The 64981-nt window shown below is 45.9% G+C and overlaps 2 protein-coding genes and 3 long non-coding RNA genes across 7 annotated transcripts; 4 read left to right on the forward strand and 1 right to left on the reverse strand.

The window, feature by feature from the left end:
* Positions 1–15783: 15783 nt before the first annotated feature.
* On the reverse strand, positions 15784–18994 carry LOC136473420 (cysteine-rich receptor-like protein kinase 6). The gene is made up of 7 exons (XM_066471071.1): positions 18084–18994; positions 17546–17668; positions 17249–17370; positions 16947–17157; positions 16600–16837; positions 16325–16481; positions 15784–16237 (listed from the first exon to the last, which is right to left on the reverse strand). The coding sequence occupies exons 1-7, from the start codon at positions 18943–18945 to the stop codon at positions 15929–15931; spliced, it is 2022 nt and encodes a 673-aa protein (XP_066327168.1). The 5' UTR covers positions 18946–18994; the 3' UTR covers positions 15784–15928.
* A 1568-nt stretch (positions 18995–20562) lies between these two features.
* On the forward strand, positions 20563–26867 carry LOC136452248 (phosphoglucan phosphatase DSP4, amyloplastic-like). The gene is made up of 15 exons (XM_066452868.1): positions 20563–21180; positions 21260–21329; positions 21404–21482; positions 21557–21679; positions 22110–22186; positions 22655–22735; positions 23032–23164; positions 23632–23691; positions 23838–23894; positions 24005–24100; positions 25167–25298; positions 25794–25850; positions 25945–26003; positions 26453–26512; positions 26596–26867. Exons 1-12 carry the CDS (start codon positions 21177–21179, stop codon positions 25794–25796), a joined length of 915 nt encoding a protein of 304 aa, XP_066308965.1. The 5' UTR covers positions 20563–21176; the 3' UTR covers positions 25797–25850; positions 25945–26003; positions 26453–26512; positions 26596–26867.
* Positions 26868–27439: 572 nt separating this feature from the next.
* On the forward strand, positions 27440–32000 carry LOC136546181 (uncharacterized). Of its 3 annotated transcripts, XR_010781320.1 has the most exons (5): positions 27440–27524; positions 27644–27785; positions 28056–30669; positions 31360–31427; positions 31540–32000. It is a non-coding gene; the product is annotated as an uncharacterized lncRNA (long non-coding RNA). The 3 variants fall into 3 exon arrangements; XR_010781314.1 differs by having other exon boundaries at positions 28056–31427; XR_010781303.1 differs by having other exon boundaries at positions 28056–32000.
* Positions 32001–32027: 27 nt separating this feature from the next.
* Positions 32028–32784, forward strand: LOC136546302 (uncharacterized). The gene is made up of 3 exons (XR_010781333.1): positions 32028–32123; positions 32197–32254; positions 32542–32784. It is a non-coding gene; the product is annotated as an uncharacterized lncRNA (long non-coding RNA).
* Positions 32785–44755: 11971 nt separating this feature from the next.
* LOC136473430 (uncharacterized) lies at positions 44756–45511 on the forward strand. Its single transcript, XR_010762616.1, has 3 exons — positions 44756–44851; positions 44925–44982; positions 45269–45511. It is a non-coding gene; the product is annotated as an uncharacterized lncRNA (long non-coding RNA).
* The last annotated feature ends 19470 nt before the right edge of the window (positions 45512–64981 follow it).

A 64981-nucleotide genomic window follows, 5' to 3' on the forward strand; every position in this document is an offset into this window, starting at 1 on the left:
ACGGACGCATACCCATCTTGTCGCGAACTGGGGGAGGGGCTGATTCCCTTGGTGGTGTGACACCCCTCGCATCTGCGCGCGGCGGCCCTGACGGTCGGCGCGCCTTGCGTACGCCTCATCCGTGTGCCACATGCGCACAATCTCCGTCCAGCATTCCCTATGGTTGTCGCACCACGACGGACACACCTGCATGACATCAAGTATTTGACATGCGAGAAGATTAGTGTAATGTTTCACTGAAGGAATCTGAACGAATGTTGTCATACTTAATTACCTGCTCGTATTGCGCTTGGGTGAGGTCGGCCTCCCTCGAGTTCATTCTCTGGCGGATTTGGGGCTTCTTGATGTTCTCTCCAAGCACGTTGGTGTGGAAGTCGTGGATGGCCTGTATGCGCGCCTCATGGTACAGGTCCTTGAGATGATCTTTGCAGACCGCCTCCTGCACTCGCGCCGCCTGGGCCGCTTTACCCTCCTCGCACGTGAAGAAGTCCTGCACACAGACACATCATGTAGCATTTCCTTTTTGCAAGAAGTTCGACGAATGCGTACTATTTAGTAATGCGGTGCGATGAAAGACTCACCCAAAACTCCCTCTTTATCTTTGCCGCGATGGTCTCGCCACCCTCCTCGACGAGGTAGAAGTGGGACCACTTGGTGGGCGCCTTCATCTCGCCGTTGACGTTGACAAGGCCAGGGTAGTACTCCTTAATCAGGAGGCCCTGGATGCCATTGATATGGCGTGCTTGACCTGCTCCACTCACAATCTTCCAGGAACTGCACGAGTTATTAAGAACAATTGTTAGTCTTCAGTTCAATTTTTGACATGTCATATGAACAAGTAGTGAAATCAATAATGGTTACTTAGTCTGGCCCACGGGTGTGATCACCGGGCGCTGGTGGAATTGCGGCCGCACCCTAGGAAGCTGCGTGGGCCCACGCGAGTACACCTTGGCCACGCCTGACGAAGTCGAAGCCGTCTCGCCTAGTGTCGTCGTCGTCATCGCCGTCGTCGTCGTCATCGTCGTCGTCGTCGTCGCCGCCGCGCTCGTCGTCACGCGACGTCGTCCCCCCTTGCGAGGACGAGAACGGCAGCCTCCTGGTCGCCTGGCGACGTCCGCTGGGGGGCTGGGACCCCCTACTGGACTGACCCGCGCACCAACACCTCCTCCTCCTCCTTGTCGTCGTCGGCGGTCTCCTGCGGGGGGACCTGGTACGCCGAGCGTACTGCTCGAAGCGGCCGCTGCCGCCGTCCGCCTGGCATTTTGCCGAGTGCCTGCAATGACAAAGAACAAAACTGTTAGCATAAATAAATGACAAGTACTTGTAAAGGAACATAATAATAACAATATAGTATTACATGGCCTCGTAATTATCTCCGCGAACGGCAATATCTCGGGCGTGGAGTCGTCATCTCTATCACTATCATCGTCATCGCTATCAATATTGTCGAGCTCCCTTAAGTCATCACTGTCATCATCATCCTCATCGTCTCCATAGTCATCATCATGTACCTCCTCCTAGACAACTCCATCGCGCTGCATCTGCCATCGCTCAAGCATTCTTAAGTCCCTGGCATCCTGCACCTCCTCACCCTCGTCCTCATCGATTTCGTTGTCTACTTCCATGCCCATGAGCGAACCAATGTCGATCTCCAAGGTACCTTCTAGCCCCTCAGGTTGATAGAACTCATCGGTGCTTGGGTCAAAGTTGTAATCGTCGTCGTTTGGGAGAGGCGCTTTGCCGCGCGGTGACACCAAATGCACAAGGCTCCACCCCGCAAGCTTCTCGTCTTTTTGGCACGCCCATGGGAGGTAATAAACTTGCGTGGCGTCTCGGTTGGCCACAATGTAGACATCGTCTCCTTTATAGCTGGAGTCCTATCGAATCTCGACTTGACCTATCGTAAGGTCTTTCCTCGTGATATCAGGATCGAACCAATGGCATTTGAATACCACCGGCGCTAAAGTCCCGGTACCCTTAAAGTTGAGCTCGTATATCTCTTCGACTATGCCGTAGTAGTCCTTCCCATCCGTGCCGGGCGTATGAACTCCGCAGCACATGGTTTTTAGGTTGGGTCGACTCTCCTCGTAGCTTCTCGTGCGAAAGCGATAGCCATTCACATCATAAACGGTGAATGACTTCACCCTACGGGAGAAGCCACGGCCCACCTGTTTCAATTCATCGCTCATTTCTGCATCTGTTCGGGCCTGCAAGGGTAGGAGATCGTTACATAACTCGCTCCGGGGAGCAAAGTGGAATCACAAAGTCGGAAAGAGGTTAGTTGGTTGGTACCTTTGTACAGAACCAGGAGATGAAATCGGGCACACCGTGTCTAAGAAGATTGTCTTCTTCTTGCTCGGTAGGAGCCCTATTGCCTCTCCAGTATTGACTAATAAATTCCCTGAAAGAAGGAAGAAACTAGAGGGTCAGACCATGATAGATGGAGGATAGTGACGGCGTAGGTAACAAGCTCATTGAGAACTTACTTCTGATAAGGAATCACTTCATCAAGGTTGATCAACAATGTGAACATGATAGTCTGCCACTCCTGATGGTTCAACTGCTTGTTGGTACCTGCGCTTCCACTCCCGAGATCCCCTTGGAAAAGGCTGAGTATCGATGAGTTCTCGTCAGCGTTGTAACGAGGGGTTAGATTGTGCATGCTGGGAAGCTTCTCAGTATAGTACGCCTGTGTGAAGGTCGACACCTCCTCTAGAACGGAGGCCTCTCCCACGGAAGCCTCAATCTTGGCTTTATTTCTACAATTTTTCCGAAGAAGCTTTAGACACCTCTCGATTGGATAGCACCAACGGGCCTGCACGGGACCCCCCCAACCGTGCCTCGCGCGGTAGGTGCAAGATCAGATGCTGCATGGACAGAAAGAAGCCGGGTGGAAATATCATCTCCAACTTGCAGAGCAACAGAGGTGCAGCCTTCTCCAGTTCAACACAAACATCCCGAGACAACTCCTTGGCACAAAGCTAGCAGAAGAAGAAGCTCAACTCTGCCAGGACGCGCCACACATGCTCTGGGAGGTATCCCCGGGTCATCGCAGGAAGGATCCGCTCAATCCATATGTGGAAGTCATGGCTCTTCATCCCTAAGACTTTCATAGTCTGCAAGTTCACACCCCTGCTCAGATTCGCCGCATACCCATCGGGGAACTTTAACGTCTTGATCCACTGCAGAACTTCCTTCCTATCTGCCCTTTTCAGGATGTAATCGGCCGGCCCCCTTTTCCATTTCCTGCCGGACGCAGGGGTCTTCATCACCAGGTTTGGTCTATCACAGATCATCTCCTAGGTCCAGTCTAGCCTTGACGTTGTCCTTCGACTTTTTGCCAACGTCCATGAGTGTTGCCCAGAGTGCCTCGGCCACATTCTTTTCTGTGTGCATTACATCGATGTTGTGTGGAAGAAGAAGGTCCTTGAAGTAGGGGAGCCTAGTCAAGCCCGATATATGAGTCCACATGTGGTCCCGAGCATATCCCTTAAACCCACCTGTTTCCTCAGGTTCGAGAGCCTGTATGTCGGCAAGGACGGCGGCAGGGCTCTTAACCTGTGGAATGGGGCCGGTGACTTGAACGCCTTTCGTGAAGTGCTTTACATCTAGCCTGAATTCATGGTTCTCAGGCAGGAATTGGTGATGCTTGTCGAAAGAAGAAAACTTGCCACCCTTGGCCAGCCAGGTGAACATCACATCTGCCTTGCATGTCGGGCAAGGGAACTTCCCGTGAACACACCACCCGCTGAATAAGCCATACGCCAGGAAGTCATGCATTGAATACTGGTACCACACATGCATTCTGAAGTTCCTCTTCGTAGCCCGGTCGTACGTGAGTACCCCCTCTTCCCAAGCAAGTTCCAATTCATCCCACACCGGCTGCATGAACACACCCATATTGTCGCCCGGGTGTCCAGGTATTATCAGCGTCAAGAGCACGTTCTTAGGTTCAAACATGATGCCGGGGGGGAGATTGAGGGGGATCACAAACACGGGCCAGCAAGTGTACGGGGCCGCCATCATTCCAAACGGGTTGAACCCATCTATTGCCAGCACCATGCGTACATTCCGAGCCTCCATAGCCTTGATAGGATTCATGTTATCGAAGTGCTTCCATGCATCACCGTCCGCCGGGTGTACCATCTTGTCAGGATGGTATCTTTTGCCATTCTTGTGCCATGTCATCTGTTTCGTGGACTCCTCCGTCATATATAGTCAGTTGCAGCCTCGGTAGGAAAGGAAGGTGCCGTACGACCTTCTCGGGGACCTTAGACTATTTCATGCTGCCATCAGAGCCTTCTACCAACACGAACCTAGAGGCATTGCACTTCGGACAGGTTTTTGCTTCCTCGAGGTCTCCCCTGAACAGGACGCACCCCTTCGGACAAGCATGGATCCCCTCATACGGCATCTTAAGTGCACGAAGGAGCTTCTGTGTAGCGTAGGTGTTCGTCAGCAGGACATGATCTGTCGGAAGCAGTCCCCCAACAATGCTCAACACGAGATCGAAGCCGTCTCGACTAATGCCCAGCTGCGACTTCAACCCTATCAGGCGTGAGACGGCATCCAGTTGCGTAAGCTTTGTCTTCTCGTGAAGGGGCTTCTGTGCCGACTCCATCATGTCGTAGAAGGCCTTCGCGGTTTCCTCCGGATCTTCCTCCACATCCATTCCTTCGCCAAACCGTGCTTCGTGGAAGTCTGCCATCATGTCTGCCATCCTGGCATCGCCATCATACTCCTCGAGGATGGGTCGCACCACCTCGTCCCTAATAGGATGGTATTCACCATGGTGGCGCCAACGGGTATAGTTTGGAACGAACCCGTGCTTGAACAGATCTCTCAACACCTAAGCCTTTACTTTCTTCTTCTTGTTCCTGCACGTCGCCACTTGCTCGAAACTTTCTCAAATTTTTACCACAGCCTCCGCATGCGATGACAAGACACGTCGTCAAGTTTCATCATTTTCGGACTCCGTTTCGATTTTATAAAATTTAAAAACACTTTTCACGCGCGTGGCTCGGCATGTTCCGACACCAACACGGTCGAAATTTCACGCGAGGCCCCGCACATGGCCTCAACATGCTCCAAACATCATGAATATCATTTTCTGAATGGCCGGATTCCATTATTTCATGTACCTGCAGTTCAAATCTGGAGCTGCCGGAAAAAATCAAAGAAACAGAAAAAATCTACGGAATATAGCAAAATAAATCAAAATGATCCCAAACTTGGAATATATCATGTACTTACTGTATCAAGGCAACACAAAAAACTGGGATCGAAAATCAAAAAAAATAAAAATTCTTTGCCGACTGCTAGGGAGGATGGCAGTTGGCAAAGCCTGCGCCTTTGCCGACTGCTGACGGAGTGGCAGTCGGCAAAGGTGACGGTGTGGATGGCGTCAACCATGGCCTGCCTTTGCCGACTGCAATTCTTTGCCAACTGCCTGGCAGTCGGCAAAGCCAGGCAGTCGGCAAACCTGCTTTGCCGACTGCAGGAAATTCCAGTTGGCAAAGGGACCTCTTTGCCGAGTGTCGAAAAAAAACAGTTGGCAAAGAAAATTGCAGTCGGCAAAGAGCCAGTTTCCTGTAGTGCATGCGAGGCATCATCACTAGTAAAAGCATTACTTCTATACCAAATCCGTGAGGCCATTTCACTCAAACACTGATCGTGCAAAGGTCTCCCGCGCTTGGGACTGAAAATGAAGCGTTTAGGCGCACACACACCTGGAGACCAACAAGGATGCTGTCACCGACGATGAGGAAGACGTTGAGCGCATGGAACTTGGACGACATCTTGCTGCGGTGCTTGTCGTATGCCCTAGACATGCTCCGGGGGCTCGGCACCACCACCCGGGAGCGGCAAACGCTGCATTCCACCACCCCGTTCTGCCGCATCTCGGCAGGCAGCCAGCTACGCAGGCCATGCCTCCGTAGAGATGTCGCTCAGTCCCCGCGGCCTCCGAGAGATCATGAGAGCATCCACCTACAGCGACCACGCCATTTTCAGCAAATCAGCGGCAATACATCGGAGAGGACTGCCTAAGCGAGCAGGTTCGAGGGGTTCAGATTGGCCTCTGTACCTCGTGATAGGTGTAGCGGTGTCGGTGTGGATCTTGCAGATCTGGCCCGGCCTGGGCACCGCGCTCACGGCGAATAGGGCTTGGTCCGGCTGGGTTTCGGGGGGGGGGGGGTTCTGTCGAGAGCACGATGGTTTGATCTAGCGAGTGGAGCGCAGGAGCCCTTGGGAAGCTGCCTCTGGGATCTAGAATTCGGGTAGGAGTCGGGGACGCGGGGAGGAGAGAAAAGCCAGAAAGGGGTGAAGGGGAGAAGAGAGGAAGGTGGGGGAGGAAGAGGGGACGCGACAGGAAGGCGGGTGTTCCGGAGCCACCAGCGTTGGGGGAGGAGAAGAAGAGGACGCCCGCCGCTGCTCCGGGGGCGGCCCGCGTCGGGGTAGGAGAAGAAGAGGGTGAGGTACCGCCAGATCTAGGCGCCGAGTTTTGTCGACGCCGCCGCTGACAGGCGAGGAAGAGGCAGCGCCGGGGGAGAGCAGGGGCTCAGACGCGGCCGCGGCCACCGGCGTTGGACGGCGCACCATGGCATCATGCCGGGGGATGCCGCTACGCCACGCACAGGGTGCGGGGAGCCTCGGCGGTCGCGACGAGGAGCGAGGGAGAGGAGAGAGAGGAGGGGAGGAGCGGAGCTACTGCCACCTGCCATTTACATGAGAGAGATAGAGGAAGGAGCACCATTTTACATGAGAGGACCACGGTGGAGCCATGCCGGTCGGTGGCCCATCCCGTGCCGAGCGTACCAGCATGGTCGGTGCATGGTCGGTGGGTAAGGAGGAGAGATGTTAAATGCATCCATCTGTCTGACTTGTTTTTAGCTGACGATAGTACAAAGGGGATGCATGAAGCATGGCTGTGACGCATCTCATCTTAGCCGTGGAATTTCGATCTAACGCACAAAATAAAAAGAACTTACGTGGACACTCTAGAAGGCCGTCGATTCGGCATGCCTTCATATCTTTAATGGGGAATCTACCATCGAACTACCACTGGTATGATCCATCTTCGATTGACCAGCATCAGGTATTGGCTAATGGCATTTAGAAAGCTTCTCTTCCCTTGTTGGGTTCCTACCGTTTACTAATAATAAGAGTAGTGGTGCCTTTAGATTGATTTTCTTGTCTGTCTTTGAATGAGAGATGCATAAACTAAAGAAAAGATATGCCCATCTGGATAAATAAATCAAGGTGCTATTATATTACTAGGGGCGATCCTCTTTTGGTGGGGCAAAGGGAACGAAGAGAAGAGGTTTAGTATAAGAACAGAGGAAGGGTTGGAAAAAGATGAATCGGACTTGGCAGATTGAACTGAAGACTATAAAGGAGGAAGAAAGCCCATAATTATCATGTATGACAAGGTTGTTCTTATCATGGTGAAACTATTGGAAAAAGGTTACTGTGATTTTCTATCTATTAGTTGACTACAGAGCTTCTTCATCCCGACCTATCTATATGTGAAAAGCACTCCGCCAGAATCCTCGTAGTACTAAGTCGTGGCTTACAAGCTAGCCCTACTCCTTATTTGGGCAAGATCTATATGGTTTACCAACCTGGCATAGACACCAGATCCTTTTTATCAAGCGTGCAGGACCAGTGAAGAAAAAAGATTGGCAAAAACACACATGAAACATATTGAACTCCTAAGAAACACCTGACCTCTCTGCAATGTTCATATGATCGAAGAGGAAACAGTGTGCCCACAATATTGCTAATGATGCAGAGGAAGTTATATGAGCATGAAGGACTTAAGGTATACCCAACCAAGCTAACAAAGTTCGAATTAGAATGTCAGTATTCAACCCTGTCACTTATATATGCCCACTTTTGTCTTAGATTGAAGGGATCTTTAGGATTAATGCAGAAAATAGCCAGGAAGTCTATGTCAGGGACCAGTTAAATAGTGGAGTGGTTCCAAATGAAGTTGACTTGCACTGCCTTGCCGGGTTGATAAAGATATGTAGAACTCCCCAATTTACCATTGGTCTTCCATGTGATTTCGTTCTTTGACCTCCAGATTGAGAAAGAATTGAAAATGATAGCCAAAGATGCAGAGTTGCAGATAACACCTTAAGTGTTATGAATATCAAACAGTTAGGAGTTAGGAATAATTAACATGTAGTTATTTTTATTGTAGGATATCCAAGTTCCCATTGCTTAATTATTTTATTGTACACCATTCCATGATCTGCGTGGTGCCTTTTTGTAGGCATGGTTTCGGGAGCTTCCTTCAGGTGTATTGGATGCACTAACACCATCACAAGTAATGCACTGCAAGACGGAAGAGGAGTGCGCTCTCCTTGCTTTCCTTATTTTAGCTACTTTACCTCAGAATCCCTCTCTGCATTCGGGCTTGCCTACACTATCGTTCCGGTCAAGAAGAAGAATGGTCGGATACGCATATGTGTCAATTTTCGGGACCTAAACAAAGCATGCCCCAAGGGAGAACCCCCTTTCTCTCCACAAGGAACTGATTCCTACAACGGTTACGGCTTCCTCTGATCGAGCTCCTCCAATGAACTACGAACATACGCTTTTAAGGAATAGGAATAGAAGTCCTATCCGGTCTAGGTTCCTAATCTGATTCCTTCCTTGGCATTGGAACAATACTTTGCTCTACCCTCACACACCCAGGCCTAGGAGATAATGAGATGGAATTACTACAAAAGATACACCCTTTGGCAACCGCCCACGTCCCATCAACTGATTGGCCCCAGGCCTACCACTATACAACTAATACTTGTCTGCTTGTTTCTTTTCCTTGTGAGTGTGAGCAAGAAAGGGGATAGACACGGGTGAAGAAAGCAGACCTGGGGGTTTGACTGTTCTGTTGGAGTGGAAGAACATAACTGAGTGCCTGCCCCTTCTCACTTCTGGTTCATCAAGATCGGGTTCCAAGTTGATCTCCATTTCTTCCATTCGCAGTCCAGAAAACTACTGCTTTCAAGCCTACGTGCGCAGGAGTGCACTTCCGTTTTCTACTTCGGAGCCGGGTCGATGTTAAAAAAGAACCAAATATCATAGATTGTTCATGTCGTGAAAAAGAACTTGTCAACGTGATAGATAGACTTCGTCTTACAGAAAAGTTAAGAAAAAGCGAAGCGGGATGGGTCACAAAGAGCTTATTTTGGGCTCTATTCCCGAGGCATACTCAGATAGATAGATAGATAGATAGATAGATAGATAGAGAGGTGTCAAGCTAGCTTTCAAACAATGTCAGCAGAAAACATCTATATAAATTCTCACACGTCCCCATTTTCGTGGTCTTTTTTCTTGCACCAGGCTTGCTTTGCTTACCTAAGAAACAAGTAAAAAAATCGGATATGTTTTAAAACTGGCCTGCGCAAGGCACTTTCAAAAGCTTGATCCCACTCCCGGCTAAATAACCTTCTTTCTTTACTCTCGTTCACGTTTACTGTAGAGTCATTCTTTCTCTATAAAGCAACTGCTTTACAACCTACTATGCCTAGAGCCTCATTTGAGTGTATGAAGCTGATTGGACGGATGGGAGAGAACAAAGAATGGTACTAGGCTTTCTACCAATGGTGAACCATAAATAGCAGAGATTGAGCCAGGTTAAACAGATCTTTTCTTCTGGTGGGTGAAAGGGGCTATCTAAAACTTCAACCTCATAGACAAATCACAGTGTAAGGAAAAAGGCAGCACAAACTGAGCCGTACTATGGCCATTTGAAATTCTAGACAAGATTGGAACTTTGGCTTGTAGATGGAAATAGCCTGTGGGATCGATGTCCGGCTTTCCACGTGTCTCAATTAAAGAAGGGCAGGCAGTATAACAGACCAAGTACTGGAAAATAAAGTGAAAGTCAATTTCGATATGCTTGGTGCCCTCATGAAATAGTGCATTGGCCGCAATGGTTTGGCAAACCTGCCTGGTTTTCACAAATGATACGGGAGCCGACAGATAAATACCAAGGTCACTTTAGAAAAAAGGAAAATCAAGTTTTTTCTGTTTATACGGAGTGAGTGGAATTAAAGTGAAATACAGATATCAGTGGTTAGCAAGGAAAGCTTTCAATTCACTAGGCGAAATATAGCTTCAAGCAAGCATGTGGTTTCTAGCTAGGGAGCTCACATAGGGATGATAATAGGGCTGCTAGGGTTCTTTGCATTTATTCCAATTCCATTGCTTTGCTTTGAGGCAGTGCACTATCTATATATGATATCATGTGGTGGTATACCTCTAGCGCTAGGTCCCTCGCTTCGAATGGAAGGATTCGTACAGGTTATACTCCCTTACCCGCCCAAGGAGCCGTAGAGGACTTGACTAACCACTTGAAACCAGACACTGAACCCTAAATGCTTCGCCTGGCTATTACCATCCAAAGAGGAAAGACTTTGTTTGACCAGCAGGAATGTATTCTTGGAGCTATGCGAGGATAGAAAGCAGTAAGTAAGTTCTCTCTCATTCAGTTGTTTTTCCAGCGGTGAGATTGATCCCTGTAGGTTTATGAAGACTGGCTTTCGAGGACAAATCTACTATTTATCTTCTTTTCTTTTTTAAACAATTCTCTATAGCTGGTCTGCCCACTGGCCTATCCTACTTTGGTTAAGGTGATTGGAGATTGCTCAATCAGAAAAGGAAAACATTCAATCCTTGCAAAGCTTCAGGACATGAATTGGAATGAAAAAGAAATGATTACTTCAAACTTTAAGAGAGATGGAGGACTCCCAATCGGTTTAAGCAAGAGCTTTAAAGTTGAGAAAGAAGAAGGGCCGAAGGTTTTGACATTCAATCAACGAAGTTGTTTTGTATTCAATTCTTTCTATTTCTTCTCTATCCTTCTTCTCTGCCAACCCAACCTTACCTTATTGAATGCCTTGCACTTGCTTTCTCGTCTCAATCCGACGTTCTTCTTTCGACGTGTGAACCTATGAACTTCTCCAACGTCGTAGCTTTAGGTCAATCCCTAGTAGCTTTCTTTGCCGACCGAGCCATCACTCGCCTTCCTACTACCTACTATAGGCTTGCTCCTGAAGCTGGAAAGTAACGAACGAAGTGAAAAACTGGAATCTAGATTGTGGTGCTTCATCTCTAGAGTGGGCACTTTACTCACCAACAAACACCATTCCACAGCTTCAACATGCTACCAGTACAATCAGAATTGGAAAAAGGATGAGAGTGGCATTGGCTTTAGGGGATGTTGCTGGCTCTATAGTAATTGGATCGGTCATGGTGCATTTTGGAGAAGGATTGGATTGGATAGATAGCTTCTACCTCTCAGACATGACAACAGTAGGCTATGGAGGCCTGATCGACCATGGAAGGAAGACTCCGCAGATGCTATATGAAAACTCTACATAGGAGGAGACACTAGCATCTCCACTTGGCCCTTCTAGCATAATCACTGAGACCCTACTTGCGTACTCGGATTACTGAAGGCAACCTATTTGAAAATGGGCTTCCGGCCTACTCAATCCTTTCCCTTTCAGTGTCTCCACATTGAAAAGGGGGGTCCCTCCTCCCCCTGCTAGCTAGATATGGTGGGGTGCTTTCTCTTGATCAAAGTCTCCATTTTGAGATGGCAAACCAGGCTATAAGGGGATAGCAGAGCCCGTGCATAAGATGCGGCCTGGCTGCTTCAATAACAAGCAAATGGATAGCGCTCTGCCTACACAAACCAAACCTATTGTTTGCATCCCTTCCTTACAGAGAGCGAAATTCCAACCCAACGTCTATAAAGAGAAATAACAAAAAGTAGAGTAGGGAGGATAGACCGGTACACAGGCACAACATCATGCAAAGAAAATGAAAAGTAGGGTCTTTAATCAGAATGATAATTATTCTCTATTTCCATGACCTGCACTATACGCAACGAAATAAACTCCCAGGCTTCCTACCTGCTACCTATTTCTCACTCACAAGAGCTTCGACCTTGCTTATACTTGAATTTCTCTTGCCTTCATTCCCATAAGAGAAAAGCTTTCCTACCCTAGTTCCTAAGCATAGACATTTCCTCTTTATTTACTATTAGATAGAGTAGAACGACTGTACCAAGCACCATCCCTATGTTGACTAATGCCATGCAAAGAAATCTACTCCTATGAATCCACATCTCTTTTCCATAAACTCCTATGAGAGGACCACTGACGACAAGACAATAGAAAAGTAGCTTACCCAAAGCTAATCCTCAGTTTGAACCAGTACAAAAGCAAAGCTTGTCCCAACCTCATTAGACTGAAAAGAATTACCCCTGCCTCTGTTAGGTCCAGAACGGTGGCCCCTGCTGGAGTGAAACCTTCCACCATTTTCGCTCATTATCATATCCAACGAATATACATCGGATAGCTTTCTTGTCGAATTTACTTCGGCTCACTCTTTTGATAGCCAAGAGTCCCGATCTTTCACTCGATCATGCCTTTGGTAAGGGCTGGCTCACAAGATATAGCCAAAGGTGTGTCCTTGCTTGTATTATCAGAAATCACCGATCCACCAACCCTTGCATTTCATTCTAGTGACAAGGACCTACCTTCAAGCTGAGCGATTGAGAAAAATCTCTGTTATAGCTGCCATTTATTATTCATATTGGACCACTGACCAAGAGGAAACTAGAACAATAATGAGAGATAAGATGCAGCTCACTTGGAAAAAACCTTGTTCTTATTCCTTTACTTGTGTTCAGCTTTGTCATTGGTATGACAATCTGTTCTGTCAGACCCATCATAGGCTGTGTAAGGTATTATTGCCATCACTTCAACAACTGAAAAGGTTTTTTCTAAAGTCGCCACTAGGACACTTGTTAGGAAGGCCTGGGAATGACCCTCTAGCCCTCCAATCTGAAAAAGCTGGAATGCAGGAAAATCATCACATTAACTACGCCATTCTTGAGTGCCAATCAGTATCCTCCTAGATTCTCATGTGTTGAGTATCAAACAAAAGATCCCATGTTCGGTTGGTCAGATCAATTCGGCTTTACCCATTCATTGTTTTATCGAGGCAAGACAAAAAAGGGACAATTTTCTTATCTTTTGAGGTCTCAATGAACGGTTCTTAAATCATTAACGGATGCAGAAATGGGACAAGTTATTACTGGTTTGAGGGGACAATGTTTTTCTAGGTTGTTTCACCAATCTGTTGAATTGGAATGGAGCTCACGACCGTGAAACCCCTCGTTTGATGGCACCTATCTTGTTCCCTTCGGGGAGAAATACTACTCTTGTTTTTCTTGTTCCTGTTGTTCTTCTTTCTAGAAGAGATGGGTGCACCGCCTTGGAGAAGGTAGTGTGCCTATCGACGACTCCTTTCCATTGTATGGGAGGATATCTTCTTTGTTGTAGCTGAACCGATGTATGAATAAGGAGAGTGTGAATGGGGATTGGAGAATGCCTTGCAATGAATTATGGATCCTTCTTGTATGTCCTCGAGAGGAGCCTCTAATGACCTTTCCACACCAGTTTGAGGGAATCCAATCCAGGTGGGAACTCCTAGAATGGGGTTAGAACTTGTTTTTCTTCATAAATATGGGGAATCTGCCATCGAACTACCACTAGTATGATCCGTCTTCGATTGACCAGCATCAGGTATCGGCTAATGGCATTTTAGAAATCTTCTCTTCCCTCGTTGGGTTCCTACCATTTACTAATAATAAGAGTAGTGGTGCCTTTAGATTGATTTTCTTGTCTGTCTTTGAATGGGAGATGCATAAACTAAAGAAAAGATATGCCCATCTGGATAAATAAATCAAGGTGCTATTATATTACTAGGGGCGATCCTCTTTTGGTGGGGCAAAGGGAACGAAGAGAAGAGGTTTAGTATAAGAACAGAGGAAGGGTTGGAAAAAGATGAATCGGACTTGGCAGATTGAACTGAAGACTATAAAGGAGGAAGAAAGCCCATAATTATCATGTATGGCAAGGTTGTTCTTATCATGGTGAAACTGTTGGAAAAAGGTTACTGTGATTTTCTATCTATTAGTTGACTACGGAGCTTCTTCATCCCGACCTATCTATATGTGAAAAGCACTCCGCCAGAATCCTCGTAGTACTAAGTCGTGGCTTACAAGCTAGCCCCTACTCCTTGTTTGGGCAAGATCTATATGGTTTACCAACCTGGCATAGACACCAGATCCTTTTTATCAAGCGTGCAGGACCGGTGAAAAAAAAAGATTTGCAAAAACACACATGAAACATATTGAACTCCTAAGAAACACCTGACCTCATATGCTTTTTTTTCCTTCTGGATGGTTCTGATGTAGTGAACAGCTTCCGACCATTATGACCTTTTATTTCATTTTTTATTTTCTATAGGAACTCACTACTGCTACATTTCAAATGTGTCTGCCCATTGCCTTAATTTACAGACCTCTGCGATTCACATATAGCCACACTAATGTAAGACAGCTCAATCGAGTCTAGCCTGAGATATAAAATCACACTAGACAATCAAAAAAGTAGCCAAACAAAGCCGGGTAGTTTTCATCCATAAGTACACAGGTGTACAAGTAGAAAGAGCTTACTTGGTAGGATGTGTTTATGTTGACCTCCTTCCTGCTTGATCTTCTACATAGACGATTTACCATGGGCTCTGGGCGTGCTGTTTTCATGCCAATATTTTCACTTAATATTTATCATAATTGCTGTGTATCATCAAGGTTCGACACTTGTCTTTTTATGTATTATCACCTAGTTATTTGTTCCTGTAAATGCTGTGATGCTCCATAATTTGAGTTTAGTCACTGAGCCCTCACGGTTCTTGGGCTGACTGTGAGTATGTCTATCACCTTGATTTTGTTTTAACAACTCGGTAGCTGCCAGTAACATCATGCTTTGGTTGCTGTTCCTCTAGAGATGGTAGTGTTAAACTCTTGATGATGCCATGTTTGCACTTTGATGTGTGATCTTGGGCCTGTTTTACCTTTAAAATTTTAACTGCCATGGCCTCACAAACCATTCTATCTAGCTCATTCTTGGACTTGACCTAAACAAGTTTGATTGAGCAGTCTAGTTTACCGATTGAAACTTGATTTTGTGGCAAAGAATTTGGTGAACCTTATTCTGCAATAATAATACATTTGACCATTTTCAGGCCGAAGACGAAGACGGTGAAGCTGAGGATGACGAACTTGATGCAGACGCAGAAGACAAGGAGAACACCGAAAGCAATGCAGGATCTTCCCTGCCAAATAAGAGGAAAAGGGATAGCGAGGATGATGCCAATGGAGACAAGTAAAACCGCGAGGGAAATAGTATTTCCTGAACTTCGGAAGCGTTTGTGTGCACTGATTATTATTTGCATGCTTTCTGGGTCTTTTTTTCCCGCACTTGTAATAGACTAGAGCATAGTGTTTTTAGGCGATTCCATTTCTGAAGTTACCTTCTTGATTCTGGAGGTTGTCTGACTCTGAAACAATGAGTAATCTTGGATGTCCCCAGCATGTATACACCCTTTGTTTGGTGTGACTTCCTGATGCTACTAATCGAGATCCCAGTTCATATTATTCTACTTGTGCTTCTGGAGGATGATGACCTTCCTTTGTTTGGTGTGACTTCCTGATGCTACTAATCGAGATCCCAGTTCATATTCTACTACTAGTGCTCATCTGTTTCGCATTTGCATAAATCATCAGACAGCGACACGTACTGCAGGAATTCTCCGTCTCCGGTACGCGTAGTCTGTAGGGTCAGCATAGTCTGGTGGTAAATCAATGTAGTCTGGTGGTACTCTATATTATACTGTACAGTATATGTTTCTGCAAGCAGAGTATGCGCTAGGAATTAAATTGTATGGATCCTGGGTCCATTCACTCTACCAATGCAGGCTACCGCAGGACGTGCAAGTTCCGCTGGCACACCTGCTTGCATCCCTATATTCCTATCGTGTCTTCCGTGATTCTGTCCATCTATCTTGGCTGGAACTCCGACACGGACATCCCGTTCAAAGACACGTTACGCCGCTCATCAGAGCTCATCGTCTCCCCGTACGCAAAGGCGAAGGCCGGCTTCGACGGTGCCGCAAAGACGCCTGACGATTGGCCGTGCAGCATGACGAGGACGTCGAGCATGGTCGGGCGGTCCGCCGGGTTCTCCTGCACGCAGAGCAGCCCCAGATGGATGCATTTCATCACCTCGCTCTCCGTCTCCGGGGCCTGGCAATCCAAGAACGGGTCCACGGCCTCCAGCACGGTGCCTCTGACCCAGTGATCCCACACCTAGTAACACAAGACGTTTCTGACCCAGTGACCCAGCGGTGTGTGAAAATTAAAAGAACAATAGGTAGGACTAGGACTACAACTCACGTAGCTCAGCAGAATGATGGATTCTCCTGTTGCTGATTCGAACATGTCGGTGTTCTTCCGTCCAGTGACGATCTCCAGGATGAGGACGCCGAGGCTGTAAACGTCAAGCTTCACCGACAGTTGCCCAAGAACTGCATACTCTGGCGCCATGTATCCTCTGCCAAGCATGAAAACAGCTGAGTTTTCAGATCGCGGAACTACTGCTCGACGAAGAAGCTAGGAAGAACACAACACATAGCAATGTGGGCATGTGGACCGATCGTTCAATTACATACAGCGTTCCGACAACTTGGCTCGTGATGGTGGTAGTCTTGTCGGCGCTGAAGAGCCTTGCCACCCCGAAATCGGAGATCTTCGGGTTCATGTCGGCGTCCAGCAGGATGTTGCTCGCCTTCAGGTCGCGGTGGACGATTCTGATCTGTGAATCCTCGTGGAGGTATAGCAGGCCTCGTGCTGTTCCATAGAGTATGCGGTACCTTGTCTCCCAGTCTAACAATGGACGCTTCTCAGGGACTGCAAGAAGGCCAGACATTAGTGATATACTCGCATCTTGAGGAGTCAAAGATTCTTAATTGGCATGTCTGAGGTCGAGCACAGGAAGGACAGTGGCAGTGTTCTGTACCAAAAAGGAAGGTGTCCAGGCTTCGATTAAGCATGTACTCGTAGACAAGCAGCTTCTCCTGTCCCTTCAAGCAAACGCCGAGAAGCTTTGCAAGATTGTTGTGCCGAAGCTTGGCGACCAGCAGCAGCTCGTTCCTCAGCTCTTTCAGGCCTTGCCCTGAAGCCTTGTCCAGCCTCTTCACGGCGATTTGTCGTCCATCAGGCAAGAAACCCTGAAATTTTAGGCACGTGTTTATGATGTACTGCATATTTCTGAATGTCCCCAGAGAGATGTGTCTCTACACTACTCTCTAGCAATGGTACCTTGTATACCGCGCCAAAGCCTCCATGTCCAAGCTTATTCTCTACGGCAAAATTTGCAGTTGCCCTTCTCAGTGTTGCCAGGTCAAAGAGGAGCGACCCGGAATCGTCAGCTTCCTCCGCATCTGCATACACGTGCTTATTCTCATCATTCACAATTAAAGTTATGAATTTTCGCCATGTTCCCTTTGCTTTGAGACTCATTTCTACCATCCTTTTCTTTTTATTCTTAGTATTTATGTTTTCTGAAATATCAAAGATATATACAGAACTTGATCAGGAACAGGGCGCACAACTCACATCGTTTTACTTGTGCTTTTCTCCAGAGGTAGATCATGAACGTGGACAAGAGGAGGACAACTAGGACCCCGAGAACAATGGCCACTACTGTTGCTGCATATCCTGTTCCCCTTGTCCTCTTTGCTGCAGATACAATACATACAATGCAGATAATTAGAGCGATTAAGGAGATGTTTGGCAGAGTGACTTAGGCGGCGAGCTGGTAAGAATCACTTTTCCGTTTACACTAGGAGGTGGGAGCTTAAAAAAAACTACTCTCTACTGAATCCCTCTACAATCAATTCTACCTGCTCCCTGCCTTGCTCCTCCACCATAATCAAGTAGAATCACTCTATTATAGAATCAAGGAGCAGAGCAAGAGAATCCCAGGAGTGGAGCTATCTCCCAAAGAAGGCCAAAAGCTCGAGGAGTACAGTAGTTGCAACTGTTAACGATAATTTCATAATTTATATTTGTGGACGATTCATAGATACTTGCTACAATTACTTTGATGATTTGGGTTTCTGTTTTTCTATCTGAAATTATGCAAAGAGCCTACCATCGTCGTGGACTGCTGCACCCGGCGGAGCCGGCGTCAACGGAGGTGCAACAAGCTTCACTACCGGGCTGCTGTCATAGAAGAGGAACACCTCGAATCTCAGGTTGCACCACACCTCGTTGAACTGGCCGCCGGTTGAGCCGTTGAACACGGCCGGCATCTCGTCCTTGAGCCTGCCGAGGCACGCCAGGCACGCCTCGGGAGCCAGGTTGGGCGTGCACTGCACCAGCCCGTAGATGTTGTGCACCAAGTTGCTGTCCGTGGTCGTGAACCCTTTGGCGGAGGTCACCACCCCGGCGGCGTATCTCTTCGTCGAGTTCCGCGCCGCCCAGGCGGACAGCGCGGCCACGAGGTCGGCCGCGAGCCCCACGAACCGACCGGGGTCGGCGGCGACGTTCACCTGCAGGTTGGTGCCGTACTGCACCAGCTCCGCGGCGTCGCCCGGGCTGGCCAGGAAGTCCGTGTCCGAGTACCGGAGGAGGCAGCGGTCGTAGTAGATGGACACGTCCCTGACGCCCCTGCAGTCGCCGAAGGCGATGTCCGGCGCGAGCGCGAGGCAGGACGTGCACCCGCTGCCGTTGACGTCGCCGCGGCAGAGCGCGAGGCCCCACGTCTGGTCTGGGGCGTAGCCGAGCGTGGCGGTGGCGAAGCCTACGGCGGAGCTGGACGCGTTGGTGGACAGGGACCCGAGGAGCGCGACGACGTTGGAGCGGTAGGTGGAGTTAAGGGCGTAGGAGCTGCCGTTGTTGCAGAGGTAGTTCATGAGGCTGAAAGCGTGGCTGCGGCCCGGCCAGTGAACGGAGAAGAGAAGCAGCAGTAGGAGGACGGAGGCCATGTTGAGCGTGCAGGGTGCGGCGGCCATGAGGTTTGGTTGCCTTCAGTGCTGTGCAGCATCTCACTGCACCTCCAGATGTCACGGGGAGTGCCTCCCCATCCCCCTCCCCGTGGGGAAGAAAGTTATCTATCCCCATCCCCGTCAAGTGTCACGGGGAGAGTTTCTCCCCATCAACAACTACCATGAACACCTTCCCCATGGTATCCGTGTTTGTCCTACTAGCTCTCTTGTCTGCTCACCACCCCAGACGGAGCCACGCGGTCAACATCATGAACTTGCTCTGCACCACGCGGTCAAAAATCCACTTGTAACCGCTGCCGGCCGGCCGCTGAGCTTATCCGACGGTCGTATCTGGTTCAGGAGGTCCTTTTTACATGCAGAAAGTACCACTCGGCAATGCGTTTCACCGGCTCATACTCATACGACCTCAACGTCGTTGCGCTCCTTGGCCCTTGGGTCCCTGTCTGTGGATGCTTCTACCGTCGGCCGGCCGCGCCATGGACCAGGTGTGGGGCCTCGTGCTCTGCCGCGATGCACCAGCTGCGGTCCTGCCTCGCCCTTGCCGGCTTGCCCCCTGCAGGGGCATCAAGGACGTCTCCGTCTACTGCGACCGCCTCCTCCTAAGGTTCTCGAACGATCCCACCGCCCCGGTGCAGTACGGTACGGGCTCAACCTGGAGGTCAACATCACCGTCGAGGGCGGCACACAACTCGACGTCGAGGTACGCCGCCGCCCGCCGGCGTGATGACCTCCGGCGAAGGGTTCACGACGGGCTACGCCCTAGTGCACAGCATCTACGGGCTGGTGCAGTGCGCGCCGGAGCCGTGCAAGGGGTGCCTGGACAGGCTCCGGGAGGAGGATGAGGATATGCCAGCCGTACTCAATGGCACGAGCGGCGCACAGTTCAATCTGGTGTGGTGAACCTTCTACGACAGCAGCCAGTAATGAATGAAGCTGGTCGCGCCACCGGCGGCGGGTGCGTCAGGCCGGAACGACCAAGACACGGTACGCTACTACCATACATCACATCCTCTGTAATTTCTGTAATACTCACACATGCAAGTTGAAGTTGGCAGCTAACAAAGAGAGTCCAATAGTTATAAAAAAAAGAGAGAGTACAATGCATACTCACGCACGAATGATTTTATAGAGCACCCTCGGGCATTGTTTGTAGTCAGATTCGTATCAACCCACATGTGTTACGGTGGATTGAAGTGAAAGTTGAACTAAATTCCACATCAATTCACCCCAACACACATGGATTGAGGTGAATTCGATAACATCCAAACAAGGCCTCAACGGTGTCACGAAAACTAATGGATTTCTGGAGTTGACCAAAGTTACCTACCTACCGGTTCGTTCCTTATTTTCTTTCTCGCTTGTCTCTTTCCTGTCGTCGAACGTCTTTTTTTTCCAGAAATGCTATACAACACACATGTGTTTTACCAATAAAAAACACATGGATTTTGTGTCCGTCCATCGCGCGTTGCGATTTGTGCTTGTGCCCCTCCGCACACGGCCTGAGCTGTGGGCTGCGGCGGCCTTTTTATCTTTTTTTTTAAATCTCGGGAGTCGAGCCGTTTTGTATTCATTTCTCTCGGGAGGAGGGTGGGGAACCTACGCGGCGGATTGGGGGGCCGGAGGGCAATCTGCTGGCGATTTCTAGGGTTTGTGAATTTTTGTGCGGTTTTTTATCTGAGGTTGTAGATCTCCTCGTTCTCTACTCGTTTCTGACTGGATTTTCATCGGTGTTTCGGCGATTCGCCCTCTCTGTGAAGACCCGCGTCGGATTTGCTTGTCTCGGCGCGGCGCGGGGTTGAGGCAGACGCGCGCCGGGCTCATGGCAGCTACCGCTCCGCCGCTTCCCCGCACGCAACCACCTCACGCCTCTGCCTCTTCTTAAGTCAGTCCCCGAGCTTTCCTCTCCCTCCACTTCGCCGCGACGATCTCCTCCCACCCGTAGTCCGTAGACCAACATCAACGATACTAACCAGTGCGCCCTGCATGCCTCTCTTGGCGGCTGCCGCGGCCGTTGCCGCCTGTCCTTCCCCGATCGTCCTCACCTGCCCTCTGTGCCGTATCGAGGCGCATCCGCGGCGCCGGTGGAGGTTCCGGTTGGAGGCAAGCTCATCGGCGTCCGCGTCAGCTCCCGCGCCGGCCGCGGCGGATGAGGGAGGCGGAGCGGGGCCGTGCCCCGTGGTCAGGTTCGACATGTCCGACTTCACCGTCGCCGACCGCGTCAACGTCGGGCTCCATGGATGGGTAGGTGCTGATCGGGTCTTCTGATTTGCTCTCCAGCTCGCTAATTTTGTGGTGCTTCTCCCGTTTTGCTAATGGTTAGTAATTTGTTTTTGGTTCGGGATGCAATCGGATGAGATGATCTTCGAGGCCACAGTGTGCGATCCGAGCAGGTCAGTGCGTAAGACACTCTAGACAGTACGAATTCGTCGCATTCGTGGCGATTGTTTCTGATTTTGGCGTTCAGCGAGCTGTATGGGTCAATGGTGGTGCTGCGGCAGCTGAAGAGTTTGCAGGCGAAGCGCAGGGGGCGTCGTGCTCTCGAGGTGGGGTTCACCTACTGTGAACTACAGTATTGAGTTAGTTCGTTGGCTGAGCTTGTGTGTTTGTGTGATTTTAGGTGCTGAAGAAGCTGGCTCGTCGCCAAATGATATACCACTCCTATGCACTTCAGGTCCATGGTTACATTGCTCCGTGCAATGCCGTGGAGGAGGAAGATGTCCCGTTAGTATTGGTTCATGGGGTTAGTGCTTTTCTCTTACTCCCTCAAGCTGATCTGGCTTATCTTAAATGCCACAGTGTTCATGGGGTTAGTGCTTTTCTCTTACTCCCTCAAGCTGATCTGGCTTATCTTAAATGCCACAGTGTCATTTTCATGTTTCAATTTGGGATCTAGTTGTAGTTTGGAGTCATTTTCATGCCCGCTCATAGGTTTTAGGTGTATGTAGGTGTAATTGACACATTAATTTTGTATATTCTCCCAACAGAATATTGGAACTTTTCAGAGCTATTTTCGTGTATACCTTAACTTTTCAAAAAGGGTTAGATTTTGCTTCCCTATGGGTGGAACAATTCACTGACTGAAGCATTGAGGTGCTTGTCACATCCTTCTTTATACAGAAATATCGCTTCATAGTCCCTACCTCTGTCTGATTATCTGCATTCATGTGCAGAGCCCACTTGATGTTGATAAGCTTCGGAAGATCGGTGTAAAAACTGTATTATGCTTGCAGCAAGATTCAGATCTTGAGTATCCCCACTAATATTTTGTGATGCATAATCAGCTACCTTTACCAATCTTTTGATTTGAAACCATCAATTTCATACGCCCTTTTAAGGGCTCAAATTTGCTAAACCAGACAACTCGTTTAGCAGCTGTAAAGTTAATCCCTTCATTTTAGCAACAAACACAACAAAACAGTCACCCAGTCTTTGTAATTTTGTTATGAATTAATAGATGCTACCTCTGATTTGAACTGAGAAACTACCTGGGTTACTCCCTTTTCATGCTGACTATGTTAGATATCAATATCTATAAAAATGAACTTCAGCCCTAGTAGTCTAATCTTTTATGCGTCTATGTTGGTCAATGCAGCACAAAACATCTTCTAAAAGTTTATTTGTATTTTAATAAAATGGTCTTTTGTTGTTTCCACTGCCATCTGATGCTTCCATTCCGTGATTATATCTTTCTTCCTTTACCATCCAACTTGTTCAGATATTTTGGAGTTGACATCGGTGCCATTCAAGATTATTCTCTTCAATTCAAAGATATCATGCACTGCCGTGCTGAAATTAGGTACCCAAACAGTCGTTATTTCTTTTTGGAAGTTTAGGGCCAAGAACTTTGTGGCATAAATCACTGGCCTTGTTTATATACAATTAAGCAAATCCTTTTCACCATGGGGTAATGCCCATTAGTTAAGTTTATAAGCTGTATAGTCTCTTGAGGAAATAGAGGATCTGTATTTCCATCGAACGACACTTATATGGCAGTTGCCAGTTTGTTTTCCTAGCATTGATCTAAGTGCTCTCTTTTTCCCCTATTGCCGTTATTCTGCATATTTAAACTGTTCCTATGTTTAATCACAACAGGGATTTTGATGCTTTTGATTTGCGATTGAGGCTTCCTGCCGTGGTTAGCAAATTGCACAAGCTTATCAACTGTAATGGTGGTGTAACATATATACATTGTACTGCTGGACTTGGAAGAGCTCCTGCTGTTGCAGTAGGTTTACATAGCACTGTTTTTTTTTGTTTCCCAAGACAGCCTATTGTTTTACATAGTCCATTTGTTTCTCTATAGATCCTTTTGTTGCACTAGGTTTACATTATTTTTCTTATATTGCTCATAGCCAGGTTGAATGAAAGCAAACCTTTTGGAGAAAACCATGCTTATGTGCTTTAGAAAGAGTACTAAGTACCAATCCTCCCAAGTTACAAAGTTATGCCTAGATAAAAAAAGAGCATCCCATGATGCACTAACATCATAAATACAAATGCTACAGTCTGTAGCTTTGTAGCGCTTTAATAACCTCAAGATTTGACTGGGTCTAATTTCTTCCAAGTTATGTAACTTAATTAGAAAATAGTACTTAGGGGGACACATCATTGGCTACAATTTGTTATTGTCCACAGCCTTGAGCATTATTGTTTGATAGCTTTCTAAGTCTGAGCACTTTTTGTAAATTTCAGTTGGCTTATATGTTCTGGATTCTTGGGTACAGTCTCAATGAAGGACATCAGCTGCTGCAGGTAATTCATTGCAGTTGGTACAACCTTTTTTCGAATATTTCAGCAGTTCTGTTTGTTGGAAGAAAAGATACTATGCTAATTATCTGTGCACTGGAAAACTAACATCTAATGATTATCTGTTCTTAAATTCATTTTTCATTTTGTAGAGTAAACGGGATTGCTTTCTGAAGTTGGAAGTCATTAAGTTGGCAACTGCTGACATTGTAAGTGAATATTGTACTGATTTCTCAGTAGTAGTTATGATGGAGAAGTGGATACAGATCATGGTGAGTCAAAGATTTTTCTACTAAGCGATAACTGTCTTATTATTTAGCTGACAGGATTATCCAAAAACATAATCACTTTGAAGTGGGAAGACGATGGTTGTTCCTCTGTTGAAATTTCTGGACTCGACATTGGCTGGGGCCAGGTATGTTTTTCCTTCAATTGTGCGTTTAAAGATTTCCCTTTTGGACGTGACTAGGATTAGGACATTTATTGAAGTTGCATAATAAATTAGATGCTACTACCTGTCTACCTCTGGCCATATTTATATGACGTTCCGACAAAGCAGTCTTTGTTAACTGAACTGGCACCTGCGGTGGGGATGTCATATATATTGGACTGGAGGGAGCACATATATATTCTGTATGAGGCTTAGTGGATTAAACTAAGAACTGATACAAGCCAAGTTTTTGCCCTTGTCCTTTCATAGTAAAAAATTGTCTCTTGTGATTTGTGCTATCACTTCATGAACTTTGTTAATTCTGATTTGTGCCAATACACATCTCATTTTTGTCCTTGTCCTCTCACATCAATATAATACAAACCCCAGAAGCATCATTTTCCACCTGTAGCTTGTTTTATTAGGTGGTTTGCTATCAATGACACTGCTATAGGAGCACTTATGTCTTATGCTAGTTGTACTTTAGTGATACCAAAGAACTATTTCTGATCAGACAACTTAAAGATTCAGTAAACCAAACAATTTAAAGATTCAGTTACATAATTGCAGTTTGCTATAATGTAGATTGCAAGTTTCAGGCACTACAATTTTAGTTCTAAGCATATGCAATATGCTGTTGTTGAACCGTTAGCCTCGTTGTTACTAAATTGTTACTTGTAATTTGTGCTAGAGCTAGTATATTTGTTACTAAATTGCATTTTAGATTTGTCATGATTTTGTGGTTGTGTCCTAGTTTGTCATCTATCTTTGTTAATACTGATAAACAAGTCATCCTTGCTAGCTTTACCAGTGTTGTGCATGTCTGCTTCATTTCCCAGTTGCAGTAGGTGCTGATGATGAATGTAGCTTTGGTTTCAATGACTCACTAGGTTCTCAGGACCACACTGCATCTTTCCTGTGAACCCTATTTGCTGCGTAAGGTATCTATTTGTCTTCCTTGATTTTTTAGGTTAACACCAGCGGATAGTTTATTAGTCTGGCTGAGATGGTGGGTCAAGTTGATTTTAACAAGACAGTTGAATACTTGCAGCAGGACAAGTGGACTGGTTGGTTTCTTGTCAAGTGGCACATTATGAAGGACGTTCCTAACAGCTTGTTGAAGCACATCATTCTTGAGTATAATGAAAACAAACCAGTTACTAACAGCGGACACACGCAGGAGGTGAGTTAAGTTGCTTTCAGTTTTTCTCTTGTTTTGTCAGTTTCTCCACTAATTATTGATGGTTTCACATTGTAGTAGAAATTCTTGATATGCATGAATTAGGAAGCCAGTACTCTCTTATGATAAATGGAAAATTGCTATGTCTAACTGTTTTAATGTTGCGGTAGCTAAGTTTTTCCATACTTTTCATGGTGTCTCCAGGTTATCTGTCTAACTCTTTTAATTGTTATCTGTGATTTGTGCCAACACATTTCATTTCTGTTTATTGTAGTTTGTGATTTGTGCCAGCACAGACATTGTCCTTGTCTTTCCATAGAAAAAAATGTTATTTGTGATTTGTGCCAACACATTTCATTTCTGTTTATTGTGATTTGTGATTTGTGCTAGCGCGGATAACATTTTTTGTCCTTGTCCTTCCATAGAAAAAATTGTTATTTGTGATTTGTGCCAACATATTTCATTTCTGTTTATTGTGATTTGTTCCTAATGTCGTAGTGAATTCATCATGCAAGCAGCGTCTTGAGGCAGTTCTGCTAGGACTAGTAAAAGAAGGTGAGGAACAGCTACAATAATGTGGTGGTTTGGTTGTTTTTGTTTTGGTTCACAATTTTGTTGTTCTGAATCACTCAGTCTGCTAAACATGCAGGCAGTGTCTTGAGGCACAAAGTGTAGTTCCTCTGGAGTAACCAAGAGGATAATGCCGAGGTATGTATGTCCAGCCCTAAATTTTGTGAACTTGCTGCTGTTTTTGTTACTCCAAACCAGCTATGTAAATTCATCACTCTTTTTATGTACACATTCTATGCTGTTTAATTGTACTATGAGCAGGCTCCACATTCATGAGCTGGATTCTGTATTTATATACATATACAATATAATTGCATTAACAACATGTAGTATTTGCACTATTTGAAACATGCAATTTTCATGTTCTTGTTTTGTAATTTTTGAAGATCATAATCATTGTGCATTTTTTCACCAAGAACATCTCATTATGTGTGAGTAAATATTTTGTTTCGTAGTAATTTCATCGATATAATGCATTACACTTAATCATTTTTTCATATTCTTTGGATGCTATGCTGGAAAGATGGTGTCATTTGTGTACATTCCAATTTATGTTTACTTGTCTTTTTTATTTTACCTTTTTGTAGGAGCATCCAAATATTGTTGTCTAGCTTGTCGACCTCATTGGTATCACATCAATAATGGAGGTAAGTAGTTATTGAACTCATTCCCCGTCTAGTTTGGTGATTGCCTTTGGTTGGTGTTGGTCATCAAATTGATTCTAAAATAGGTGTTGATGAGATTGATTGGCGCTGATGAAACCATATACTCAAATTTCGCGGATACATTGCATTGGTTAGAGAACACAGATGTACTGGAAATGATTGTGGATAAATTTAGCTCATCAGTAAGTACACTTGATCACTCAGTAACATAGTGCTATACGACATTTGTTGGGCACTAAACCATGTCATTATTAAGCTTTGGTGTGTGTAGAGTGTGTGGGTGTTTGGGTTCTTGTCCTGTATTTTCTTCTTAATAATAATGAACCGCAGCTCTCCTGCATTTTCATAAAAAATGTCATTATTATGCTGTACTTGCAGTGGTTATGGAGGTTGGTTTGTTGTCTCAGTAGAATTCATATGTTTTTTGGATATATTTCTAGTAAAGGGCTCATATATCTATGTTGCCTTGATCAAACATGACTCTTCTAAAGTGCATGCAAATGCTACTGAAATCCTTTCCGCCGTAACTCAATGCGCCCCTCCTGCTCTTGCTACGAAAATATGCAGCCCAAGGTTTGTCCTTTTCATTTAATTTTTGTGCGATCAGAAAATGCCGTAAATCTATTTCTTGATACTTGTCATCTTATTTTTTTCTTTGCTGGGCTATGTTGCTAGTATTTTGATTGCGCCTTGTGTTTGTAGCCAACGTTACCATCAGAAGGGAAAGAACCTCCAAGAATTGGGAATATTGGACACATAACTCGAATAGCGAATAAGCTCATTCAATTGGGAAAGAGTAACAGCATGATACATAGTCACTTGTAGGTATTTCCAATTTCTGTTTCATCTTTGGCCAATAATTTGGAACTATTGTGTCATACTCATTTACATTTATAAACTTGTGTTTATAGGAGAATAGCGAGTGGGCTGTATGGCAAACAGATGTCCTGGTCAAACACAATGAGGTGGAGAACGTTTACCATTGGGCATGTGGGTATGTTTTTTCCCATCCTGGGCTTTCTTATTCTTGTGTACACTGCTGAAACACTTGTGATTTCTCTGTGGTAACTTGTATATTTCTTCCTGACCGTTGGCTAATGTTTTATGCTGCAGCCGTCCAACTTCTCTACATGATCGTGGGAGGGATAGCGATGATGACGACTTCCGAGACAGAGACTATGATGTGGCAGCGCTTGCTAATAATCTGAGTCAGGCATTTCGATATGGGATATACAGCAATGATGACATTGAAGAGGTGATTTTCGTCAGTTTTTTTAGCAAGATTTTCTTGAGTTTTGAACATCATGTTCTTTTGTAGCATGCTATAATTTTGTAGAGTGGTATTTAGGAAAAAAAGTTGTGTTCAATTTCTGAATCTGTTATAATATCTTCACTGTTGCTGTTTTACAACTAAACATTTCAACCATGTAAAAATAAAACCTTGGGATTCTCCCAGATAACTGTAATATACTAATATTGCCTTCATTGCTAACATTATAACGAATTTCATGTTTGATTATTGCAGGCACAAGGATCATCAGTTACATGGTAGAACGTGTCATGGGTACGGGCTCATTTGGGATCGTCTTCCAGGTATGGTGCTTGGTGGTGGGTGCTCTTCTTTGTAGGTGCCTAATATTGGTTGATGCAACATGTATTAAATTCATGGGGCCTGAATTGTTATTTTTTCATTGTTTTTTGTTTTCTTTCTGTGATGTTCTCTCTTTTCCTTTTCTCTAGCTTCAGTTTTGATTGGTTTCCGATAGTTTCCATAGTTCCTGGGGCCCTACAGAATTTTGAAAATTTTGTGATATGCTATTTTATTTTGAGCAAATTGTACGACATTGCGGACTGACAGAGATGATGCAATATTTGTAGTTCTCAGAACACTGCCCACTAATAGATAGAGATGAAGCAATATTTTCTGGCATTTGATCTGTACTTTTCCCAAAAGAATTTTTCGCTCTGACCTGATGTTGTCATGTCCTTTTGAGTGTATTGTATTTTACGTTGTTCTTGGTCAAAATTAGTAGACTAAAACTAGAACTTGTATCCAATAACAGGCTGCAGGCTCAACTCTTAGACATACTCCTATATAATCTATTTGTAGCAGTCCAACATAGCCGTTGTGCTTTCCTTTTCTTCTATAACTGTAACTAATAAAAATAGAGTCAGTGAGGGATTTAGCCCCACGCCCACAAACTGTGCCACCAGATGAAACAAGCATTTTTTCCCTAGTACCTTTGATAAATTCGAAGCCAACATGGTAGTGTATCTGAACTTTGTAGTCAACTATAAGTTGGTGTATGTACCTAGCCTCCTCATTTTGTTTCTTCTAGAAGTGGACCGGCAACATCAGCTTACAGGACTAGTCGTTTCTCTTAGCTGTTGCCAGACCTTCAAATATCAAGTTGGAGAGACTTTCTCGTTACCAGTTGCAAGATTTTTTTGGAAGAAGCAATGTTGGAATGAAGATCAAAACACAGTAGCCCACCTAACATAAATAGAATTGAAAATTGTTTATTGTCTCTGTGTCCATACACATCAGGTTTTTGTGATTGCTTGTTTGTATGTGTTTTCGTGTGTTAGTGAGAGAGCCGCGGATGGAAATATGTGTTGTTAGTTAAGTTAATCTCCACTGCCTTCCATGATTTAGTTATAGATGACTTTCCTCCAAACAATAGAAGCCCTTCTCCTATGCTGTGGACGGGACTCTCCTAGAAGGCTAGAACTATGTTAAAATAGATCAGCATTATGTCATTGTTTGATGTTCATCAACTAGATGCTTGTGTAAATTAGTTTACAGTGGGAGAAGGTTCTGTCCTGTGCTTGCTGTCAACTAGTTGTAGTGCTTTGTTCCTGTTAATCACTCTTGTTCATGAAAACCAAACAAATAAAATTGCAAGTTAATTAATTGCAATCAGCAATAATGTAAATTGCAAGTGTTGAGCACCGCAATTGTAGTTTTGAGCATATGCAATCTGTGGAAATTTAATGTACCTCATGAGTATACTTGATATATATACATTGTTCGAAGCAAATTTGTAATAACTTTCAATGTTTATTTTGAACAACCAACCTGCAGATCAAAAGAGAAATGGATTAGCTTAGAACTTAGTAGTTTATATATTTAATGCCTCATGGTTTGTTTAAGGAGGGTGAGTAAGGGCATAAGATAGGTTGAATGGCATAGTCATTGGACCCAAGTTTTTGTCCTTGTTCTTTCATAGAAAAAAATTGTCTCTTGTGTTTTGTGCTAACACATCTTGATCTTTGTAGTTGTGATTTGTGCCAACACACACCTCTTTTTTGTCCTTGTCCTTCCATAGAAAAATTTATCTCTTGTGATTTGTGCTAACACATCTTGAAATCTGTTAATTGTGATTTGTGTCAACACACACCTCTTTTTTTATCCTTGTCCTTCCATAGAAAAAAATTGTCTCTTGTGATTTGTGCTAACACATCATGAAATCTGTTATTTGTGATTTATGTCAACACAGACCCCACAAACTTAACTCCTCCTACCTTCAAATATTCTCTCGTGTGTTGGTTAGGCCACTACTGTCCTAGTCCTAGATCGCTGGCATGTTTTATATTCTGTAAGTCTGTATGGTGGGGTAGGTAAGTGAGAGGAAACTGGTAGTATTAGCTACCTCTACTCTTTGTTATTTCAATGACTGGTCCAGTTACTTGCCTCTAAATCCTAATTGATGCACATTCTTTGCTTAAGCTGCAGTAGCCATCATGCCTAATTGAGCTCGGTCCCTCCACTAACAATGACATTGATGAAGCATTTTTGTTTTACCATGTACTGCTTGTGTATAGCCTCATCCTCCTATAGTTTTGGATAGCTGGGCTGACTTGTGGCTGTTGTAGTGGAATAGTAGGAGCTCACATCTTTTAATTGTGTGTTGCATATACGCATACACTATACAAGAAAGCTGTGTTTAGTATCCATTTCTTGATTGCACATTTATAAGTAATAAATTGCACACTTAAAATACTGCAATTATGGTGTTTAACATGTGCAATATCCAGTCTTTATATATAACTTTGGCACTATTTTGTATGGGAGGCGTGCGTCGCAGCTGCTGAAGGAGATTGACTCCTCTGAGGCTGGTCAGCTTGCGCCATTCAATGTAGTTCCCGTTTTTCTGTACTCACCTGCAGTTATTAGTTTGGAATCAGAGTGATTGCTGCTTTTTATCTCGTTTGTGTCTATGCAGGCCGCAATTTTGTATGATCTAGTGTGTTCTGTGTTCGATGGGTGAAATTGCATTAGAAAACCTTTTGTATCCTCAGTCGAAAGTATTGCTTTGGTAGCACCTAAAAAATCATAATTCGTCAAATCAAATATTGTTGGTTTGGCTGACAGATGTGCCTGCAAAGTTATATAAATTTTTTGAGCTACTGAGCCAGTGCCTTTTAGACTCTTCTCCCTTCTAAACATGTTTGTTAGTATGTGCTATCCAAATTTGGAAGAAACTCGTATTGGACCTGGACAACTGGTTTAATTCTCCATCAGGTTAGACCATGTCCATACCTATGGATTTACATAAAAAAGAGATCACTACATGTTTCATTATTTCATAATCATATTTTTTTTACCATGTGTATTTTGATATGGATGTAAACAATTACGTGTTATGACATCTTCAGAAGCAAACTAAGGGTACTAGCTGCAATATTGTTTACTTGTCATTATATAGTGCAAAAAAGGTTGAAAATATTTATACTACTCTTCCATTATTAGAAGCAATGTGACTTTGACAGCAACAGCTCCTTTTAGTTTCTTTTGTACCTAACATGTAATCTCTGAAAATGAGCAGACTGATGTGTTTGATTAGGTGATTAGAGAGTGCAGTGAGCACAATTCACAATTTCAATCACTGATCAGGTAAATTGTACCCTACATTCCTACTAGAATGTTGACCATCTGGATCCAAAGTTACCCTGATTGATAGACATTTCCAGTGCACAGTTTACTGACAAGGCCTGGCTTATGACAGGAAAATGGTGGAGCAAAACTTAGATATTGAGACAACTAGAAATGAGGATCACTATGGTGCAGCTATCCACCATCTTTCCCTGCTCCGTAACAAAAGATGCCTTATGGCTTACATGTACATAACTAAAAGTTCTCAGATGAGCTAACTTTTTGTTTCTCTGTTTTATGCTGATAGCACATGCTTAAATTTGATTTTGCGTGTACTTTAGCTGAATGAATTCTATCCAAATTGGTACAATCGAGCAGAAGTTATTCAGAGTTTTAGATGGAAAGTTGGCCCTGTGCTTCCTCATGACATACAAGAAAAGCTCCATTTCTCAGAGAAAGAGTACTTCAAGAACCACTCTGCAGCCATTAAATCATACATATCGGAGATGGATATAGATTTGACAGTAGTGTGGTGTTTTTTCTATTTCTTATGCTTTACTCGTGATGAGAGATTTATCAGACTTCTAATACCCTTTATTATAGGACATGGTTCCTCCAAGGATTGGTGAAATATCTCTTGGTGACCATTCTGTATCATTGACCAAGAACTCACTCCATTTCCTAAGGCGCACAGATGCTGAACAATTTATATCACAGGTTTGTTGTCTGTTTCTTTGTGATGTCCTTTCACTATCTCTTTGAAAATAATATGATGCTGAACTTACTATAGGGTCTTATGGAAGAATTTCTGGAGTAGGGATCACATATGAATATATGATGTACAATAGGTATGAGTCCTTGCCTTTTTATCTTACTTGAGATGTACTTTCAGTAGTGCAATAGTTCTGTAATGTTTTATAAGGACCAAAGCTTACTTGTCTTAGACCAATAAAGACATGATGGTTGCTGAAATGCTAAATATTCTTCATTCCGTGCATATGGTTAGTTCAGCTGTGACAGCTATATGCATAGATATTCAGTTTAGGGTGTTGATAGCTACCAACTTTGAAGCATTTTGTTCTGTACTTGCAACTTGCTTCTTAAACTATGCATCTGTGAATTGATTATCTTGCAGGATGTGTGGCGCTTCTTCTCTTCAGTGCTGCTGCCTGATGGAATATCATCCTTGTAATGCTTGAAGAGACTATTTTCAACAATGAAAGGACATGTCATCCTAGGTCTGAAGGGACAGGGAGCTTCTTCTAACTAGTCGTGGGTGCCGATTACTTGCTCTAGATAAATGAGTGAAGTTTATAATATCTCTATTAGTGACAAATTTCTTCATGATGTATTACTTTTATAGTAGATCTTACAACTTTGTAAAATCAGTCTTACTAAAATTCATTTCCTCTGTTTACATGTGGATGCCTTTTGGTTAGTGTGCCATCTAAGAAAGCAGATGTTGATAACAGTTTTACTTGTGTATTAACATTTAGTTTTGCTCGACTTAGAAACTTATTTTTCCTGTGCATAAGTTTGACTTACTTCTTGCACTCAATGCTGTAAAATCACAGTTCTCTCAGAGTTCAAATTATAACTTGCTCTTGTCACAAGCTGGTTCATTCCACTTCTATATCACATCGTAGTGACCTTTCCATCTTTGCCATGAAGCAAGATTAAGTTCCAACAATCATGTGCTAGCTTCTCCTAAAACACATGGTTTTTTGTCTATTGGAATTCGTGTGTTTTTTAGGCAGCCAACAACCATGTGCTAGCTTTGGCTGAAACACATGGTTTTTCCTTTATTACAAATCATGTGTTTTGCAGCTAGCAAACAACCATGTGGTACCTTTTGCTGAAACACATGGTTGTTGGATAGACAGACTCATTTTTTTAGAACAAACCGGAGCTTCATTCAAGTGTCATGAACATGGTTACAATCGGCATACATGATCTCCTAGTAGAGCTAGTGGTGGTATAAGCCACTCTTCCACCGACCTAGTACAGGAGACTAATTTAACACATTCATGGGCTAATCTATTACAAGATCTATTAGAGAAAAACAAATCAAATTCAACAAAGCTCCGGCTTAGATCATTGATCTGCTGCAGCAAAGGACCAATTTCAGAGTTCTGAAAAGTGCTCTTCTCCCACAATGAAACCAACACTTTGCAGTCCGTCTCTAACTGAAGGTACTCCACACCCCTCTTCAGCGCGTACTGCATCCCATCACGGACAAGCCATGGCTTCAGTAGTCAGCGCATTCAAGCAATGTTCATACCTTTTCGCCCAAGCACCACACCACCGACCTTCATGATCTCTGAGGACCACTCCGGTTGCTGCCAGTTTGGTTCTCCGATCTGAACTGAAGCATTCAGGCATGGGGGCGTTCACCTTTTGAAGTGCTATATGGATATGCTCCACGTCAATTTGGCATTGCCACTTCGCCAGATACGCTAGTCACTGATTTGGCTACATGGTTGTCTGATCGTGCTCTGATGACCGATGTCATTCGCCAGCATCTGAACTGAGCTAAGCAGCGTATAAAAAGGCAAGCAGATGAGCACCGTTCAGAGCGTCAGTTTCAAGTGGGTGATCTGGTCTTCGTCAAGATTCAACCAGACATGCAATCTTCCTTGGCACAGCGAAGCAATCAGAAGCTTGCCTTCAAGTTTTTCGGACCCTATCGCATTCTGGCTCGCGTTGGTAACGTTGCTTACAGGCTTGAGCTCCCGGCTTCCTCTTCGGTGCACCCTGTGTTCCATGTTTTCCAGCTTAAGAAGTCAGGCAGGTGCTCGCCATTCTGTTACCAATCATCCTCTATCTCATAATATTGCAGACTCGCTCGGTGGTCAAGGGTACGCGCTCTATTTCTCAAGGATTGATTAAATGGTCTAACCTACCAAGATCTCTAGCTACTTGGGAAGACTTAGAGTTCCTTCAGGTAGCAGTTTCCCCGCGTCACCGTCCGGAGCCGACCTGGCGCGCAAGGGGAGGGAGTTACGGCTGCCCTGTCTACTGTTCCGCGTCCGAAAGCAACTGGACCATGGCAGTGGTCAGGCAGCTGGCAGTAGCATATATATATATATATATATATATATATATATATATATATATAATAGCATGAGAAAGGGAATCATCATTGATAAACATTGTAACAAACTATCTTGCTTCTCCTGCAAGCATTCCTCTAATCCTGACCTACTGCTTTGCTTTCCCTTCCCGTGCTCTGATCTGCTGCTACCACCCTGAATTCTATAAGTTCTATCGCTGGCCGTAACATCGGGCCACATTGCTCTGTGCTGTGTTCTTCCTAGCTTCTTCGTCGAGCAGTAGTTCTCCGCGATCTGAAAACTCAGCTGTTTTCATGCTTGGCACTTGGCAGAGGATACATGGCGCCGGAGTATGCGGTTCTTAGACGTTTACAGCCTCGGAGTCCTCATCCTAGAGATCGTTACTGGACAGAAGAACACCGACATGTTGGAATCAGCAGTCGGAGAATCCTACATATTGTTCTTCGTTTTCACATTCCACGACTCACTTTTTTTAACACAAAATTGGATCAGAGACACCGACCTCTGGGTCACTGGGTCAGAAACACCGTATACTTAGTACTTGTATACATGATCCAAGTAAAAATGATTATATGTCATGTGTTATTAGGTGTGGGACCACTGGGTCAGAGGCACTGCGCTGGAGGCCGTGGACCCGTTCTTGGATTGCCAGTCCCTGGAGACAGAGCGCTGAGGTGGTCAAGTGCATCCATCTGTGGCTGCTCTGCGTGCAGGAGAACCCCCGACCATGCTTGACAGTCCTCGTCATGCTGCACGGCCAATCGTCAGGCGGCTTTGTGGCACCATCGAAGCGAGCAAACTAAGGCCCTCCACAGTGTGAGCGGTGCCCGATACTGTTCACGTATGCCAGCTCACAGTGATGCTTGGTTGAGTTTGGGGCTGCAGCGTGTAAAAGTGATGCCAGAAAAAGTAGCGTGTTCTTTATCTTCTATCAACAATCTGACAACAACAGCAGAGTGTTGGCTGCAGTCTCACAGCAAAAGTACAATACTAGGTTTTTATTGATTTGGGCACCGGCGCAACTAAAGTTGGCCATGCAGCCTGTAGCCTGCCGGCCCGGCACGGGCACGGCATGGCCCGAGGCACCAGGCCGTGCCTGGGCCGCCACCCCGTCTCGTGGCACGGCACGGGCACGGCACGGTGCAAAGAGGCGGCCCGATGGCGGCCCGTTGCCCCAACAGCTTCATTTGGCCCAGCAAGGGAGGTAGCCCACGAAGCCAGCCCACCCCTGCCGCATATATAAGCCGCTGCCCGCTGCCTCCCTCTCCATTCCTAACCCTAAGTCCCGAATCCCCATTCCTCCCCCACCGCGCCGTCTGCTCTCGCTCGCTGCCTCGCTCTCGCTCTCGCATTCGCGATCCACTGTCACCGCCGCTCTCCATCGACCATCGTCGTCCGTCCTCTCTGGCACCGGTGACCTCGCCGGCGCTCCTCCACCTCGCACTGAGTTCGCTAACCCCAGTCTCCTCCCTCCTTTTCCTCTCCTGTTTCCTCTTGCTCTCACTCGGAATTGGTGAACCATGTGAGTTCGTGTTCATGTCACTCCCTCCTCCCCCACCTCGCCGTCGATTCTAATCGGTGTCTGTCTCATCCTCTGGCTGGCTCGCTTGGCTTCTTCATCTCCGACACCAGGCTCTGGGAAAGCAGGTTCGTCACTTTCCCTAACCCTAGATCTGCTCTTCTCTGCTCTGTCTCTCTCTGATCTCTGTCTCTCAAGTGTCATCTCTCACTCTTCTTCTTCTTTGCGTGCAGGTTGGTGCCTGACACCCGTGTCCTCCTCCTCTGGAGTAGACATGGCCAGGCCGCCAAAGCGCCCGTTGAGGGACGGTGCTGGAGCTGCTGGAGGTCGAGGTCAGTGGACGGCTGTCCGGCTCAGTCTACGGGCGGTTGTGGTTCCGGCCTCGCAACGCGGGGGGAGGATCAGCATCCCATCGGCGATGGACAAGGACCAGGCGCCGCACCCGGACGACGAGCTGGAAGTCGAGGACGACGATGACCTACATGATGATGCAGCCGGTCTGTTCGGCGTCGACCTCGGTGACGGCAACCTAGCCCATCGATCTAGATGGCGACGACTGGTGATGGTGGAGTTGAGGTCTCCACTGACACTCATGGTACCTCAACCACCTCTGGTAAGAAAGTTTCTGCTGTTTGGGATTACTTCCATGAGATTAAGGAGAATAAAATTCGAGTTGCTGCCATCTGTAAACATTGTCGGGTGCGATACACTACTAGATCGTCTGCTAGCACTGGCCATTTGAGACGGCACATGTATTCCTGTATGAGAAAACGTAATCATGCTAGTATGGTCCAGTCTAAGCTTGCTCTGAATCCTGATGGTTTGAAAAACTGGGTGTATGATCCTATGCTTACTCGCACTGAGTTGTGCCAGTTTGATTGCTAGGCTAGACCTTCCTTTAGGGATAGGTGAGACACATGCTTGGGAGGATTACATTAAGCGTGCTCATAATCCTCTGTTCGAGAAGGTTTCTAGGCAGACCACCACTAGAGATATGTGTAAACTTTTTTATGAACAACGTGCTATGCTTATGAAATCTGTGTTGCCTACTGCATCTTCTGTTTCTTTGACATCTGATATTTGGTCTGGTAATGCTAAGCGGGATTATATTTCTATTGTTGCTCATTATGTTAGTGCAGATTGGGAGTTATAGAAAAAAGTTGTTAGTCTTAGGCTGATTGATGTTTCACATTCTGGTGAAAACATTGCTGATAGGATTTCTAGTGTGGTTGAGGAGTTTGGTTTGATTGACAAGGTTTTTTCTATGTCTCTAGACAATGCTTCTGCTAATTCTAGGGCTTATGAGATTTTGCAACCTATATTCTTTGGTTATTTGGGTTCTTATCCTGCACCTATAAGAGATGATCCTAACAAGGTGCAGTACTTGCTTGTGCATCAGCGCTGTGCATGCCATATCATTAATCTGATTGTTAAATCTGGCATGAAGAGGTTGAAACCTTATACTGAAGATTTCAGAACTGCAATAAGTTTTTTAAATTCCTCTAATCAAAGAATTGCATTGTTTAAGAACTACTGCACTGCTCAGGGTCTTAGACCTAAAAAGTTTGGCTTGGATATGGATGTTAGATGGAATTCTACTTATTTGATGCTCAAACACTTGCTGCCATACAAGGAAGTCTTTCATGTGTTCATTACCTCTAATTATGGTTCTACTTTGTTGACTGCACAACATTGGTATGTTGCTGAATAAATAATGATATTTCTGAAACTCTTCTATAATTCCACTGTTGTCCTGTCTGGTGTTTATTATCCCACAGCTCCACTTGTTTTGCACCATATGCTTGACATGGCTGAACATTTGCAAAATGCTGAAAGAGATGCTTATTTTAGAATGATTGCTACTCCTATGAAGCTTAAATTCCTTAAATATTGGGAGAAAATTCCACTAATTTATTCATATGCATTCATTCTTGATCCTAGAGCTAAGATGAAAGGGTTCTTTAATGTGCTTGAATTGCTTGGTAAGGCAACTGGATGCATTTTATAGTGTATACTATGGTGATGTGAAAGATGAATTGTATAGATTGTTTGCCAAGTATGAATAGAAATTTGGTGCAGTTAGGTCTCAGAGGGTTTTAGTGCCTTCAGCTCATACTGGTAAGACAAAACAGGCATGGGGAAGGATCTTTGGAGGTCCTGGTGAATCCCCTGTCGGTTCCCCCTCATCTTCATCTACTCCATCTGCTGTCAGTGAGCTCAAAGCTTACTTGGACAGTGACCCTGTCACATGTTATGAGGAATCCTTTGACATACTCCTCTGGTGGAGTGACCACAAGCTAACCTATCCAATCCTATCTATTATGGCTCGAGATATCATGTCTGTCCTCTATATCTACTGTCTCTTCCGAGTCTTGTTTCAGCTATACATCCAGGATACTCGAAGACCGGCGATGGCGCTTGTTGCCTGAGTATGTGGAGATGCTCACCTGCATCAAGGACTAGGAGCAAGGTGCAAGAAGGGAACAACATACACCTGAGGACCTAGACCTGGAGGAGGCATTCAAGAACCTCTTCCTCGATGAACAAGGCAAAGGCAGCGGCAGCGACGGTACTGCTGGTGGTGGATAGAAGAAGAAGAAGAGAAGAGGAGAGGTAGTCACTCACTCAACTGAAACTTCCATATTGCTTCTTTACATTCAAGTTCACTAACATTGCTTGCTTCTGTGTAATTTTGCAGGTACTTTGGTGTGACAGAGTGAGACAGTGAGTCACTATGAATGTTGCCACTAATGTTGGCAGTTGGCTATTGTAATAGGATAGAACTTTTGCTGCTGTGAACTCACTAAGTCACATTGTCACAATGACTTTGCCACCGATGTTGGCTATTGTAATAGGATAGAAGAACTAAGACTTTGACACTTTAGAGCTGGATGTACTCTTTTTTCCTTTTTAGGGTTTCTCACAAGGGTGAGTTTTATCTAGAAAGGTTTTTAATGAGGCAGCATTGCACAAAATAGCTCATATTCATATAATGATATAATCTTGTCTTTTGTCCCTTGTCCTTGTGTTCTGAGTTGTGAGTTTGAGACTTGTGTCTTATGAGTTTGAATTGTGATTGTGAAATGTGAATCCTGTGGTTTAGAATTCTGAGAATATGAGTTTTGAATCTGATGTGAATCTGGTGGTTTTGAATCTCTGAGTTGTGAATCTGGTGGTAAAATCATGTTGAAAATGATCAAGTCGTTAAAGACTGAGTTATTTTTGCAGCCGGGCTATGGGCCGGCACGGCCCGGTGAAAATGGTCGTGCCCAACGGGCAGCACGGCACGGCCAAACTGGCCCACGTGCCGTGCCTTGGGCCGGAGGCCAGGCACGAGCACGCCATAGGCACGGCACGGCCGGCATGGTGGCCCGGTGAGGCACGACGCCGCGTCGGGCCGGCACGGCCCGATGGCCATCTATAGGCGCAACTACTTGCTCCGCTCCTTGTTTTCTTGGCATCGCTTGCAATTGGAACCACCTGCTGCAGCGGGGAGGAGTGGTGCTAAAATCATCTCTCTCTTCTTTTGGGCATCACTTAGGCATACATTGTGGAGGGCCTAATGGGCGAACAATCATGGCATTCAAAAGGAGCGAACGATTTGTAGACACCCTAAAATTTCCTTTTTTCAGAAAATAACAATTCCTATCGTTTTCCATTTTTGTACAGTGCTGCACACTCCGCCGAAGAAACATATGCAGGCGCCCATTCGTCCACTCCCCTCACCCACTCCCTTTCCCTGTGACGTCACCGTTGATGCAGCTAGAAAAAAAAGATCAAAACATTTATTTCAAATGTTATAACTTTCGAACGTTGTATCCATTTTTAATTCCGTCTGCACCGGTATGTTCTACGCAACAAGGTGAATAAAACGAGACCCCACTTGCATATGCTTCGAAGATTTTTTTTCTAGTTGCAATTTATGTATATTAACTTATAACATATAACTTATGAAACATAACTTATGTACACAATTTATGAAGCACAACTTATATATAAAAGTTATGAAACACAACTTATATACAAAAGTTATGAAACACAACTTATAATAGCAAATTATGTGTATTAACTTATAACATATAACTTATAATATATAACTTATGCCAAAGTTTGGAAACACAAAGTTATGAAACATAACTTATGTATAAAAGTTATTAAACACAAAGGAACGAATTAACTTATAACTTATGTCAAAACTTAGAAACACAAAAGTTATTGAACACAAAGGAACGAATTAACTTATAACTTATGCCAAAACATGAAAACTGTAACACAACTTATGTACAAAAGTTATGAAACACAACTTATGTACATAAGTTATTCTATATAACTTGTGTACAATTTTTTTTAAAAAATAAAGAATGATAAAATATAGAAAAATAAAAAGAATACTAAAAAATCACATAAAACAAAACTAAATAAAAATAAAAAGAATAAGAAAAAAGAAAGAAAATGCCAACTCCATACAGCTTCACGTTCACGTACGGTAGTGCTAGTTTTTCTGTGGAGGAAAACGTACGGTAGTGCTAGTGCTATGATGGGATCTCGAGGAAGGATTGGCCCACTTGCGCGCGGCTTGCGGATCGGTCTCCGTCTCGGTGCGCCAGTTGCTGACAGGAACAACGCAGGCACGTCTATCGTTCACCGAGTACGAATCGCGCGAAAGACCGCGCAAATGGATTTGGGCCGTCGAAGCCGGCCTTCGCCTTTGCGTACGGGGAGACGATGAGCTCGGATGAGCGGGGTAATACGTGTCGTCTGCTGCTGCGTTCTCTTTGAACGGGATGTCCGTGTCAGAGTTCCAGCCAAGATAGATCATAGATGGACAGAATCACGATAGAAATGCAGGCACGGTGCACCTGCGGCCAGCGGCACGTCCTGCGGTAGCCTGTTAGCGCATACTACGGAGTACTCTGCTTGCCGCACTGTCATGCTGGCTGGACTTTGCAGGAATACATACGGTAGAATATCCAGATTACAGCGCCCGTTGCTGACCCTACACTACAGATTACGCGTACCGGAGATACAAAATCCATACGCTAGAAACAGTAGCTATCGCTGTTTGATGATGTATAATATATGCAAATTAAACGGCAAGGGCCACGGTGGCGACCCGCTTGCAGATGGCCTTGAGGAGGCAGAGTGCCCCGTGCGGTGTACTACCCGGCCCAGTTCCCTCAAGTCGTCCACGTCGATGGTTTCCTTGTGTACGTCCTCAAGCCGTCGGTGTTCCTCAGGCAGGGGTGTTTGGACTAAACTTTGTCCCTGTCGTATCCAACATTTGGACAACAACGAGAAGTCTCCTATACAACTAAAAAGAACAAAACATGAATATTTTTTGGTGCGACATTCGTCCATCGTCCTGTCTGCCTGCCGCCCGTGCGATCTTTCTCCGCGCCCCCTACGCCCGTCTCCCTTCCAAAAAAACATCGCTCGCCTGCCGCGCCCACCCTACGCCAGCGCCCGCCCGCATCAGGCAGTGCCGCCGCCGCCCGAGCCCGTGGCGCTTCGCCGTCGTCTCGTTGCGTCCTCTCCTTGCCTCCTACCTCCTGCCGCCTCCCCTCCCATCTCCCCATCGCGCCCCCTCGCGCCGTCCGCATCCCGCCCCCACCGGCCACCCCCACCTCCATGCGGATCGGCGCATGAGGACCGGTGGCGACGCCCCTTTTTCTCTGCAGGCGGCAGCGCAAGGCAGTGGTGCCTCCTCGCCGCCATGGGCCATTCCATCCCGCCCCACGATGGCGGCGCGTCCCACACCGTGTGGATGGAACCCCCGGCGGTGATGCATCCTGCCCCAATCCCCGTGCGATTTTTTTCCACCTCGACGCTCTGCCCGCCCGTGCAAAAGGAAACTCGCCCCCACCGGTGCCTCCCCCTTTAACCCTCCCCGCCTCCATTACCGTCTCCCCCCTTCCCACCTCCCCCACCAGATGTGCTCATCCATCCACTGCGACGAGGCCCCGCCCGCCGATTCGACTACGTTTGTTTTTTTTCTTCATTTGATTTGATTGCAACGCACCGCAGCAGATGGAAGAGAGGGAGGGAGGGATCCTTGGGCCGTCGTTCGGCTGGATGGTTGAGGGCGGCACACAATTCCATTTTGAGATGGCAAACCCGGCTATAAGGTCACCCTGGGCGTTTTTTCACCGAAAACCGAACACCGAACCGAACCGAAACCGAACCGAATAGTCGGTAGTTCGGTTTTTTCGGTTCGGCTTCGATTTTGGATTCTGGGAACTTCGGTGTTCGGCTACGGTGTCGGTTTTTTACTCGAGTGGAACCGAACAACCGCGGAACTGAAGTTAGCAACAATCTTGAATGTCCGCTTCCCCAATCTTGGATGCAGCCCACCAAGGCCCACAACGCACCGCTCTGGGCACTTGGGCAGGCCTGAGGCCTCTCTTGTCCGACTCCCTCTGTAGTCTCCCTCTCCCTCACCCTGTCTCAGATCCGAGTCCAGAGTCCCTCTCTCTCCCACCCGACTCGGCGTGCGGCGACTCCCCATCCGAAACCCGTAAAACATGGCGGCGGTGGCGGCGCGACTAGGAGGCGGTCTGGCAGAGCGTGGAAGTGGCAGCGGGCGAGGCGAGGCGTAGAGACGCAACTGCTGCTGAGCTTCAGTGGCCCGGGCCTAGCATAAGGAGGAGCCACGGGAGGCATGCTTGGTGGCTGCGCCATGGGGCTACTTCACGGTGCGTCGCTGATGCGAGCTGCGAGCAGGTGGTGGTGGCGGTCCTGCACGAGTGGAAGGTGGCGTCGGCGACGCATCCTACTGCTCGAGGCGGAGTTCCGTGCATCGTGGATGCGTGCGACTACGAGGCACTGGAGGTAGACTCAGTTTTCTCAGTTTAAACTAAAAAACCAATGTAAAAAACCGAAACCGAAATGGTCGGTTTTGCATTCTCTGATTAACCGATCGGCTTCTCATTCTTGAAAACCAAACTTTTGAGGAACCGAAAAAAACAAAACCAAAGTGTCGGTTTAAACCGAATGCCCAGGCTGACTATAAGGGGATAGCAGAGCCCAGTGCATAAGATGCGGCCTGGCTGCTTCAATAACAAGCAAATGGATAGAGCTCTGCCTACACAAACCAAACCTATTGTTTGCATCCCTTCCTTACAGAGAGCGAAATTCCGACCCAACGTCTATAAAGAGAAATAACAAAAAGTAGAGTAGGGAGGATAGACCAGTACACAGGCACAAGATCGCGTAAAGAAAATGAAAAGTAGGGTCTTCAATTCAGAATGATAATTATTCTCTATTTCCATGACCTGTACTATACACAACGAAATAAACTCCCAGGCTTCCTACCTGCTACCTATTTCTCACTCACAAGAGCTTCGACCTTGCTTATACTTGAATTTCTCTTGCCTTCATTACCATAAGAGAAAAGCTTTCCTACCCTAGTTCCTAAGCATAGACATTTCCTCTTTATTTACTATTAGATAGAGTAGAACGACTGTACCAAGCACCATCCCTATGTTGACTAATGCCATGCAAACAAATCTACTCCTATGAATTCACATCCCTTTTCCATGAAACTCCTATGAGAGGACCACTGACGACAAGACAACAGAAAAGTAGCTTACCCAAAGCTAATCCTCAGTTTGAACCAGTACAAAAGCAAAGCTTGTCCTAGCCTCATTAGACTGAAAAGAATTACCCCTGCCTTTGTTGGGTCCGGAACGGTGGCCCCTGCTGGAGTGAAACCTTCCACCATTTTCGCTCATTATCATATCCAACGAATATACATCGGATAGCTTTCTTGTCGAATTTACTTCAGCTCGCTCTTTTGATAGCCAAGAGTCCCGATCTTCCACTCCATCATGCCTTCGGTAATGGCTGGCTCACAAGATATAGCCAGAGGTGTGTCCTTGCTTGTATTATCAGAAATCACCTGATCCACCAACCCTTGCATTTCGTTCTAGTGACAAGGACCTACCTTCAAGCTGAGCGATTGAGAAAAATCTCTGTTATAGCTGCCATTTCTTATTCATATTAGACCACTGACCAAGAGGAAACCATAATAATAATAAGAGATAAGATGCAGCTCACTTGGAAAAAACCCTGTTCTTATTCCTTTACTTGTGTTCAGCTTTGTCATTGGTATGACAATCCGTTCTGTCAGACCCATCATATGCTGTGTAAGGTATTATTGCCGTCACTTCAACAACTGAAAAGGTTTTTTCTAAAGTCGCCACTAGGACACTTGTTAGGAAGGCCTGGGAATGACCCTCTAGCCCTCCAATCTGAAAAAGCAGGAATGCAGGAAAAGTGGAGCAAAACTTAGATATTGAGACAACTAGAAATGAGGATCACTATGGTGCAGCTATCCACCATCTTTCCCTGCTCCGTAACAAAAGATGCCTTATGGCTTACATGTACATAACTAAAAGTTCTCAGATGAGCTAACTTTTTGTTTCTCTGTTTTATGCTGATAGCACATGCTTAAATTTGATTTTGCGTGTACTTTAGCTGAATGAATTCTATCCAAATTGGTACAATCGAGCAGAAGTTATTCAGAGTTTTAGATGGAAAGTTGGCCCTGTGCTTCCTCATGACATACAAGAAAAGCTCCATTTCTCAGAGAAAGAGTACTTCAAGAACCACTCTGCAGCCATTAAATCATACATATCGGAGATGGATATAGATTTGACAGTAGTGTGGTGTTTTTTCTATTTCTTATGCTTTACTCGTGATGAGAGATTTATCAGACTTCTAATACCCTTTATTATAGGACATGGTTCCTCCCAAGGATTGGTGAAATATCTCTTGGTGACCATTCTGTATCATTGACCAAGAACTCACTCCATTTCCTAAGGCGCACAGATGCTGAACAATTTATATCACAGGTTTGTTGTCTGTTTCTTTGTGATGTCCTTTCACTATCTCTTTGAAAATAATATGATGCTGAACTTACTATAGGGTCTTATGGAAGAATTTCTGGAGTAGGGATCACATATGAATATATGATGTACAATAGGTATGAGTCCTTGCCTTTTTATCTTACTTGAGATGTACTTTCAGTAGTGCAATAGTTCTGTAATGTTTTATAAGGACCAAAGCTTACTTGTCTTAGACCAATAAAGACATGATGGTTGCTGAAATGCTAAATATTCTTCATTCCGTGCATATGGTTAGTTCAGCTGTGACAGCTATATGCATAGATATTCAGTTTAGGGTGTTGATAGCTACCAACTTTGAAGCATTTTGTTCTGTACTTGAACTTGCTTCTTAAACTATGCATCTGTGAATTGATTATCTTGCAGGATGTGTGGCGCTTCTTCTCTTCAGTGCTGCTGCCTGATGGAATATCATCCTTGTAATGCTTGAAGAGACTATTTTCAACAATGAAAGGACATGTCATCCTAGGTCTGAAGGGACAGGGAGCTTCTTCTAACTAGTCGTGGGTGCCGATTACTTGCTCTAGATAAATGAGTGAAGTTTATAATATCTCTATTAGTGACAAATTTCTTCATGATGTATTACTTTTATAGTAGATCTTACAACTTTGTAAAATCAGTCTTACTAAAATTCATTTCCTCTGTTTACATGTGGATGCCTTTTGGTTAGTGTGCCATCTAAGAAAGCAGATGTTGATAACAGTTTTACTTGTGTATTAACATTTAGTTTTGCTCGACTTAGAAACTTATTTTTCCTGTGCACAAGTTTGACTTACTTCTTGCACTCAATGCTGTAAAATCACAGTTCTCTCAGAGTTCAAATTATAACTTGCTCTTGTCACAAGCTGGTTCATTCCACTTCTATATCACATCGTAGTGACCTTTCCATCTTTGCCATGAAGCAAGATTAAGTTCCAACAATCATGTGCTAGCTTCTCCTAAAACACATGGTTTTTTGTCTATTGGAATTCGTGTGTTTTTTAGGCAGCCAACAACCATGTGCTAGCTTTGGCTGAAACACATGGTTTTTCCTTTATTACAAATCATGTGTTTTGCAGCTAGCAAACAACCATGTGGTACCTTTTGCTGAAACACATGGTTGTTGGATAGACAGACTCTTTTTTTTAGAACAAACCGGAGCTTCATTCAAGTGTCATGAACATGGTTACAATCGGCATACATGATCTCCTGTAGAGCTAGTGGTGGTATAAGCCACTCTTCCACCGACCTAGTACAGGAGACTAATTTAACACATTCATGGGCTAATCTATTACAAGATCTATTAGAGAAAAACAAATCAAATTCAACAAAGCTCCGGCTTAGATCATTGATCTGCTGCAGCAAAGAACCAATTTCAGAGTTCTGAAAAGTGCTCTTCTCCCACAATGAAACCAACACTTTGCAGTCCGTCTCTAACTGAAGGTACTCCACACCCCTCTTCAGCGCGTACTGCATCCCATCACGGCAAGCCATGGCTTCAGTAGTCAGCGCATTCAAGCAATGTTCATACCTTTTCGCCCAAGCACCACACCACCGACCTTCATGATCTCTGAGGACCACTCCGGTTGCGCCAGTTTGGTTCTCCGATCTGAATGAAGCATTCGGCATGGGGGCGTTCACCTTTTGAAGTGCTATATGGATATGCTCCACGTCAATTTGGCATTGCCACTTCGCCAGATACGCTAGTCACTGATTTGGCTACATGGTTGTCTGATCGTGCTCTGATGACCGATGTCATTCGCCAGCATCTGAACTGAGCTAAGCAGCGTATAAAAAGGCAAGCAGATGAGCACCGTTCAGAGCGTCAGTTTCAAGTGGGTGATCTGGTCTTCGTCAAGATTCAACCAGACATGCAATCTTCCTTGGCACAGCGAAGCAATCAGAAGCTTGCCTTCAAGTTTTTCGGACCCTATCGCATTCTGGCTCGCGTTGGTAACGTTGCTTACAGGCTTGAGCTCCCGGCTTCCTCTTCGGTGCACCCTGTGTTCCATGTTTTCCAGCTTAAGAAGTCGGCAGGTGCTCGCCATTCTGTTACCAATCATCCTCTATCTCATAATATTGCAGACTCGCTCGGTGGTCAAGGGTACGCGCTCTATTTCTCAAGGATTGATTAAATGGTCTAACCTACCAAGATCTCTAGCTACTTGGGAAGACTTAGAGTTCCTTCGGTAGCAGTTTCCCCGCGTCACCGTCCGGAGCCGACCTGGCGCGCAAGGGGAGGGAGTTACGGCTGCCCTGTCTACTGTTCCGCGTCCGGAAGCGACTGGACCATGGCGTGGTCAGGCAGCTGGCAGTAGCAATATATATATATATATATATATATATATATATATATATATATATATATATATATATATATGTGTGTGTGTAATAGCGTGAGAAAGGGAATCATCATTGATAAACATTGTAACAAACTATCTTGCTTCTCCTGCAAGCATTCCTCTAATCCTGACCTACTGCTTTGCTTTCCCTTCCCGTGCTCTGATCTGCTGCTACCACCCTGAATTCTATAAGTTCTATCGCTGGCCGTAACATCGGGCCACATTGCTCTGTGCTGTGTTCTTCCTAGCTTCTTCGTCGAGCAGTAGTTCTCCGCGATCTGAAAACTCAGCTGTTTTCATGCTTGGCACTTGGCAGAGGATACATGGCGCCGGAGTATGCGGTTCTTGGATGTTTACAGCCTCGGAGTCCTCATCCTAGAGATCGTTACTGGACGGAAGAACACCGACATGTTGGAATCAGCAGCCGGAGAATCCTACATATTGTTCTTCGTTTTCACATTCCACGACTCACTTTTTTTAACACAAAATTGGATCAGAGACACCGACCTCTGGGTCACTGGGTCAGAAACACCGTATACTTATACTTGTATACATGATCCAAGTAAAAATGATTATATGTCATGTGTTATTAGGTGTGGGACCACTGGGTCAGAGGCACTGCGCTGGAGGCCGTGGACCCGTTCTTGGATTGCCAGTCCCTGGAGACGGAGCGTGAGGTGGTCAAGTGCATCCATCTATGGCTGCTCTGCGTGCAGGAGAACCCCGACCATGCTCGACATCCTCGTCATGCTGCACGGCCAATCGTCAGGCGGCTTTGCGGCACCATCGAAGCGAGCAAACTAAGGCCCTCCACAGTGTGAGCGGTGCCCGATACTGTTCACGTATGCCAGCTCACAGTGATGCTTGGTTGAGTTTGGGGCTGCAGCGTGTAAAAGTGATGCCAGAAAAAGTAGCGTGTTCTTTATCTTCTATCAACAATCTGACAACAACAGCAGAGTGTTGGCTGCAGTCTCACAGCAAAAGTACAATACTAGTTTTTATTGATTTGGGCACCGGCGCAACTAAAGTTGGCCATGCAGCCCGTAGCCTGCCGGCCCGGCACAGGCACGGCATGGCCCGAGGCATCAGGCCGTGCCTGGGCCGCCACCCCGGCCCGTGGCACGGCACGGGCACAGCACGGTGCAAAGAGGCGGCCCGGTGGTGGCCCGTTGCCCCCAACGGCTTCATTTGGCCCGGCAAGGGAGGCAGCCCACGAAGCCAGCCCACCCTGCCACATATATAAGCCGCTACCCGCTGCCTCCCTCTCCATTCCTAACCCTAAGTCTCGAATCCCCATTCCTCCCCCACCGCGCCTGTCTGCTCTCGCTCGCTGCCTCGCTCTCGCTCTCGCATTCGCGATCCACCGTCGCCGCTGCTCTCCATCGACCATCATCGTCCGTCCTCTCTGGCACCGGTGACCTCGCCGGCGCTCCTCCACCTCGCACTGAGTTCGCTAACCCCGTCTCCTCCCTCCTTTTCCTCTACTGTTTCCTCTTGCTCTCACTCGAAATCGGTGAACCATGTGAGTTTGTGTTCATGTCACTCCCTCCTCCCCCACCTCGCCGTCGATTCTAATCGGTGTCTGTCTCATCCTCTGGCTGGCTCGCTGGCTTCTTCATCTCCGGCACTGGGCTCCGGGAAAGCAGGTTCGTCACTTTCCCTAACCCTAGATCTGCTCTTCTCTGCTCTGTCTCTCTCTGATCTCTGTCTCTCAAGTGTCATCTCTCACTCTTCTTCTTCTTCTTCTTTGCATGCAGGTTGGTGCCTGACACCACGTCTTCCTCCTCTGGAGTAGACATGGCCAGGCCGCCAAAGCGCCCGTTGAGGGACGGTGCTGGAGCTGCTGGAGGTCGAGGTCATGGACGGCTGTCCGGCTCATCTACGGGCGGTTGTGGTTCCGGCCTCGCAACGCGGGGGGAGGATCAGCATCCCCTCGGCGACGACAAGGACCAGGCGCCGCACCCGGACGACGAGCTGGAAGTCGAGGACGACGATGACCTACATGATGATGCAGCCGGTTTGTTCGGCGTCGACCTCGGTGACGGCAACTAGCCCATCGATCTAGATGGCGACGATGGTGATGGTGGAGTTGAGGTCTCCCCTGACACTCATGGTACCTCAACCACCTCTGGTAAGAAAGTTTCTGCTGTTTGGGATTACTTCCATGAGATTAAGGAGAATAAAATTCGAGTTGCTGCCATCTGTAAACATTGTTGGGTGCGATACACTACTAGATCGTCTGCTAGCACTGGCCATTTGAGACGGCACATGTATTCCTGTATGAGAAAACGTAATCATGCTAGTATGGTCCAGTCTAAGCTTGCTTTGAATCCTGATGGTTTGAAAAACTGGGTGTATGATCCTATGCTTACTCGCACTGAGTTGTGCCGTTTGATTGCTAGGCTAGACCTTCCTTTAGGGATAGGTGAGACACATGCTTGGGAGGATTACATTAAGCGTGCTCATAATCCTCTGTTCGAGAAGGTTTCTAGGCAGACCACCACTAGAGATATGTGTAAACTTTTTTATGAACAACGTGCTATGCTTATGAAATCTGTGTTGCCTACTGCATCTTCTGTTTCTTTGACATCTGATATTTGGTCTGGTAATGCTAAGCGGGATTATATTTCTATTGTTGCTCATTATGTTAGTGCAGATTGGGAGTTATAGAAAAAAGTTGTTAGTCTTAGGCTGATTGATGTTTCACATTCTGGTGAAAACATTGCTGATAGGATTTCTAGTGTGGTTGAGGAGTTTGGTTTGATTGACAAGGTTTTTTCTATGTCTCTAGACAATGCTTCTGCTAATTCTAGGGCTTATGAGATTTTGCAACCTATATTCTTTGGTTATTTGGGTTCTTATCCTGCACCTATAAGAGATGATCCTAACAAGGTGCAGTACTTGCTTGTGCATCAGCGCTGTGCATGCCATATCATTAATCTGATTGTTAAATCTGGCATGAAGAGGTTGAAACCTTATACTGAAGATTTCAGAACTGCAATAAGTTTTTTAAATTCCTCTATTCAAAGAATTGCATTGTTTAAGAACTACTGTACTGCTCAGGGTCTTAGACCTAAAAAGTTTGGCTTGGATATGGATGTTAGATGGAATTCTACTTATTTGATGCTCAAACACTTGCTGCCATACAAGGAAGTCTTTCATGTGTTCATTACCTCTAATTATGGTTCTACTTTGTTGACTGCACAACATTGGTATGTTGCTGAATAAATAATGATATTTCTGAAACTCTTCTATAATTCCACTGTTGTCCTGTCTGGTGTTTATTATCCCACAGCTCCACTTGTTTTGCACCATATGCTTGACATGGCTGAACATTTGCAAAATGCTGAAAGAGATGCTTATTTTAGAATGATTGCTACTCCTATGAAGCTTAAATTCCTTAAATATTGGGAGAAAATTCCACTAATTTATTCATATGCATTCATTCTTGATCCTAGAGCTAAGATGAAAGGGTTCTTTAATGTGCTTGAATTGCTTGGTAAGGCAACTGGATGCATTTTATAGTGTATACTATGGTGATGTGAAAGATGAATTATATAGATTGTTTGCCAAGTATGAATAGAAATTTGGTGCAGTTAGGTCTCAGAGGGTTTTAGTGCCTTCAGCTCATACTGGTAAGACAAAACAGGTATGGGGAAGGATCTTTGGAGGTCCTGGTGAATCCCCTGTCGGTTCCCCCTCATCTTCATCTACTCCATCTGCTGTCAGTGAGCTCAAAGCTTACTTGGACAGTGACCCTGTCACATGTTATGAGGAATCCTTTGACATACTCCTCTGGTGGAGTGACCACAAGCTAACCTATCCAATCCTATCTATTATGGCTCGAGATATCATGTCTGTCTCTATATCTACTGTCTCTTCCGAGTCTTGTTTCAGCTATACATCCAGGATACTCGAAGACCGGCGATGGCGCTTGTTGCCTGAGTATGTGGAGATGCTCACCTGCATCAAGGACTAGGAGCAAGGTGCAAGAAGGGAACAACATACACCTGAGGACCTAGACCTGGAGGAGGCATTCAAGAACCTCTTCCTCGATGAACAAGGCAAAGGCAGCGGCAGCGACGGTACTGCTGGTGGTGGATAGAAGAAGAAGAAGAGAAGAGGAGAGGTAGTCACTCACTCAACTGAAACTTCCATATTGCTTCTTTACATTCAAGTTCACTAACATTGCTTGCTTCTGTGTAATTTTGCAGGTACTTTGGTGTGACAGAGTGAGACAGTGAGTCACTATGAATGTTGCCACTAATGTTGGCAGTTGGCTATTGTAATAGGATAGAACTTTTGCTGCTGTGAACTCACTAAGTCACATTGTCACAATGACTTTGCCACCGATGTTGGCTATTGTAATAGGATAGAAGAACTAAGACTTTGACACTTTAGAGCTGGATGTACTCTTTTTTCCTTTTTAGGGTTTCTCACAAGGGTGAGTTTTATCTAGAAAGGTTTTTAATGAGGCAGCATTGCACAAAATAGCTCATATTCATATAATGATATAATCTTGTCTTTTGTCCCTTGTCCTTGTGTTCTGAGTTGTGAGTTTGAGACTTGTGTCTTATGAGTTTGAATTGTGATTGTGAAATGTGAATCCTGTGGTTTAGAATTCTGAGAATATGAGTTTTGAATCTGATGTGAATCTGGTGGTTTTGAATCTCTGAGTTGTGAATCTGGTGGTAAAATCATGTTGAAAATGATCAAGTCGTTAAAGACTGAGTTATTTTTGCAGCCGGGCTATGGGCCGGCACGGCCCGGTGAAAATGGTCGTGCCCAACGGGCAGCACGGCACGGCCAAACGGCCCACGTGCCGTGCCTTGGGCCGGAGGCCAGGCACGAGCACGCCATAGGCACGGCACGGCCGGCATGGTGGCCCGGTGAGGCACGACGCCGCGTCGGGCCGGCACGGCCCGATGGCCATCTATAGGCGCAACTACTTGCTCCGCTCCTTGTTTTCTTGGCATCGCTTGCAATTGGAACCACCTGCTGCAGCGGGGAGGAGTGGTGCTAAAATCATCTCTCTCTTCTTTTGGGCATCACTTAGGCATACATTGTGGAGGGCTTAATGGGCGAACGATCATGGCATTCAAAAGGAGCGAACGATTTGCAGACACCCTAAAATTTCCTTTTTTCAGAAAATAACAATTCCTATCGTTTTCCATTTTTGTACAGTGCTGCACACTCCGCCTAAGAAACATATGCAGGCGCCCATTCGTCCACTCCCCTCACCCACTCCCTTTCCCTGTGACGTCACCGTTGATGCAGCTAGAAAAAAAAGAGCAAAACATTTATTTCAAATGTTATAACTTTCGAACGTTGTATCCATTTTTAATTCCGTCTGCACCGGTATGTTCTACGCAACAAGGTGAATAAAACGAGACCCCACTTGCATATGCTTCGAAGATTTTTTTTTCTAGTTGCAATTTATGTATATTAACTTATAACATATAACTTATGAAACATAACTTATGTACACAATTTATGAAGCACAACTTATATATAAAAGTTATGAAACACAACTTATATACAAAAGTTATGAAACACAACTTATAATAGCAAATTATGTGTATTAACTTATAACATATAACTTATAATATATAACTTATGCCAAAGTTTGGAAACACAAAGTTATGAAACATAACTTATGTATAAAAGTTATTAAACACAAAGGAACGAATTAACTTATAACTTATGTCAAAACTTAGAAACACAAAAGTTATTGAACACAAAGGAACGAATTAACTTATAACTTATGCCAAAACATGAAAACTGTAACACAACTTATGTACAAAAGTTATGAAACACAACTTATGTACATAAGTTATTCTATATAACTTGTGTACAATTTTTTTTAAAAAATAAAGAATGATAAAATATAGAAAAATAAAAAGAATACTAAAAAATCACATAAAACAAAACTAAATAAAAATAAAAAGAATAAGAAAAAAGAAAGAAAATGCCAACTCCATACAGCTTCACGTTCACGTACGGTAGTGCTAGTTTTTCTGTGGAGGAAAACGTACGGTAGTGCTAGTGCTATGATGGGATCTCGAGGAAGGATTGGCCCACTTGCGCGCGGCTTGCGGATCGGTCTCCGTCTCGGTGCGCCAGTTGCTGACAGGAACAACGCAGGCACGTCTATCGTTCACCGAGTACGAATCGCGCGAAAGACCGCGCAAATGGATTTGGGCCGTCGAAGCCGGCCTTCGCCTTTGCGTACGGGGAGACGATGAGCTCGGATGAGCGGGGTAACGTGTCGTCTGCTGCTGCGTTCTCTTTGAACGGGATGTCCGTGTCAGAGTTCCAGCCAAGATAGATCATAGATGGACAGAATCACGATAGAAATGCAGGCACGGTGCACCTGCGGCCAGCGGCACGTCCTGCGGTAGCCTGTTAGCGCATACTACGGAGTACTCTGCTTGCCGCACTGTCATGCTGGCTGGACTTTGCAGGAATACATACGGTAGAATATCCAGATTACAGCGCCCGTTGCTGACCCTACACTACAGATTACGCGTACCGGAGATACAAAATCCATACGCTAGAAACAGTAGCTGTCGCTGTTTGATGATGTATAATATATGCAAATTAAACGGCAAGGGCCACGGTGGCGACCCGCTTGCAGATGGCCTTGAGGAGGCAGAGTGCCCCGTGCGGTGTACTACCCGGCCCAGTTCCCTCAAGTCGTCCACGTCGATGGTTTCCTTGTGTACGTCCTCAAGCCGTCGGTGTTCCTCAGGCAGGGGTGTTTGGACTAAACTTTGTCCCTGTCGTATCCAACAGTTTGGACAACAACGAGAAGTCTCCTATACAACTAAAAAGAACAAAACGTGAATATTTTTTGGTGCGACATTCGTCCATCGTCCTGTCTGCCTGCCGCCCGTGCGATCTTTCTCCGCGCCCCCTACGCCCGTCTCCCTTCCAAAAAAACAGTCGCTCGCCTGCCGCGCCCACCCTACGCCACGTGCCCGCCCGCATCAGGCAGTGCCGCCGCCGCCCGAGCCCGTGGCACTTCGCCGTCGTCTCGTTGCGTCCTCTCCTTGCCTCCTACCTCCTGCCGCCTCCCCTCCCATCTCCCAATCGCGCCCCCTCGCGCCGTCCGCATCCCGCCCCCACCGGCCACCCCCACCTCCATGCGGATCGGCGCATGAGGACCGGTGGCGACGCCCCTTTTTCTCTGCAGGCGGCAGCGCAAGGCAGTGGTGCCTCCTCGCCGCCATGGGCCATCCCATCCCGCCCCACGATGGCGGCGCGTCCCACACCGTGCGGATGGAACCCCCAGTGGCGATGCATCCTGCCCCAATCCCCGTGCGATTTTTTTCCACCTCGACGCTCTGCCCGCCCGTGCAAAAGGAAACTCGCCCCCACCGGTGCCTCCCCCTTTAACCCTCCCCGCCTCCGTTACTGTCTCCCCCTTCCCACCTCCCCCACCAGCTGTGCTCATCCATCCACTACGACGAGGCCCCGCCCGCCGATTCAACTACGTTTGTTTTTTTTTCTTCATTTGATTTGATTGCAACGCACCGCAACAGATGGAAGAGAGGGAGGGAGGGATCCTTGGGCCGTCGTTCGGCTGGATGGTCGAGGGCGGCACACAATTCCATTTTGAGATGGCAAACCCGGCTATAAGGTCACCCTGGGCGTTTTTTCACCGAAAATCGAACACCGAACCGAACCGAACCAAAACCGAAACCGAACCGAATAGTCGGTAGTTCGGTTTTTCGGTTCGGCTTCGGTTTTGGATTCTGGGAACTTCGGTGTTCGGCTACGATGTCGGTTTTTTACTCGAGTGGAACCGAACAACCGCGGAACTGAAGTTAGCAACAATCTTGAATGTCCGCTTCCCCAATCTTGGATGCAGCCCACCAAGGCCCACAACGCACCACTCTGGGCACTTGGGCAGGCCTGAGGCCTCTCCTGTCCGACTCCCTCTGTAGTCTCCCTCTCCCTCACCCCATCTCAGATCCGAGTCCAGAGTCCCTCTCTCTCCCACCCGACTCGGCGTGCGGCGACTCCCCATCCAAAACCGTAAAACATGGCGGCGGTGGCGGCGCGACTAGGAGGCGGTCTGGCAGAGCGCGGAAGTGGTAGCGGGCGAGGCGAGGCGCAGAGACGCAACTGCTGCGAGCTGTAGCGGCCCGGGCCTGGCATAAGGAGGAGCCGTGGAGGCATGCTTGGTGGCTGCGCCATGGGGCTGCTTCATGGCGCGTCGCTGATGCGAGCTACGAGCAGGTGGTGGTGGCGGTGCTGCACGAGTGGAAGGTGGCGTCGGCGACGCATCTGCTGCTCGAGGCGGAGTTCCGTGCATCGTGGATGCGTGCGACTACGAGGCAATGGAGGTAGACTCAGTTTTCTCAGTTTAAACTAAAAAACCAATGTAAAAAACCGAAACCGAAATGGTCGGTTTTGCATTCTCTGATTAACCGATCGGCTTCTCATTCTTGAAAACCAAACTTTTGAGGAACCAAAAAAAACAAAACCGAAATGTCGGTTTAAACCGAACGCCCAGGCTAACTATAAGGGGATAGCAGAGCCCGTGCATAAGATGCGGCCTGGCTGCTTCAATAACAAGCAAATGGATAGCGCTCTGCCTACACAAACCAAACCTATTGTTTGCATCCCTTCCTTACATAGAGCGAAATTCCGACCCAACGTCTATAAAGAGAAATAACAAAAAGTAGAGTAGGGAGGATAGACCAGTACACAGGCACAAGATCGCGTAAAGAAAATGAAAAGTAGGGTCTTCAATTAGAATGATAATTATTCTCTATTTCCATGACCTGCACTATACACAACGAAATAAACTCCCAGGCTTCCTACCTGCTACCTATTTCTCACTCACAAGAGCTTCGACCTTGCTTATACTTGAATTTCTCTTGCCTTCATTACCATAAGAGAAAAGCTTTCCTACCCTAGTTCCTAAGCATAGACATTTCCTCTTTATTTACTATTAGATAGAGTAGAACGACTGTACCAAGCACCATCCCTATGTTGACTAATGCCATGCAAAGAAATCTACTCCTATGAATTCACATCCCTTTTCCATGAACTCCTATGAGAGGACCACTGACGACAAGACAACAGAAAAGTAGCTTACCCAAAGCTAATCCTCAGTTTGAACCAGTACAAAAGCAAAGCTTGTCCTAGCCTCATTAGACTGAAAAGAATTACCCCTGCCTTTGTTGGGTCCGGAACGGCGGCCCCTGCTGGAGTGAAACCTTCCACCATTTTCGCTCATTATCATATCCAACGAATATACATCGGATAGCTTTCTTGTCGAATTTACTTCGGCTCGCTCTTTTGATAGCCAAGAGTCCCGATCTTCCACTCCATCATGCCTTCGGTAATGGCTGGCTCACAAGATACAGCCAGAGGTGTGTCCTTGCTTGTATTATCAGAAATCACCGATCCACCAACCCTTGCATTTCGTTCTAGTGACAAGGACCTACCTTCAAGCTGAGCGATTGAGAAAAATCTCTGTTATAGCTGCCATTTCTTATTCATATTAGACCACTGACCAAGAGGAAACCATAATAATAATAATAAGAGATAAGATGCAGCTCACTTGGAAAAAACCCTGTTCTTATTCCTTTACTTGTGTTCAGCTTTGTCATTGGTATGACAATCCGTTCTGTCAGACCCATCATATGCTGTGTAAGGTATTATTGCCGTCACTTCAACAACTGAAAAGGTTTTTTCTAAAGTCGCCACTAGGACACTTGTTAGGAAGGCCTGGGAATGACCCTCTAGCCCTCCAATCTGAAAAAGCAGGAATGCAGGAAAATCATCACATTAACTACGCCATTCTTGAGCGCCAATCAGTATCCTCCTAGATTCTCATGTGTTGAGTATCAAACAAAAGATCCCATGTTCGGTTGGTCAGATCAATTCGGCTTTACCCATTCATTGTTTTATCGAGGCAAGACAAAAAGGGACAATTTTCTTATCTTTTGAGGTCTCAACGAACGGTTCTTAAATCATTAACGGATGCAGAAATGGGACAAGTTATTACCGATTTGAGGGGACAATGGTTTTCTAGGTTGTTTCACCAATCTGTTGAATTGGAATGGAGCTCACGACCGTGAAACCCCTCGTTGTTTGATGGCACCTATCTTGTTCCCTTCGGGGAGAAATACTACTCTTGTTTTTCTTGTTCTTGTTGTTCTTCTTTCTCGAAGAGATGGGTGCACCGCCTTGGAGAAGGTAGTGTGCCTATCGATGACTCCTTTCCATTGTATGGGAGGATATCTTCTTTGTTGTAGCTGAACCGATGTATGAATAAAGAGAGTGTGAATGGGGATTGGAGAATGCCTTGCAATGAATTACGGATCCTTCTTGTATGTCCTCGAGAGGAGCCTCTAACGACCTTTCCACACCAGTTTGAGGGAATCCAATCTAGGTGGGAACTCCTAGAATGGGGTTAGAACTTGTTTTTCTTCATAAATACTAGCCACTGCTACCCGCGCTTCGCTGCGGGTGATGTGCTTGGTATAAGAAAATTCTTTGAAAATATGGCTCATATGTCTAATATGTTTTCTCATCGTGTTACTATGAAAGGTTGGTCTATTTGGTAGATTAAATGGGAAAATATGGGAAGGAAAGGTAACCTGACTTTTTTCATTACAATGTTGTAAGCGAACATAGAGGTTGGTTGTCATTACATGATACCTATTCTAGGCCAGCAAATCAATGACATGTTAGCGGAAAGAAGTATTTGATGGAGCTAGGCTCAAGCAACTAACACACTTAGATTCAAAGCACAACATTGGCTAGGATTACATTATAGGTGGAAAGAGCAAAAACTACAACACAAGTAGGATACACTCCCCTTAGGCGAAACTGCAACACATTTCATAAATCTTGAATGACACGAAAGATTACACGGCATCGAACACTAAACTACACCGGGATTTAAAGTTACATGGTTAAGAGCAACCTAGTACAACCAAGTCTTACTCCAGAAGTCGGGATAGACGAGGGCAATGGAGAAACAACAAGATAATGATTATCCAAAACATGGCGTATGACCAACAGATCCAGAAATAGGAGACTGAGAAGTAAAACATCGTAAACCCTAAGACCAAACTAACCAACGGTAGACTTGAACTTCTTTGAAAACTAGATCCCTTCTTCTCAGATTACACCATCACCTCTATCAGACGAACCTAGTTCCACAATGACGACTAGATCTTGTAGCTCTGCTTCGGATTCGAGAGGGACGGGGATGAAGAAGAAGAGCAAGGACCAAGGGCATCTTATAGTGGCGAACGAAGATGAGACGCAGCGCACCGGAAGTGGAGACAGCATGGATGGGATACACTGCCGTTTCACGCTACGGGATAAGCCGGGCATGGCGCGCTCCCTACGCAAGCGAGCGGAGGGGGGAATAAAGGAGAGGAGAGAGGGTTCGCTCGACGAGGGAGGCGTGCGGGTGGCCGTGTCCCCTAAAGAAGAAAGAAGGGAGGGGGTCTGGTACGGGGACGAGGGCGAGGATCAAGAGCGGACCGGAGGCCGAGAAAAGGAGAAGCGCACAGTGCACGAGGACGGCAAGTGCGGCACGATGTCGTGGATATGCGAGGACAGGGTGCTAATGGGCTCGACACCGATGGCGTCCGCGGGGCACGCGGCGACAGCGACCCGACGTTTGTAGCGTGGTCGAGCTAGGCACAGTGCCTGGGACTTGACATCCACTTAGGCTTTCTAAGCACTCCCTACTATCCAAGGCTAACTTTTCCCAAGTGTTCTTCTTTCCATGCCTTCCTTGTCCACAGTCTGCACCAACCTTTGTATGAAGTGAGATCGCAACATACATGCTTCCTCCAAAACCACCTCCTCTTATTTACTTTGAGAGAACACTATTTCATCAACCTGTTGTGGATTTCCTGCTCAAACACCCGAATATTTGTATCAAAAGTGGTATGGCGGTGTAGCTTGGTAAATGTACTTGGTCAACAACCTCGATACAAGTGCGTGCCGAGCAGCGTCACCATGTGGCAGCTGTTCCACAGGGGCCCTCGGTTTTGTCGCGGCACCATAAGCTATTAACCAGGCAACTACTACCAACTTACACGCAATGAAGACGGTGGGGTCATAGACCACATAATTAGAGGAGTATTGTAAGGGAAGATTCAAACAAGGGTTCATTTTGCAACAAGGGACAAGGACTTTAAATCCAACAACGGATTTGATTTAAAGAGATTCAAGCGTTCTACTGGGACACTCACAATTAGTCGATATAGTGTCCTATGTTATCCAATCACGGCTGGTATGCTCGCATCCGAATGGTAATTTCTCTTGTAACCCACTTAACATCGCCCTCGAAAACCCTAAGCACGTCTAACGAGACTTAAGGCAGATGGACACAATAACACAGCAAAATAAATAAAATGCATATTCTGAACGTCCTTATGCTGGTACAACATGCAGGCACTTACTCTCCCATTCTCGACACATCGTTCGCCTTTCCTATGATTGGACTACCTCAACAACTATGGATGAAATACAATGAAAATATTACAATACCGGTGGACAGCGATGAAAGACACTACTAACTACGGGTACATCACCCCAAGGCAACTAATCTACTTTGGACCACGCATCTTCATTCCTAGGCTCGGCGGATTCTTCTACCGCCCTGGCTATGGATCTGCCTCCTCTCCTGGCAACAGCTGAGTGAGAGGAATCAAGGGTTCTACTTCTAACACTTCCGAGGGTGGAGGTGCTGGCGGTACTGCAACACCAGCTCTCCTTCTTTCTGGCGGGTGGATAGAGATCCCCTCCATGATCAAGGGATCCTACCGTTCAGCAGCCAGCGTCTTCCACTTGGCCCTGGTGACAAGGAAGGCCTCTCCCAACTGATGGGCATGTCATTCTTCAGCCTCCTTCAGAGCTTCTGACATGGCAGTCTCCCAACTCTCAGCGGCTGCCGCACTGGCATGCGGTTTGGCAAGCTACACCTGGAGCATCATGGAGAAGATCTCGGCTTCCTCGGCTCGTCAAAGGCACGTCCTCAGCTCCGAGGCTTGTCGGTCATATTGCTCATCTAGAGCAAGCAGGCATGTGGTCAAGTGCACCATGGTAGGACTATCTTCTTGCACATCCTGCCCTTGCAAAGCCTCCATGCGAGCCCTCCATGCCCGTTGATTCTTTTCCAAAGGTGGAAAGAACCTCATGGGGGTACGGGCAATGGGCTCTTCATAGATCTGGCAAAGGTACCGCAAGGCTCTGCGGGCCACAGCCTGGTAGGTGTCGACGAAGCAAAACCCAATTGCGCTAACATTCTAGGCTTTAGTGATGTTAGGGAACTCTTCACTCTTCCCAATATAGATGGTAACTTCACAATGCTCAGTGCCATGCTTTTCATACTCACAGCCCTCATACTCGGGATGATCTTTGACTCTGAGCTTTTGCAGGGTGGCATACAGGATCTTGGGGAAACCCTCAATGTTTAGGCAGTAACTACTAACCTAGGTTCCTACCATCACTGGCGGTGGTTGCAAGGAAGGACTAAGCAAAAAGCTAGATCAAAAGGAAAAGCTAGGCGAGCTAAAGTGCAATGAGTGGTGGTAACAACGGCTAAGCCAGACCCTACTTATAAAGGCAGAGCGGTCAGTGGTCATGGCGCGGTCCACCAAGGTTCCAGCATGAGATCACTATAAATGAATCAACTGAATTTTTCGCGCGTTCGAGGCGAGTGATGTCCGAGGCCATTAATGACTAATATGGCTGCAAGACAAGGTTCTGACAAGAGCCCAGCAAAGAGTATGGGGAGACGCATGTCACGGCAGGCGTTAACCACAGGCGACGCGAAGCACAAAGTCACAAGGAACGGGCGCCTCTGCATGCATGGGTGCATATGCAAGTATGGTAGCCGTAGTAATGGCGACCAACCCCAACCACCGACCACCTCAGGAGCAACGTGCACACAAACCAAGCCGTGTTTTAGATGCATGGATGCGTGTGTAAGTACAAATGTTCCTGCATGGTCGATGAATCGTTTTTATTTGATGGTAAGGAGGAGAGGCATTAAATGTGTCCACCTGCCCGACTTGTTTTTATCTGATGGTAGCATGGAGGGGAGGCATTAAATGTGTTCACCTGCTTTCGACCCACCCTGCGTAGGTGAAGATGTCTAGTGCTTTTAAATTTATTCAGTGAATTTTTGGATAGCTTAGGGAATGGCCTCGGACACTACTCGTCTTGTGCCCATAAAAATCCTGCTGTTTTCCTTTTATTGTTCTCCGTGCCAGACTAAAGGGTGGACTGCACTAGGCCCAATGACCGCTCCTCCATTACAAAAGGCCTAGCCTAGCCACTTGGTACCACCACTCAGTCAGGCTCAGCTCACCTAGCCTTTCTCCCGAGCAAGCTTCTCGGACGATCCTTCCTTGTAACCATCATCCACCAAGGATGGCAGGAGCCTAGGTTAGCAGCTATTGCCTGAACACTAGGGGTTTTCCCAAAATCCTGTATGCCACCTTGCAAAAACTTGGAGTCAAGGATCGCCCCGAGTATGAGGGTCGTGAGTATGAGAAACATGGCACTGAGCGATGTGAGGTCACCGTCTACATTGGGAAGAGTGAGGAGTTCCTCGATATCACTAAAGCCTAGAATGTGACAGCAACCGGGTTTCGCTTCATCGACACCTACCAAGTTGTGGCCCACAAAGCCTTGTGGCATCTTTGCCAGATCTATGAAGAGCCAATTGCTCGTACCCCCATGAAGTTCTTTCCACCTTTGGAAAAGAATCGACGGGTATGGAGGGCTCGCATGGAGGCTTTGCAAGGGCAGGACGCGCAAGAAGACAGCCCAACTATGGTACATCTGGCCACGTATTTGATTGCTCTGGATGAGTAGTATGATCGGCAGGCCTCAGAGCTGAGGAAGTGCCTCCGCCGAGTCGAGGAAGCTGAGATCTTCTCTAGGATGCTCGAAGTGCAACTCGCTGAGGCGGACGCCAATGTGGCAGCCATAGAAAGTCATGAGACTACCATGGTGGAAGCCCTAAAGGAGGCTGAAGATCGGCACACCCAACAGCTGGAGGATGCTTATCTGGTCACAAGGGCCAAGCGTAGGACGCTTGACACATAAAGGCAGGAACCCTTGGTCTTGGAGGTAATCCCTATCCACCCACCGGAAAGAAGGAGAACCTATGTTGCAGTACCACCAGCACCTCCACCCTCGGAGGTATCAGAAGTAGAGTCCTTGGTTCCCCTCACTCAACCACCACCACGAGAGGAAACAGATCCTTAGCCAGTGCAGAAGAAGAACCAACCGAGTCTGGGAATGAAGTCATTTGGTCCGATGAAGTAGATGAGTTGTCCTAGGGGACATGTACCCGTAGTTAGTAGTGCTTTTCATCGCCATCCTCTAGTGTTGTAATCTTTCCATTGTATTTCATCCGTCGATGTTAAGAATCATTAGGCCGTAGGAGCCAAACGATGTGTCGAGAATGGGAGAGGGAGTGTCTGTATGTTGTACTCATATAAGGGCATTTTGGACGTGCATTTTGCTCTGTTCGTTGTGTTTGTTATGTCGATTTACCCTTAGACCTCGTTAGACTTACTTAGGGTTCTCAAGGCAAAAATCAAATGGGTTACAAGAAAAGCAACCGTTCAGATGCAAGCAAACCAGCTATGACTGGAAATGAATCGCAAAGGAGGTAACAAATTAAAGCTGCTTTTTCACAAATTAAAGACCTCCCACTAACATAGTGTAGGCTTTCATTTTCAAGTTGTATGTTTGACCTAAGACCGCATGCAAATTAAAGCCACGCGCACCGCCAGTGGCCACTCACCCGCGCTCCTTTTCTCGTACACTGGTGCCGTCCTCTCAGCGTCACACCACTGTCTCTTCTGCACCACCACCCACTGCACGTCGCACCACCGCCCCACGACACCACTCGTGATGTCACCTCCATTGGCTCGATGTTGTCGCTGCTGTCCCCCACAAACCTGATTCCCTCAGCCCCCGATACTGCTCAGTGCCGCCGATAATGGCGCGCACCCACCCTCTAAACCCGGCGTCAATCGCCTATAAAACGCCCCCCAGCTCCCCCTTCACAACAAGACACTCCACACACAACACTAATCACCCGCATAAGCCCCCTATTCAAATGCCAACCTATTTCAACATTTTAAGAAGAAGCCTGAGATAAATGCTGCAAGCTGGAGACCATCGAAGAAAACATTAAGCAGGAGCCGGAGTACACTGTTAGAAGCAAGAAGCCGACACTCTCAAGATGTGCTTAGATGAAGATGATCTCACCATGACCATCTTTGCTATCCTAACTCCTACTATGGTGGCATCAATCATATTGTATATCCTTGTAATGCGCCCGCTACCCTACGAGAGGCCCTGAGATAGTTGTTGAAATAAGAAGAGCTGAATAAGTATTCAAGCTTCACGGATTTATTCAAATTTCGAGGGCATAGGGCATATCCACAACTTGACTACGCATAATTAAGTTATTTCTTACATTCACCAAATAAATAGCGGCGCAATTCCTATACCAGCTATATTGTGATGCGATGTCGTTTGCAATTGTCATTGTGGTTAAGTTTTTACGTACGTAGCATAGTATCAGTGCTGGGTATCCATGTGAGTTCCTTGTCAGTAATAACTAAATAAAGTTCGTACATGCTGCACTTTAACATTTACGAGGGATATTATGGTGGCTGTAATATGCAATTCTACTTTTACTCACTCTACCGTGGGGTATCATTCTATGTGGAACCGTTTCAAGTGGTAGTACTTAGACCATATATATGGCAGCGATAATGCATTTGCATGGTTATATGCCTGCTACCACCGTGTCCTCCCATACTTTGAGGTTAATGGGAATAAGGAAAAGAAAACATCTCAGAAGATCAGTACAAGTCACGGCTTTGCTTCTTCATAAGGTCATTTTTCATCTAGAAGGTAGTTTTCCAATCTCGCTGCCCCCAATAATACTTGTTAGCATGTATGTGTATCCCATGCAATCTTATCATTGTTTCAGAATAACTATTTTAATATTTTCTTTTGTGCTGGTGTCTCTGATATCTACACAATACACAATTCCCTGAATTTGTCACAAGGTAGCTCTGAGATTCCTAGAATGCTGCTCCACCTGGAAAAGCGGCAAATACTTATACTGATGCCCTATTGGCCATCTCAAACTTAGTCATGCCTATCACCTATCTGTATTAACCTTTTTTTTAACATTTTTCATCCAAGGTAAATAGTAAAAAAACAAATGTAAAACAAAAGATTTTGGTAACCCACCTGAGTCTGCCGATTATTCAATGGTTTGTGCGATGCTTATTTCCGTACTCTTTGTCAGATAGTGACAAGCTCTAAATTATGAACTCAGTTGGACAGACCAAAGTTATATGTTCAATTAGGACCACAGAGAGCTTATACACCTTCCAAACTTACACTTAAATTTATACAACTTCCAATTTATACGGTGGAGCATATATTTCTTTCTCGAGCACATAGGAGAGCTGCGTATCATTTCATTAAAAAGAAAAGAAAGAGTAATGCAGTAGCAAAGCCAGCACTTCTATTCAATCCAATATAGGGCTATGCACTATATAGAAAAATAACTCACCAAGGTAGGGTTAGAAATTAAAGCCAAATATTAGGCAGCAACAAATCTGAAAATACCAACCAAACAGAATACATGAGGGTAGATTCACCTGAATGCTGTAATTGAATGCTATTGTCTTTGTTTAATGCTAAGATGGGCAAAGGCCTAAAGCTC

The sequence above is a fragment of the Miscanthus floridulus genome, chromosome 1 (assembly GCF_019320115.1).
Source record: "Miscanthus floridulus cultivar M001 chromosome 1, ASM1932011v1, whole genome shotgun sequence".
In the NCBI taxonomy this organism is placed as follows: Eukaryota; Viridiplantae; Streptophyta; class Magnoliopsida; order Poales; family Poaceae; genus Miscanthus; species Miscanthus floridulus.

Coding starts and splice junctions, on each gene's coding strand:
- LOC136452248 (XM_066452868.1), top strand. Junction 22,187..22,654: donor CAGCAAGATTCAGATCTTGA/GTATCCCCACTA, acceptor CAACTTGTTCAG/ATATTTTGGAGTTGACATCG. Junction 23,692..23,837: donor AAGGACATCAGCTGCTGCAG/GTAATTCATTGC, acceptor TTCATTTTGTAG/AGTAAACGGGATTGCTTTCT.
- LOC136473420 (XM_066471071.1), bottom strand. CDS start 18,945: ATGGCCGCCGCACCCTGCACGCTCAACATGGCCTCCGTCCTCCTACTG. Junction 16,482..16,599: donor AGCCAAGTTGTCGGAACGCT/GTATGTAATTGA, acceptor CATGCTTGGCAG/AGGATACATGGCGCCAGAGT. Junction 16,238..16,324: donor CCATCATTCTGCTGAGCTAC/GTGAGTTGTAGT, acceptor TTGTGTTACTAG/GTGTGGGATCACTGGGTCAG.